Source organism: Syngnathus scovelli, chromosome 14, assembly GCF_024217435.2.
Source record: "Syngnathus scovelli strain Florida chromosome 14, RoL_Ssco_1.2, whole genome shotgun sequence".
Classification (NCBI taxonomy): domain Eukaryota; kingdom Metazoa; phylum Chordata; class Actinopteri; order Syngnathiformes; family Syngnathidae; genus Syngnathus; species Syngnathus scovelli.
The window spans coordinates 4,545,288-4,617,376 of record NC_090860.1 but is presented as its reverse complement, the minus strand read 5'-3'; the positions used below and the strand labels follow the sequence as shown (position 1 = coordinate 4,617,376).

The window sequence follows — 72,089 nt, the reverse complement described above, 5'->3', positions numbered from 1 at the left end:
TAATGTACTTATCTTCTTGCTCAGTTGTGCAACGTGGCCTCCCACTTCTTTTTCGACTCTGGTTAGAGCCTGTTTGTGCTGTCCTCTGAAGGGAGTAGTACACACCGTTGTAGGAAATCTTCAATTTCTTAGCAATTTCTCGCATGGAATAGGCTTCATTTCTAAGAACAAGAATAGACTGTCGAGTTTCAGATGAAAGTTCTCTTTTTCTGGCCATTTTGAGCGTTTAATTGACCCCACAAATGTGATGCTCCGGAAACTCAATCTGCTCACAGGAAGGTCAGTTTTGTAGCTTCTGTAACGAGCTAAACTGATTTCAAATGTGTGAACATGATTGCACAAGGGTTTTCTAATCATCAATTAGCCTTCTGAGCCAATGAGCAAACACATTGTACCATTAGAACACTGGAGTGATAGTTGCTGGAAATGGGCCTCTATACACCTATGTAGATATTGCACCAAAATCCAGACATTTGCAGCTACAATAGTCATTTACCACAAATGTATAGAGTGTATTTCTTTAAAGTTAAGACTAGTTTAAAATTATCTTCATTGAAAAGCACAGTGCTTTTCCTTCAAAAATAAGGAAATTTCAATGTGACCCCAAACTTTTGAACGGTATATATATATATATATATCCGGATGTGCCGGGCGGCGTGCGCGAGTGCGCGGCCCGCCGGAAGTCGAATGAGGCTCAGCGATCTCCTCCGCGGTGCTTATAAACAGCCGATCCGCTCGGCGGGGGCTATTTTCGGCCACTCGGCGCGTGCGCACGGCCTCCCGGATGTGCCGGGCGGCGTGCGCGAGTGCGCAGCCCGCTGGAAGTCGAATGAGGCTCAGCGATCTCCTCTGCGGTGCTTATAAACAGCCGATCCGCTCGGCGGGGGCTATTTTCGGCCACTTGGCGCGTGCGCACGGCCTCCCGGATGTGCCGGGCGGGTGCGCGAGCTCGCCGGCCGCTGGAAGTCGAATGAGGCTCCGCGATCTCCTCTGCGGTGCTTATAAACAGCCGATCCGCTCGGCGGGGGCTATTTTCGGCCACTTGGCGCGTGCGCACGGCCTCCCGGATGTGCCGGGCGGGTGCGCGAGCTCGCCGGCCGCTGGAAGTCGAATGAGGCTCCGCGATCTCCTCCGCGGTGCTTATAAAGTGCCGATCCGCTCGGCTTGGAGCTATTTCCGGCCTCCCGTTGGTGCCGGGCGGCGTGCGCGAGCTCGCCGGCCGCTGGAAGTCGAATGAGGCTCCGCGATCTCCTCCGCGGTGCTTATAAACAGCCGCATGCGCACGGCCTCCCGGAATTTGAACACATTTCGTCAATAAATTTTGAATATTGAATTTTGAAGTTTAATATAATGCAACAATTGAGCTCGACTTATACAAAGGATATATCATCCATCCATCCATCCATTTTCTGAACCGCTTAGTCCCCACGGGGGTCGCGGGCGTGCTGGAGCCTATCCCAGCCGTCATCGGGCAGTAGGCGGGGGACACCCTGAATTGGTTGCCAGCCAATTGCAGGGCACACAGAGACAGACAACCAATCGCACTCACACTCACACCTAGGGACAATTTTGGAGTCTTCAATCGGCCTACCAAGCATGTTTTTGGAATGTGGGAGGAAACCGGAGTGCCCGGAGAAAACCCACGCGGGCCCGGGGAGAACATGCAAACTCCACACAGGGAGGGCCGGAGGTGGAATCGAACCCGCACCCTCCTAACTGTGAGGCGGACGTGCTACCCAGTGCGCCACGGAGCCGCCCCGATATATCATAAAATCGTAAATTTCCGTCGAATTTTAGGGGGTCGACTTATACACCGAGTCGACCTGTACACCGGCAAATACGGTATATATATATATATATATATATATATATATATATATATATATATATATATATATATATATATATATATACATATATATATATATATATATATGTATATATATATATATATATATATATATATATGTGTATATATGTATATATGTATATATGTGTATATATATATATATATATATATATATATATATATATATATATATATATATATATATATATATATATATATATATATATATATATATATATATATATGTATGTATATATATATATATATATATGTATATATATATATATATATATATATATATATATATATATATATATATATATATATATATATATATTATTAAAAGTGAAGACAATTTGAAATTCTAGTAATGACACGAATTTGATGCACAATATGTCTTCGCGGGCCACATAAAATGATGTGGCGGGCCGTATCTGGCCCCCGGGCCTTGAGTTTGACACCTGTGATCTGCACTATTTGTACTATGTGTCCTCTCTGCATCCATTGCAGCCTGGTCATCCTGGAAGAGGGATCCTCCCATCCGTGGTCTCTTCTCAAGGTTTCTCATTTTCCCTAGTTGGCGTTTTGAGCTTTTCCTTGCCCTCCTGGGAGTTTAAGATCAGGGGATGTCTGAGAATATTTGTCATTTTTCACACGTCCTGAGTGTTGTTAGTCACCTAAATGTTGAACAGAGGCTGTGACGTACCAAAGTCAAATTCCTTGTTTGGCATGCCCAAACATGGCGAATAAAAATTCTTGAATCTATAGTCATTCAAACCTGTGATGGCAGGCTTCTTGGCCACCGGTGCGATGATGGAGCTCTTGAAGCACGAGGGCACCTCACACAGCTCCAAGGAATGGTTGAAGATCCGTGCAAAGGTAGGTGCCAGTTGTTCAGCACAGATTTTCAGGCAGGAGGGGGACACGCCGTCTGGGCCTGGTGCCTTCCTGACCTTTTGTCTCCGGAACATCTGACACACCTCCTCCTCGCGGATCTGAAGTGCGGGCGCGGCTTCTGTAAGACAGAGAGTAGGTGATAACGATGATGGAGGTGTGGACAGGGGGGTTATGGGGGGAGGTGTGTACCTCTTGGCCTTCCTGATCTCTTGGTTCAGTGTGTTCCTGGTCTGCCTGAATAGGTCCCGGTCCCCACTCCTGTAGGCCTCCTTCTTGGCTTTGCGCAGCATCCTGAGGTTTGGCGTAAACCAAGGTTTGTCGTTTTTGTATGTGCAGAAGGTCTTTGTCTGCACACACAAGTCCTCACAAAAGTTGATCTATGATGTGACAGTATCGGTGAGTTCAATGCATTCGTTAGCTTCTCGCTAACGCTAGCGCTAGCACAGTGGTCGACAACCCACGGCTCCAAAGCCACATGCGGCTCTATAGCATGCCCCTAGCGGCTCCCTGGAGCTTTTGCAAAAATGCCTGAAAATGGAAAAAGTTTTTGTTTGTTGTTTTTTTAAATATGGTTTTTAGATGATGACGCAAACATTCTTATGCTGTAAAAATGTATGTTGTTGTAAATATATTAAATATACAGAATTTCAGAATGGCGCCAAATAGCCAAATTGCGTTATAGCCTGCAACACAGCACAGGCGAGTTTTAAACAAACACGTGTGTGAGTGATGGGCCATGGGTTCAAAAGGAAAAAAGAGAAAGATTGCTGATGAGAACAGAGGGTTTAAGAAAGAATGGACTGAATTATTTGCTTTCATTGCCTGCATGGAGCGGTTCATGACAGGGGCGGGGAAGATCAAGAAATACACACAAATTGACTGCGTTTGGCTCACGAATGCAATTTTATTTCAAATTCTATAATATTATTTGGATACAGGTGAATATAATCGAACATTCGGAGTGTTTTTTAGAGGATGTTAAAGGTGCCTTTACATACGCTTTAAAACACAGCAGCCCTTCAAAACAAAATGTGTTCTGTCAACATTTAGTGTCTTGTAGACATTGATGGTATTTATTTACATATTGAAACACAATATTCCACCTCCTTCAATGTTACACGTGAATGCACATACAGAAATAAATTTTATTTATTTTGATCAGGCTACATGAAGGAAAATATAAAGGTGAATGCAATTCTCATTAATGGAATAAATTACACAGCGTCTCAGTGTCGCACTGGTTAGCACGTGTGCCTCACAGTTAGGAGGGTGCCGGTTTGATTCCACCTCCGACCCTCCCTGTGTGAAGTTTGCATTTTCTTTTCTCCGGGCACTCCGGTTTCCTCCCACATCCCAAAAACATGCTTGACAGGCCGATTGAGCACTCTAAATTGCCCCTAGGTGTGAGTGCAAGTGCGGACGGTTGTTCGTCTCTGTGTGCCCTGCGATTGGCTGGCAACCGGTTCAGGGTGTCCCCCGCCTACAGCCCGATGACCGCTGGGATAGGCTCCAGCACGCCCGTGCCCCCGTGGGGACAAAGCGGTACAGAAAATGAATTGATGGATGGGATAAATTACTCCTTTTGACCAGCAGGGGGGTTTGTGTGCACATGAAGCCTCGAGAAATGAAACTATTTGCAAACCGTTTGGTGGGAAAGCCTCAAAGCCCAAGGAAGCCTCATGTGCCCATCACTAGTTGTATGGACAAGTCTTCTGTCAATGATATCTTTTAATCAATCAAAAAGTTTACTGCGCAAATAAACGCTACCTCGTTTAAATTAAGCGAAAAAAAGTACCATAATTTCACAACCATAAGGCGCACATAAACGCCTTTAATTGTCTAAAAAAAAACAAGGTGCGCCTTTTGTGTGGACCAAATTCAAAAATCTGTAAAGTTGTTTTGTGTGGCTTCCGTAATATACAGGCGTAGACGTAGATCGGGACAAACAAAACAATCAGAGGACTAGACGTAAGACGTAGAGGAGTACGTACCTTCGCTGCCATTTTTTTGTGTGGCTTCCACCACATAGACCGGGACAAAAAAAACAATCACAGGACTAGACGTGTCGCGTAAAGGAGAACGTACCTTCGCCGCCATTGTTTTGCGTGGCTTCCGCCACACAGAGATGTATATACAGGCACCTGATGAACCAATCAGAGGACATTACGTTTTACGTAGATCAGGGCGGTAAACCGATCAGAGGACTTCACGTAAGACGTAGAATACGTACCTCTACCACCATTGATAAATAAATACAATCGTTTGTGCATAGAAAACAGCATTAGGACCCTCTAAAATTGCAGAGACAAAGAGACATGCTTACGAGGCTTCCTGGAAAGCCTGGATCATTGCCGAAGAGCAACGTGACAACGACGAGAAAATGATGAGGGAAATTGGTATGTCAGATGGCGAACTTGCCCATAAAGTTTAATTTGGATACAGAAGATGGGGACTTAGACGAATTTGCGTATGAATATTGATCAACAATAATTTGAGTACAGTAGAGTACATGGTTAACCAGTAGAATAAAGTACATCCGAACTCACTTTCATGTTCCCGTGACGTTTTTTTGTTTTTGTTTGTTTACCGTAAATCATGGCATGCATGCGCCCTATGATGCTCTATGTGTGTGTTAAATACAGGAATGGCACACATAACTGAGACTGCGCCTTTCAGTACGGTGCGCCCTTTGATCGTGAAAATACGGTAAGCGCTACCTCGGCTAAAAAAGCTACAATTGGCGACCGGAAAGGGGAGGCATACATCTTACGGCGTGAGGGGTTTGAAGTACTTCATTTGCATTTAATGAGACCACACCAAAACGGCTTGCTCTGAGCCACACCTCAGAACAAGTAGAAAAGAGGGACCTGTGATGGTATCAAAACAAGGAATTCAGACAAAAGCATCGCTGTTCCACTTTATACAGACCACGACGAAATGAGTAAAACATAAAACAGTAGAATTTATTCCTGTGACATTTGGGCTTTAAATAATTCTGATTGATTGAATGATTCGCAAATCCGCCATGTTTATTACTCGGATTTCCGTTTGGCAACACCTATTACCTTGTTTGGTTTGTCCTGCCCCAACAGATGTGATGTAATAGATAAAAAAACGTAAAAATAGCCCCCCAAAACGATCATAACGGTGTCTCTGCAGCACCTGGAGGGATATATTACACTTTTTTACACTCCTGGATACTCCAGATACACACGGAAATTATTTTAAAAACCACAAAAGTGGATTTTCTATGATATTTGTCCTTTAAATAAAGGACATTTAATCACAAACGATGGCAACCAACACAACATGACGCATCCCCACGCAAAACCTCAAATATGAAAGCTGCGTTAAGGAGCTCGTTTTGTCTGCATTCCACTCAAAAAACACTTTTTCATCGGGGATCGACTTTGAACATGGCTAAAGGATAACAAAAGGCCACATACTGCCGTCACTTCCTGTCAACTCCCCCCCCCCCTCGGTGGTGTCAAAGTAGGCCGTCAGCAGCGCCCTTTGTTGGCGCACAAGTCTCATTACGCTCTTGCTCACACATGTCAGCGTGCACACACACAAAAAGCGCCGGCGTGAGAGCAGCATTAGCATAAAAGCAGTGTTAAAGCGCGCTGACAGTTAAAGCGCCAACGTCTGTAGTTTTTTCCCCCCAATTTCTTTCCCGACAGTCACCCATTAACCCGTCTGTGGCGAGCCGTCGTCAAAATAGACCAACAGCCATCTATTGGCGAAGCGCTGGCGTTTCGCTGATACCGAGCCCGCTTTTGTCGTGAATGACGACGAGTAGGCCAGCTCATCCGGCGATGCCCAACTTTGAGACCCCTTTCTCTTTCTGGAACGCCGTCCAGCCTAGGCTGGGAAGCTCTGTGGCACAGGGGCAGTGTCATGCAAATTCGCCCAATTGTGAAGCCGCTGTTTGAAAAAAAGAGTTGCGCTTGAATTTTTAAAATGTTTTTTTTAATTATTTGATGACAAATGTTAAAAAAATCCCTTTTCCGTTACACAAGCAGTTTGACCGCAGGTGGCTGCTAGTGTGTTTCTTTAAGCCAACTTACCACTTTATGTCCTGGTCTCTGATCGGCTGACATGTCACACTTCCGCCAATGGCAGGAAGCGACCCTAAGCTTGGCGCTCGCTTTCCCGCCACAGCTGGCGGTGGCAGCCAGCTGGCGGCTCAACAATGGATGGCGGCGTGTCAATCAGGCGACAGCGATGATGCGCTTGCCGGCCGCTCGGTCCTGGACGCGCCGCAAACGCAAGCTGTCAGCAAACCAAAAAAGAGGCTTTTGTTTGTTCTGGATTGACGCGGCTTTTTTTCACGCGAGTTGGCAGCGGCACCCGCTTGCATCGTTTTGGGCCAGTGGATGATTTCAAACAGCAGACATGAGCAAGCAATTGACAAGCAACGAGGCGAGCAACTGACATGTGAGACATGCTGATGACATCATCACGACGAGACATGAGCACGTCACGAATCACAAAGTGGAAGCAAAATGGCTGACAGGAAGTCGAAACTATCCCACGTGACATCGCCATGGACCCTGATATTGTCATCCCCCCATCCCCTCCCTTCCCACTAGTGTCCTCACACCCCCTCCCCTGGTCCTCTCCCAGTCGGGGGTCTGTTTTGTCCCTTTTCCCCGCCCTCGGTGAGAACAGCTCCTTGTTTGTGGGCCAATAGCTTCGATTCAAGCGAGGCCTTTGTGAGCAAGTTCTGCCACAAAGCCTAATGGGAAACCGGTTCCCGACACCCCGCCCACACCCCCGCTGCCCATCAACGTTTGTCTGACCCCCCAGGACCCCCCCCCCCAACCCTCCATCGGGCCCTCCAAGTTTGTTTAAGACATTGAGGGTACAAAGAAAGAGACCCAAAGAGAGAAAGAGTCCACCCATTAAGGTAATTATATAGAGCCAACGTTCCCGTGAGGACCCTTAATCGACCTTAATGTTTGTCTAATTGGGGTGGGTGGTTGCCAAGGGGGTGAATGTCCTCTTCCTCTCAGGACAAGAACAACTTTCAGTGCTCTTGTCTCCACCGTTCACACCTTCACACAAAGCCTGTCACCTCCAGCGTTCTCACATTTCCTCCTCTCAACCCCCCACCCACCCATGACCCCCCCAGCCATCATCTTGGCCAGAGGCCCACAAATTACCTGCATGTGCACACACATCCTCCAAAATGGCGACCGCTCCCATTTCTTGCGACGTGGATCACTATTTGGCGGGAAGTGACACACAAGCAGTTCCAATTTTCTCGAATAGCCGGGAAGTAGTTCCCGCGATGAGTTTGGCGATTGGGACGGCCAGATCACTACCTTTGTCCTGGTCGTGCAAGCAAGCGAGCAGGCAGAGGTGGGGGGCTTAAGACCTCCGACAACTAAAAATGATTCATCGCCCATCATTTGAATCGACCTCCGACGACTACAATCGATTCATTGCCCTTTTTTTTTAATCGACCTATGACGACTAAAAACGATTCATTGCCCATCTTTTGAATCAAATGTTGTTCTGCTCCACTTCCTCATTTGGGAGTGTTTGGGGTGCTTCCACCTCCTACTTGCGTGTTTGTGTGTGTGTGTGTGTGTGTGCGTGCGTGCGTCTGTGTGTGTGCGTGTGTGCATCTGTGTGTGTGCGTGCGTGTGTGTGTGTGCACGTGTATGTGTTTTAAAAGAAGCATTGCACTTCTTTTGAAAAGACATTTGTCCTATTTTTCTTTTGTGTTTCATTTGCCAATTCAAGGTCTTTAACGTCCTGTTTCTGGAACATTCAACTTTTGGTTTAAGGAGGTTCTGTTTCCCGTTGGAGGCACTTTTATTTCTTTTCTACTTCTTGTTTGAGATTTTTTTGACTTGTCGCCATCAGGTTGAGGTTGGAACGTGAGCAAAAGGCGAAGGTGGCAAAACACGTGGCTGGTGCCAATGTGAGGACTTTTCCGTCTGGTTGTCTTTTTTCCGTCGGCGGAGCAGAGCAATGTGACCTGACGCAAAGACAGAGATGATTTCATTTCCCATGGCCAGCGAGGAAGACAAGAAGCATGACAGCGCGACAAATAACCTTCTCGTCACTTTTTCTCACCGGCTGCCCACAAACGGGATTGAAAAAGCTGCCAAAGTGTCCTGCGGCCAAATGAGACAAAATGAGACACCTGTCCAAACCTCTAAAGACCTTTTGTGTCTTTCACAGATTCTAATTGGGCCACGCCGTTCCTTCTTGTCGTCGTCTTAGCGTGCTAGCGGACTAGCAGCAGGCGGGGGTCTGAAAGGGAATGTGATTGTGTTGCTGTCAAGCACACCCGCATGAACTCGCCTTTTCTTCTTTAGTCCGTCCGGCCGAAAAGTGTGAAGAAGAAGGTGTGCATGTGTTTGTGTGGAGGGGGGAGACACACTTCATTTGTCATCCAGCGGACTGATTGGAGTGGCCGAGCCAATTCACATCTTGAGTGGTGTTCCCATCACCCCAGACCCCCCCCCCCCCCCCCCCCCCCCCCCCGGGCTGCTGCCAATCAAGCGTGGCGATGACAAGCGGCCATGTTTGGAGCTGAGAGGCTCGCAGTGGCAGTAATGATTCGCTACGCCGGCAAAGCTGCCGCTAATGGGAGAGGAGGCGGGGGGCTCTCCCTCACAGGGTGCGTTGAGGGGGCAAAAGCAAAACTTTCTTGACTGACTTTCTGCGTTTGAATGGAACACCTTGATGTCACCCGGCTAGCAGACAAGGACTTCCTGTCTTAATGTAACCTTTGACCCCTCAGCAGGGTGATGCCGTCCGCTTTGGTGCTCACCTTTGACTCCCTTTCTTCAAATGCTTTCTGTTTCAGGAGATTTCTACTTTGTTTTAATCAACCTATTAATTCTTAATCCTTGGCTTCCTTCTCCTTCCTTCCTTCCTTCCTTCCTTCCTTCCTTCCTTCCTTCCTTCCTTCCTTCCTTCCTTCCTTCCTTCCTTCCTTCCTTCCTTCCTCTCCCTCCTCTTCCTTCCTTCCTTCCTTCCTTCCTTCCTTCCTTCCTTCCTTCCTTCCTTCCTTCCTTCCTTCCTTCCTTCCTTCCTTCCTTCCTTCCTTTCTCTTCCCCCCTTCCATCCTTCCTTCCCTCCTTGCAGTCCCGGCATCTTCTCCAGTTTCTCATCACCATAATGACTTTGGTGTTGTTTTGTCACGGCAGCGGTAAGCGCACTAAAGATTTGTGTGCGTGAAGGCAAAGCTCGGTAATTGAAGGTGTGATTTGCAGCAGCTGGCAGCGAGTGCGAGAGGGAGCAGGCCGCCGGCGGCGTCATGAAAACAGACCACGAGACACCGTAAACAAATGTGATGTGGCAAAGCCTTCGCTGGGACGCTGGCGCGCTCCTTTTGCCTTCAAAGTTGCGCGGTCACGCTCGTTCAGCATTCCGACCGCTCGTGCTGATCGGACCGACATCGAGTCTTTCGGCCAGCGAGGTTGTTACAGCAGGCCGTCACCAAGCTGCACTCACTTGTGCGCTCATCAGCCTCTTTGCGAGATGGTAGAAGCAAGTGTCACTCAAAGGTCAACAAAGTTTTGCACCTCTCCAGGACTGCACGGGGGGGTTGGCACCTCAAGAGGGGTCAAGGGTTGCAGTTGCAGAGGGTCGGAGGTCAAGAGGATGCTCTTTCCTCCAATGGAGAGCCACTTATCATTCTTATCTAATGAAGAAGCCATCTGTCAATCAAGAAGAAGGGGGAGGAGCCAGCAGGTGTCCCCCACACCACCCGCAGGGGATGCCGCAGAGAAGGATGGCCGGGGGGGGGTGTGTGATGATTGGTGATTGGTGCGTGATTGGTGCGTGATGAGCAGATGAACAATTGAACTTTTCTCGATTCTGTTTGTCATTGTTCTTATTTTAAAGTCAAACACAAATATGCGGTTCTGCACATCATACACCTAAATGTACACACACACGAGCCTTTTCCGGTTCCCATCAAGCCACCTTCGACGAAGCCGACGTTGAACGTTTCGTCTGCCACCCGCTTTGCACCTTCACTTATAAGACATGAAGGCGAAATCCGGAATTTCAACATGTCATCAGCTCTTGTTAGCGGAGCACTGCAGAATTGGAAATGAAATTAAGTTTGATTACCGCTGCTTCTGATGAATTATTGATATTGTTTACTGTGAGTGTTGAAGTCGGGCAATAAGATGCCGACACCACAAAAGACACGATTAAACATCATTATTATACAATTAATTGTTTGATTTTTGTCAGGTTTGCGCCCGTTGCTGCTTTTTGCTTCTGGCTTAAATCGTTTTATGTTCCCATCACAGTGTTTACGGAGAAATGTGAAGCGAAGGAGGCCGAAGAACTCAGCAACAACTTGAATACAATTGAAAAAGCTTCATGCCCGGACGCCGCATTGCACTGTTTACGCGCCGCACCGCGCCTTGGAGACCCTTGCAGAGCCGGGCCGGCGGGTCGCCAGCTTCTCGCGTGTTGCCCCGGTCGCGCAAACGAGCATCTGGGAAAATCCTGGCGGGTCGTTCCCAGACTTGCGAGGGACCGAACCTCAGCGGCGTGGCCCCAAACCACAGCCGGTCTCCGGGGATGACCAGGAGGCAGCGACGGGAGCAGGTGGGGCGTGGGAAAAGGCTCCCATGAGGACAAGCCAAAACATGCTTGCCAGGTGTTAACCAAAAGGTGGCGCTAGAAAAAATCCAAGACAACGCAGGCAAGTTGGACAGCGAACAACACGCAACCGGCCATACGGGCCGGAAGCATCCGGTGGCGTGCCGGCAAACCAAAGCCGTGTGCCCACACAAACGCAAGATCACAGTCAAGACCACACAACAAAACGGGCTAGCCGAGGTGGCACAAAGCCCAACGTCAAATGAGAAAGGAGAGCGGTCCTTTATACCAGCTCGTCTTCAAATGTGCTTCTTCTTCTTCCGCCTCTGCTTCCCCCTGGTCTCTACGCTCGAATTGATCTTGACCGCCCCCTACGGAAACAAATCAGCATTACGGTCAACTCGCAAACAGTACCGTGTCAATTTGACTCGATGACACAGCGCAGTCACCGTGACGGAAAAATTGTTTTTTGAGAAAAGACTCAGAGAGTCAAGAAAGACTCAAATGAAAAATTTTGCGACTAAGTAAAGTCCAAGACAAGTTGAAGCCGTTTCATTTGTGTTGCGACAGCAGTCGCCTCGCACTCGGCCGGCCGAAGCAAACGTCTCCCCCCGACTTGCCCGTCTTCCATGCTGCTGCGAAAAGCAAAGGAGGGCCAAAATGGCGGCAAAACGCACAATTTAAGTCATTAGGCCATCAGCTGGCAAAAGAAACTCCAGGAAGCGGCGGCGGCGACCTGATTGCGGCATGGTCGCCCCCCTCACCATCAGCGGATGAATGGCGGCAATCATTTGTCTGATTTGATGCCATCCGCCGTCTTGATTAATCCTGATTTGGATGGATGATGACCCCCCGCGTCCCTCCACCCCCCCCACACGTCACCAGTATCACCAGTGACACCATCAACACACAAGCAAATGGAGGCTCAAACCGCTCTCGCTCTCTCTCACAAACACACACGCATACACACGCACACATTAGACATCTGCATGCACTCGCACAAAAACACACGTTCTCACGCTCACGCACGAGGCCACGTGCTGATCTAGCGACTGGTCATGGCGTGGAGGAGGCGTCCACTCGTGTTTTTTGATGGTCGGGTTCAAGTGTTTGTCTTGTCTGCTGGAACTCGATTAACTTTTGCCGTTCCCTAATTAATTGTCGCCCGACTGGCTTTGTGTTTCGTCTTCGCTCGTTGCTGTTTACTTCCTGTATTGCGCTTTAATGTCGCCGTCATTATCCCAGCATGCCGCCCGCTTCCCGCCCTTGCCATCACACAGATGTGTTTGTGCCACTTGCTGCCGCCGGTAAACATCGGCTGGCAAACTGGCGGCGGGGCGGGCGATTCTTTTCAAAACTTCCCCCAGGAGGCCAGCGGAAAATCCAACCTGGCTCAGGATTCAAGTACTCAAGCGGCACACAATGAACAAGATGTCAAATTTCGGTCGACAATTGCATCCTTTCTTATACAGTTGCCCTGGAAACAGACTTTTATCCGGACGATCCACGATCAGAGCCACTGGAGGATTTTCTCCATTTGCTACATGTTGAACGGAGCATCCACGAACAAGAAATCCACGAGCGAGATGATTGCTAAGCAGGTGTAAGAGATCTGTTAGAAGACAGGCTTGAAGTGTATCATCCAGCGATTCACAAGACGAGAAAATGAATCCACAAGTGAATCGACTCGATCGTAAACTGCATGATTCGCGACAGGAATCGTGACATGATTCGGTCGGTCGGCCTCGAGCACACCCGCGACCAGATCCAACAGTGGATCCATAGACTTCACGTAACGATTACCGTATTTATTCTAATTATCGCCCATATTCTAATAATCGCCCAGCGTGTGTTAGCGATGACATAAATAAAAAACATTGATACCTCTAATTATCGCCCATGCTGCTAAAAATTCCCCCCAAAACTTTCCTCCACAACCGCATGCCGACGTCATTGCGCAAGTTTAAATATGACTGATTTGACAGCACGTCGAATGTCCCTTTTAAATTGTTTTTCTCCATAAACTATGATACAATTACACTCGTCACCCCGCTACAATATCCTCACACAATTATGTTACCGGGCCGTGCGCTCAAACAAGATGTGAGACTCTCAACGGGATCACCAATATTTGAGTGATGTTCCATTTATTTATTATCTTTCTGTGTGTTCACAATTGTCATGGTCTTTCTGGTGATTTCTTAACTAGGTTGGATGTATTTTTTTTGTTAACGTTGATTTCTCGGACTGCCCAAAAAGGTACCACCGTGATCAGTTAGTGTGTTCAAAAAGAGGAAAGTGACGAACGGACATGTGAAAAAGGCGGCTCTGTATGGGAGAGAAGTTGAAGAGAAATAAAAACACCCTTGAAAACCAAAACTTGGCCCTTGTCGCGACTCGGAGCCGCAACATATTTTGGCGAGCTAGCCAGGAGCAAGGGTTTTTTTGTTCGAGATCAGCGAGAGATCTGAGTGGGTACACCGTTAGCGGCTAACGTTAGCGCATCGCTACCAACGAATCCCCCCCTTGCTCCAACAACGAACCGGGAACTTCCTGACAAACGGATTACCTCGTGCGTGCTGAGGATGGAACAAGAACAGTTAAGAGACCAAGTTACTACCACGCTGTGTAGGCTAGAAAGGGATCAACTAGTGGAGGTATGTAACTTTCTAGAGGGCTCCAATGTCGACGATACTGGCGAGAACGAGGAAGCCATCAAGAAATTGAGCCCACAAGACTTGATGAAACTCATTGAAAACAAAATTAATGAAGTCGAGCAAAGTCACAAGTCAGTGGGAGTAGTCCAATTCATTGATGAATTGGTGCTGTTTATTAAAGACACTGTGTGGGAAGGTGACGCTCGCGAGAGGAGCACTTTTTACCGCCCCGCTGATGCGACGCGCAAATACGAGGAGCTGCGGGTAGAGATACAAGCATTGCAAGAGAAACTTAAAATGGTGGACACATCACCAGCCGTGAGCCAAAGCCCATCACCAGCCAAAATATCGGAGGTGACTATTCGCAGGGAGTTTCGCATCTGTGGCCAAATCAAAGTCAAAGTCAAAGTCAGCTTTATTGTCAATTTCTCCACATGCCGAAGACACACACGGTGACAAGACATGGCTCACAACAGACAAACAAGTAAACAAGTATAACAAAAGTGTGCTGAATAAATAATGAATAAATAACACAACAATAAATAAATAAATAAGAGGAGCAGAAAAAAAAGGAGCAAGTGTGCGTACAGCAGACATTCCCGAAAATAGCGCAACAGTGCCGCACGCTACGCAGAAGGGGGTAGCGAGTTCAGGGCCCTAACAGCCTGGAGAAAGAAGCTGTTGGCGAGTCTGGTGGTGCGGGAGCGCAGGCTCCTGTACCTCTTCCCAGAGGGCAGAAGGTCAAACAAAGAGTGAGCCGGGTGACTCACATCTCTGGCAATCGAGGTTGCCTTGCGGGCGAGATGGGAGGTGTAAATGTCCTTCAGGGAGGGGAGCGAAGCACCAGTAATCTTACCAGCCGTATTCACTATGCGCTGCAGGGCCTTCAAGTTCTGTTCAGTGCAGTTACCACCCCAGACAGCGATGCAACTGGTGAGGACGCTCTCAATGGTGCCACGGTAGACTGTAGACAGGACTGCCTGAGGAGCACATGCACGCCTGAGCTTCCGCAGGAAGTACAGGCGGCGCTGAGCTTTCTTTGCCAGTGACGAGGTGTTTGCGGACCAGGAGAGGTCCTCACTGATGTGCACCCCCAGGAACTTGGTGCAGCTCACCCTCTCCACCACAGCACCGTCGATGATCAGCGGCAGGTGTGTTGTGTGACCCTTCCGGAAGTCAACAATGATTTCCTTGGTCTTATTGACGTTCAGCAGGAGGTTGTTGTCCCTGCACCACGTGGTCAGAAGGTCAACTTCCGACCTGTACCGAGTCTCGTCGCCCTTCGTGATGAGACCCATCAGAGTCGTGTCGTCAGCAAACTTCACGATGCGGTTGTCGCTGTAGGTCGCAGTGCAGTCATGCGTCAGCAGGGTGCAGAGCAATGGACTGAGCACGCAGCCCTGGGGGGCCCCCGTGCTCAGCGTGATGCTGGCGGAGATTTTGTCGCCAACACGCACCACCTGAGGCCTCTGACAGAGGAAGTCCAGTATCCGGTTGCAGAGGGCGGTACTGAGGCCCAGCTCGTCGAGTTTGCAGATGAGTCGCTGCGGCACAATGGTGTTGAAGGCAGAGCTGAAGTCCACAAACAGCAACCTCACATATGAGTCCTTTCTCTCCAGGTGGGTGAGGGCCGAGTGGAGGGCAGAGCAGATGGCATCCTCAGAGGACCGCTTGGCACGGTACGCAAACTGGAAAGGGTCAATGGTGGGGGGAGAACGGACTTGATGTGCTCCATGACCAGCCGCTCAAAGCACTTCATGATGATGGGTGTCAGTGCCACAGGGCGGTAGTCATTGAAGCAGGACGGTGCAGGTTTCTTCGGCACAGGAACGATGGTGGCAGCCTTGAAACACGAGGGGACGATGGCCTGCTGCAGGGAAACGTTAAAGATGTCCGTGAAGACACCCGACAGCTCCCCAGCGCAGTCCTTCAGCGCTCGACCCGGGATGTTGTCAGGGCCCGCCGCCTTACGGGTGTCAATAGCGGCAAGCGCCCTCCTCACACCGTCGGCAGAGAGGCGCAGGGGCTGCTCGTGTGGGGGGGGGGAGTGGTCTTCAGCGGGCAAGTGCTGTTCTGGGCGTCGAAGCGAGCAAAGAAGCGGTTCAGATCGTTTAGCAGACGGACGTCGCCCTCACAGCTCCTCGGCTTTTAGTCCGTGATGGTCTGAATGCCCCGCCAAAGGTGAAGGCGGGCAAGGCTGTCCTATACCAACTTGCTCTATCAAATGGAACTCGGAATTCATAAAGGCCACAGTGAATCAGAAGTGATTGAAGCGGTTATAAGAGCTATTTGCCCAGGGCTTAAACTCAGAGACATGCTTGAACTAAAGACTGGTATAACCCTTTCTCAGTTAAAAACAATGCTAAGAGGACATTATAGAGAAGATGATACATCCGACTTGTATCAAAAATGTATCAACCTTTCCCAGGAGCCCAAAGAATCGCCCCAGGACTTTCTATTCAGGGCCATTGAGCTCAAAGATCGGCTCCTATATGCATCCAAAGGAGAACCAGCTGAACACTACAATGCAGACCTGGTCAAGAAGAATTTTTTTTAGGTCAGTGGGCACACGACTACTGAATGACAACATTAAATTCCAGATGAAACTACTTCTTGACAATTTGGAGGTAACAGATGAAAGACTGATTGAAAGGCTCAATGAGGCAGCTAACCTTGAAGCCGAGCGGCTAAACAAGCTAAGGAGGAGCAGCATCAAGCAACCTAGAATTAATGAGCTGCAAACTTTGGATGAACGGCAGGGCGGAGTGCACACAACTCCATCCCAGGACACAGCAGTAGTGAAGGAGAAAGTCAAGATGGCTGCAGCTCCACCGGAAGTACATGCCATGGTCGCTGAATCAAAAACTGAAGTTTCAGAGATGAAACAAATGGTGCTTACTTCCTTGAATGCTGGCAAGTTCCAGCCCGCCAGGAAACCAACATACAACACCTAAAGGAGGAGAGGCTGCAGAACCTGCCAGGACAATGGCGAGGGAGACAATTGCACCCACTGCTTCAAGTGTGGCCAGGCGGGTCACATATCCAGAGGATGCCGAGCTCCACGTCTACTTCAGGGAAACACCAGAGGGCCACTGCCATGGGACCAGCAGTGACCCAGCCAACTCATCAGGAGTCCCGCTACTACCACCATTGTCGATGAGAGGAACAAGGTGACACGCTGTTCCAGACCTGCGCAAGCTGCTCATCTGCCTCGTACTGTTCCAAAGCCTGTCAGACTCAACACTGGTCGGAACACAAACACATTTGCACCGCGGTAAGAATGGTGGATCACCCTTTGAGTGAGAAGCGAGAAAAAGGGTGGTCATCACACGTGGGTAAACTTGATATTTTTCCAAACAAGCAAGGGAGAAAACTTGTCAAATTAATTGGTAGACGTAGGATGGTCAAGTGTACTTTTGATAATATACCAGTTACAGCCCTGTGGGATACAGGCGCACAAGCTACGGTGATAAATGATAAATGGAGAAAGGAGCACTTGCCACAATTTGAGGGATCGAGGAACTATTGGGACCAGAACCTCTAAATGGACTGGCCGCAAATCAGACTAAAATACCATTTATTGGGTGGGTTCCTGCTGAGTTTAAAATAACGAGCACAGACGCTTCAAGTTCTGGCCTGTTAGTGCCTGTCCTCGTGTCCAGCGACCACAATGTGGCTCAGAGCCCTAGCATAGGGTTCAATGTGATCGAGGAAGTCATTAATGAGCACGTGAAACAAGGTTCAAACGAGAGTGAACGTACAGCTAACATTGTGAGGGATGCTTTAGACATGGACGTGGTCTCCGCTAAGACTGTTATCCATTGGCTGCATACACACCACGCAGTCAATGAGGAAGTTCATGTTAAAACGGGAAGAAGTAAAATTGTCTTAGGTCCAAATGAAACTACCACAGTTTGCTGTCGCACGCATATACAGGTTGATGAAGACATTGCTATGCTGTTTTGCCCAGAGTCCAACCAGAGGTTGCCTGAAGGATTGTTTAAAAAGAAGTACTGTTTAAGGCAAAGAGAGGCAACTCAACCACAGTCCCGGTACCCATCACTAATACCTCGAATCATAATATCACTCTGTATCCACGTATTAATTTGGGACATGTTGAAGGGGTCAAGGATATATATCCAGCAGCCCTACAGCCTGCGAGCAAGCCAAAAATGGATGAAAACGAGGCAGACCTCAAAAGTTCATCATCTTCTCCCAGTAACGCGTGTGAAAGTTGGGACCCTCCGTTAATGCTAGACCATCTAACTAATGAGCAGCAACAGGTAGTGAGGAAAATGCTCCGCGAAGAGTGCAAGGCCTTTGGTCGAGATGAAAATGATGTTGGCAGCATTCCTACTCTCCGCATGCATATTTCCCTTCATAACCATCCCCCAGTCCGTAAAACATACATTAGTGTTCCAAAACCCCTACACCAGGAGGTAAAAGCTTATCTGCAGGATTTAATCAACCGGGGTTGGGTCATGAAATCTAAGTCCATGTACTCTTCACTAATAGTGTATCTAAGAAAGAAATCGGGAGAGCTTAGACTCTGTGTAGACTACCGGGAACTTAATCGCAGGTCAGTAGCGGACAGACACCCTATTCCCAGGATACAAGACATGCTTGATACCTTGACGGGTAGTTCATGGTTTACAATGCTTGATCAAGGGAAAGCATATCACCAAGGGTTTTTGGATGAAGAAAGTCAGCCACTCACAGCATTCATCACGCCTTGGGGTCTGTACCAGTGGGTACGGATCCCATTTGGCCTTAGCTCTGCCCCGGCCTAATTCCAGAGAAGCATGGACGAATGTCTGTGGGGGTTGCGAGATGACATGTGCCTACCCTACCTTGATGACAACTTAGTTCACAGTAAGTCGTTTCAGGACCATGTTGCGTCACGGATCGGATGGAACATGGAGCAGGGCGACCAAGTGCAGCTTGGACCAGGGTTTATTGAGGGAAAAGGGAAGTGGAAGGAGGCATCGAGGGAAACAGACGAGAACTGGCAAACTAATAACATGAGAGACTGACCGACAGGGATTGCAAACAGAAACAGACTCGAAACAGACAGGAACCACAAGGACAGCAAACGGGACGGCATCGACGATCCGACAGGGAGTGAGGGGCAGACAGGACTTATATACACGACAGGTAACGAGAGGCAGGTGGGAATAATCACACTGATCATGGGCACACAGGAGGGGCGGGGCGAGCACACAGACACACGAACAGAACTATGAAACGATCGGGGACGAGTCCTGACAGAACCCCCCCCCCACAAGGGACGGCTCCTGACGTCCCAAAAACCAAACAACTAGGGGAACCGAACCGCACTAGGGCGGCAACTAGGGGAACCGAACCGCACTCGGACGGCGACTTGGGGAACCGAACCGCGCTCGGGCGGCGACATAGGGGACAGAACCACGCTCGGGCGGCGACTTGGGGAACCGAACCGCGCTCTGGCGGCGGCTTGGGGGACAGAACAGCACTCGGGCGGCGACTTGGGGAACCGAACCGTGCTCGGGCGGCGACTTGGAGAACCGAACCGCGCTCGGGCGGCGACTTGGGGAAACAGAACCGCGCTCGGGCGGCGACTTAGGGGACAGAACCGCACCCTGGCGGCGACTTGGGGGACAGAACCGAACTCTGGCGGCGACTTGGGGGACAGAACCGCACTCGGGCGGAGACTTGGGGAACCGAACCGCACTCGGGCGGCGACTTGGGGAACCGAACCGGACACGGGCGGCGACTTGGGGAACCGAACCGCACTCGGGCGGCGACTTGGGGAAACAGAACCGCACTCTGCGGCAAACGGAGAGTCGGAACCGCGTGCAGCGGCAACAGTCACAGCCACACGCACGGCGGCATACAGGAAGCCAGAGCTGCACGTAGCAGTAGGAGTCAGTGTTTCAGCATTGGGGGCAGGGTCTGTGATGATCGCGGGTCCGGCATTGTTGGCACGAGGCCCGGCAATGCCGCGGGTCCGGTGACGCTGGGGTGGAGCCCGCTGGGGTGGAGCCCGCTGGGGTGGAGCCCGCTGGGGTGGAGCCCGTTGGCGGCCGCGAGTCTGATGGCGCAGGGAGGCACTCCGATGGTGGCCGCGGGTCCGGCATCGCGGCAGCAGAGTCCGATCGCGGCCGCAAAGCCGCTGGCGCCAGAAGCACTCTGATGGCGACCGCGGGTCCGGCGTTGCCGGAACAAAGTCCGATGGTGGCCACGGGTCCGGCGTTCCGGCAGCAGAGTCCCAATGCTGCCGCGAAGCCCATGGCGCTGGAACATGCACGGATTGGCGGTCGTGGATTGGACATCGCAGCAGGATCTGATGGAGGAGGGGGGTCCAAGCGCTGGTTGTTGTAGTGGTCGGATCATTCTGTCCCGGATCGGATGGAACATGGAGCAGGGCGACCAAGTGCAGCTTGGACCAGGGTTTATTGAGGGAAAAGGGAAGTGGAAGGAGGCATCGAGGGAAACAGACGAGAACTGGCAAACTAATAACATGAGAGACTGACCGACAGGGATTGCAAACAGAAACAGACTCGAAACAGACAGGAACCACAAGGACATCAAACGGGACGACATCGACGATCCGACAGGGAGTGAGGGGCAGACAGGACTTATATACACGACAGGTAACGAGAGGCAGGTGGGAATAATCACACTGATCATGGGCACACAGGAGGGGAGGGGCGAGCACACAGACACACGAACAGAACTATGAAACGATTGGGGACGAGTCCTGACATGTTGAACACGTGAGGGCAGTTTTGCAACGGTACCAGAAGTATGGTGTCAAACTAAGTGCTAGGAAATGTGAACTTTTCAAGCCTAAAGTCAGGTTTTTGGGCAGGATTGTGGCGAAAGAAGGTCATAGTATGGATCCAGCAGAAATTGCTCCCGTGATGGCACAAAAAGATAGGCAGCCCTGCAATGTGGGCGAGATGAGGCAAATTGTGGGCTTTCTCTCCTACTACAGGCCATATATAGAAGACTTTTCACGCATTGCCAAACCTTTGTACGAACTCCTACCAGCGCCATCAACTCCAAAACTCAAGGCGGCAAAAGGAAAAAGGAAAAGGGAAAAACAAACACAGTCGAGGACAGTTGTCGTCCTCTGTCTCGATTGCATGGACAGACACTCACATCAGGCTCTGTGTTATCTGGTTGACAAACTGTCCAGTCCTCCTATCCTAAATTACCCAGACTTGAATCATCCGTTTGTGCTACACACGGATGCCGCTCAAGCGGGATTGGGAGCTGTGCTCTGTCAGCGAAGCAATGGAAGATTAAGAGTTAGCGCTTATGGATCCAGAACCTTAACACCACCAGAGAAAAATTACCACATGCATGCGGGTAAATTGGAATTTCTAGCACTGAAGTGGGCCATCTCTGAGCGCTTTAGAGATTACTTGTTACATGCACCATCTTTTGCGGTCTACACAGACAATAATCCGCTCACCTATGTGTTAACAACGGCCAAATTGAATGCCTCTGGTCAGCGGTGGGTAGCAGAATTGGCAGATTTAAATTTTACCATAAAATACATACCTGGCAAAACGAATGTAGATGCAGACGGGATATCAAGGATGGCCATTGACTTTGAGGACTATATGAGTCATTGTACACAGTCTGTCAGCCAGGATGTTGTAACAGCCACCCGACAGGGCATATTGGCACAGCAAGATGAACAAACTCCTATCTTCAGCGCAATTTTCTTAGATCTGCTTCAGCAGCAAAATGGAGCTGAGGGACTGCTACAACTGTTCAGCCATCGACCAGAGAAGAGATTTGCGCTGTTCAGCGGCAGGACGCTGTAATAGGTAAAATATATACCGTATTTGCCGGTGTATTGGTCGACCTTTTTCGATCCAAAATCGACCGAAAAAAATCGACCTCGACTTATACACCGAGTCATAAAATTTAACTTCGTATTCATCGCTTCAAATGTGATGGTAACCAAGGCCGTTTCTCATGCATCTCATTGTGCGTTGCACTTAGAAAATTTGAACCGGGCGGCGTGCGCGAGTGCGCGGCCCGCTGGAAGTCCAATGAGGCGCCGCGATCTCCTGCGCGGTGCTTATAAAGTGCCGATCCGCTCGGCTTGGAGCTATTTCCGGCCTCCCGTTGGTGCCGGGCGGCGTGCGCGAGCTCGCCGGCCGCTGGAAGTCCAATGAGGCGTCGCGATCTCCTCCGCGGTGCTTATAAAGTGCCGATCCGCTCGGCTTGGAGCTATTTCCGGCCTCCCGTTGGTGCCGGGCGGCGTGCGCGAGCTCGCCGGCCGCGATCTCCTCCGCGGTGCTTATAAAGTGCCGATCCGCTCGGCTTGGAGCTATTTCCGGCCTCCCGTTGGTGCCGGGCGGCGTGCGCGAGCTCGCCGGCCGCGATCTCCTCCGCGGTGCTTATAAAGTGCCGATCCGCTCGGCTTGGAGCTATTTCCGACCTCCCGTTGGTGCCGGGCGGCGTGCGCGAGCTCGCCGGCCGCGATCTCCTCCGCGGTGCTTATAAAGTGCCGATCCGCTCGGCTTGGAGCTATTTCCGGCCTCCCGTTGGTGCCGGGCGGCGTGCGCGAGCTCGCCGGCCGCGATCTCCTCCGCGGTGCTTATAAACAGCCGCATGCGCGGAATTTGAACACATTTCGTCAATAAATTTTGCATATTGAATTTTGAAGTTTAATATAATGCAACAATTGAGCTCGACTTATACAAAGGATATATCATAAAATCGTAAATTTCCGTCGAATTTTAGGGGGTCGACTTATACACCGAGTCGACCTGTACACCGGCAAATACGGTAGTCACTTGCAGAAAAAAAGGAGACATTTAGCATATGAGCTGAAAGCTGAGAGTGCAGAGGTAAAGGCATTGGCCAGAGAGTGGGACAAGCTCAAGATCAGGGAGGATGGGACCTTGTTCAGGGTAACTGCAACCAAAAAACAATTGCTTCTCCCTTTGATATACCACCCCCTTGTATTGGATGAACTGCACAAACAAATGGGTCACTTAGGCTCAGAGAGAACACTAAAGTTGGTAAGGGACCGTTTTTATTGGCCTAAAATGCAAAGAGACATTGAACACTTTGTCATGAATGCATGCGAGTGTCTGAAGAAGAGAAAACCAAACAGGCAAGCGCGTGCACCGATGCAGAATATCGTAACCACTCACCCCTTTCAGCTAGTGTCAGTTGATTTTATCCATCTGGAACAATGGTGGTTGCGAGTATATTCTAGTGGTCATGGACCATTATACACGTTTTGCACAGGCATATGCAACGACCAACAAATCAGCAAAGACTGTGGCAGAAAGACAATGACTTCTGCCTTCAATTTGGTTTCCCAGAAAAGCTCCACCACGATTTAGGGAGAGAATTTGAAAACAAACTGTTAAGTCACCTAAAGGAGTTGTCCGGTGTAAAGGGATCTCACACAACTCCATATCATCCTCAAGGGAATGGGCAAACAGAACGATTCAATAGGACTCTCCTCTCTATGCTGAGAAAACTCACCGAAAAGCAAAAATTGGATTGGAAAACACACCTTCCCAAAGTAGTACATGCCTACAACTGTACTGCTAATGAGGCCACTGTTTATTCACCATTCTTCTTACTTTTTGGTAGCTTATCAAGGCTTCCGGTGGACCTTCTATTTGGCATTGAGCAGGAAGAAAGCCCAGGCTCCTACCAAGACTATGTTGGCAAATGGAGAGCAGGATGATTGAGGCTTACAACATCGCCTCCAGGAATGCAGTTAAGTCAGCCGATAGAGGTAAAAGACGGGAAAATCTATGGTCCACCACTTCAGGTGGGCAGCCGTGTTCTTGTCAGAAATGTCGTTGAAAAGGGAGGTCCGGGAAAAATCCGCTCATATTGGGAGGACAAGATTTATGTCATCAAACACCAAAAGGGTGAGGACAGTCCAGTTTTCGAGTTGGAGCCAGAAAATGGCACAGGCAGAACAAGAATATTACACAGGAATTTGTTATTGCCCTGTGACTTTCTTCCACTAACTCCACAGGAAAATAAGATGGTGGAAGAGAAAAAAACAAAAAAAAAGACACTTTGATGAAAATGGGAGAACAAAGGCACAACAGATGCAGCAGGTGGAAAGTGAGGTGTATCCAGATGAGGACTTACTGGATGCGGCCACATGGTCTGTCCATGAGCCGCACGGCTTGCGTTTGCTGGACCCCACTACAGTAGAATTTGTCCCACAGATCGCGAGAGATGCTTCCGTGCAGGAAGAGCGTACCGAACAAGCTGAGGAGGAACGGGTAGAGCTAGTCCCTTCTCCATCTGTTAGGGAAGTTGAGTACACTGCAGATGCAGATGATATATCCGATGAGCCAGATTCCGAAGACGCAAGAGCAGCAGAGCAGGGAAGGTGGTACTCAAAAAGGGAAAGACGGAAGCCACACATTTTGACTTACAATACGCTGGGTCAACCGACTTTCACGGAGAGAATATCATCACATCTAAATGTTTAGATGTTAGATGTTTCTGGCGACCTTGGTGTTGAATGCTTATATTCCTATGCATTATTTGTGACATCATAGTTGGCTGTTTATTTGAACTATACCACCAATGTATTTCGACGTTCATTGACGTAAGGTGGCAAATACAGCCAACTATGAAGATGTAAGAACCGGGAAAACATTGTTGGAACATGAACATGGACAAATGCCACATGTGTATGCAGGTCTTATAATTGGTTATTGCAAATGTTGGGTGGTTAAATGCTTACACTGGATTTTTCATGAGTATACACAACTGTAATGTATATTGGTCGGGTTATGTGAAAGAAAAATGCTTCAAACCGGTTTACCGGACTATTCCGTGCTATTCGGTCTGTAAATTGTTTACCTTGATGTGAGTGTTAGGTCAAGATGACATTTTTTTAAGTGGGGGAGGGTGTGAGACTCTCAGCGGGATCACCAATATTTGAGTGATGTTCCATTTATTTATTATCTTTCTGTGTGTTCACAATTGTCATGGTGATCTTTCTGGTGATTTCTTAACTAGGTTGGATGTATTTTTTTTTTTTTTTTGTTAAGGTTGATTTCTCGGACTGCCCAAAAAGGCACCACCACGATCAGTTAGTGTGTTCAAAAAGAGGAAAGTGACGGACGGACATGTGAAAAAGGCGGCTCTGTATGGGAGTTGGGAGAAGTTGAAGAGGAATAAAAACACCCTTGAAAACCAAAACTTGCCCCTCGTCGTGACTCGGAGCCGCAACAAAGACGATCGCGATAACGCTGTAGATTAAAACAGCCGCTGTTCTAGTGTTAAGAACACCAGTGAGATGCAGGTATTGCATACTACTGTTGGATTTTGTCCACAATTTAGGGAGCGCGCTATCTGCGCCTCACGGCAAAAGCCATTGCCAATCACCTGTTATCCAATTTACTCACTGCGTGCTCGTTTGATTTCTTCAGATTTAGGAAAATGCTAAGACACTGAAGCACAAATTAGACTTACACAGGTTGGTTGAGTTCAATCACAATTCTTGTTCAGACAGCTCTGTTTTCAGGAAAGTACAATACAGCGCTGGGCCCTTCAAGAGCGGAAAGTCTCCATTCAGAAAAGGCAACGTTCAAGGTTCTTTGGTTAGCTTATATCAGTTGCACATGCCAGTGTGGGCCGAGTTTGATGGGTGATGAGTCTTTGGGGTGGGGCAAGTTCGCCATGGGAGTGGGTGCTGGTTATGGGTGATTCGGTGTGTGGGGGGGCTGTTGTCTTCCATCCCGTCTTTCGGCCTTGGTGATCATCTTTGGCCGAGTCCTTGGCTGGCTCCCTCTGGCACCTGCTGGTTTTATCTCCACGTGACCTTCCTGTGAACATTCTTCTCCAATCTTGGACATACACTGTCGTACCTCATTCTTTCAATTTTGTTATTTTGTACGAAATTATGTTAGCTTTTGGCTGTGACATCATTAATCTATTGCTGTTCTTTTTATACTTCATGTCTTTGCTTATTCTTAGTTTAATCATGCTTCCAACCGTATCTTTTCTTTGTTAGGCAAAATATTTCCCTCTGTGCAGAGCGTTCAGTAGTAATCAAAAACTGGCGTTTAGCATTAGTCAAAACATAAGATACAATCAAGTACTGAACGGTCAAGACGACTCTGGCCGTGTCCATGATTTAGAGAAAAAACATCAGGCATGCATTACACAGTTCCTTAAGGGTCATTAAGCTATTTAGGCAATATATCAAAAGTCATTTGTTATTTCAAAGTGCTCAGAAATATATATCAGATCATAAAGTTATAAAAACCTTTCTCATCACCACTTATCAAAAATGTCTATTTATGTCTTCTTTATTGATTTGGTGTGTAGGTATAATTATAAGCTTAAAGTGTTTCTTTTATTGATTTAATATGTGAATATACTTTTCTGCTTATGTACTTTATTCAATGAGGTTTGACCATATCTGTTTTTTGTAGCTAGGTAGGACTTTTTGTATTTCGACCCCATCCCCTCACTACATAAGGAAATTATACATATTATCGCCCATTTCAGTGCCCCTTGGCGATCGGACAAAAAGTGTTCTCTATTAATCGCCCCCCCCTGTTGGACATAAACCTTCTCTAATTATTGCCCTGGGCAATAATTAGAATAAATACAGTAACTTGAGAATCCTTTAAAGATGGAATCGCGGTCCACCGGATGGGACGAGATGAGCCACTTCATTATCCGAAGGTGGATCAGAGGATTGACCAAAACTACAAACGGCAACTCGATGAGCTACTCAACTCAACGAATCGTCAACGAATTGTCAAGGATCTTTTTTACCTGCTGGCCGAGTAGAAGCATCTGTGGCTCAAGCCAAAGTGTGGCGGGGCTTTCAGGCACTGGATCTGCATTTGACACTGCTAAAGAATCACTCACCAGAGATCTGCTTGCTGAATTGGGCAATCCGCCACAGACAGCGTGTTGTGCGTGTTGTGTGTATGTGGGCGCAAAGGGTGAAAAGACAACAAGTGTTTTCGTGGTGTGCGTTTCTGATGCAGCGGAAAGCGAGGAACGCGCTAAGCGTGAGACGCCTCGCGTTAATTGTCCCTTCCTTTGTTTTTGCCGCTGTGTTGTCTTGCGTGCGTCTGCTGAGTGCCATCAACAGACGGACGGAGGGAGGGATGTCGCCCGCCGCCATCTCCTCGCCGCCGCATTCTGTTTCCTAAACTGTTTCCTAAACTGTTTCCCATCACGCCGACATGTTTGTCATTCAACACGCCGACAGGAAGCGGCCGTGGCATTACCGCGGCAACCACGACACCATCCCGCAATGTGCATGACAGAGAGAGAGGAAATGTGTGTGAGAGTATGTGTGTGTGTGTGTGTTTCTGTGCATATGTGTGAGAGGGAGGGGATGTGTGAGTGAGAAAGTGGGGGACAGGAAGGTGAGTGTGTCTCAGTGTTTGTTTGAGAGCGTGTGTGTGTGTGCGTGTGTAATTGTTCTGTGCATATGTGTGAAAGTGTCTGTGTGAGAGCGTGTGACGTCATTGTATGTACGCGTCCAATATTCAGCACCGGGAAAACTCCAGAGTAAGCTGTTTTTTTTTTTTTTTTTAAAAAAAAAGAGTTTCATTGTAGCTTCAAATGATTTTCATATTGATCATGTTTCCAAACCTCATTCTGCTCGCTGTCCAAGGGTACTGGCACAACGCTTCCAAGCGTCAGCTCGCTTGCCTTAGCCTGGCAGCTAGCTTGCCTCAGACTAGCAGCTAGCTTGCCTTTGCCTGGTGCGCACATCACAATAAAGTAAAATAATGCAGTGAATCCCAGTGCCGAAACTTTCACACACGGAAGAAGCTGCATGGTGAGTGAGCTTTTCTAGCCATACGTACATGCCGAAGCCAAGCAAGCCGCAAAAGAACAGAGCAGAAGATGACGAAAGGCGCGCTTCCAACATACGCGCAAAGACCACAAGGTGGCAGTGCAGGACCACACCGTCCCCTCCACTCGTACAAACGAACTATGGCGGGAAGAAAAGGTGAACGTGACCCTCGACCCAAAAATGGAACACATCCAAACAAATCACAGGTTGCCAGAATGGATTGTGCTCCATATGATAAACAATTTAAATCTGATGGCGGGAAGACGGCGGCAATTTACAGCGTCTTCAACAACAAACTAGTCGGCGGAGGCTGTAGCTCCTTGAAATCTCCTACGAGAAATATGACATCCTACGTTCAGAAGAGCAAATATTAAAGATGCAATAAAAGCTAAAAAAAGAAATAATTGCAATTGGAAACTATTACCAAGTTTAAAAACATGATGTCCATCCAAAGATATCACCCCACATATTTACAGAAAATAGCTTACCTCTTACAACTGACCTTGAAAACAAAAATGACTGCAGACGGCAAAATTTGAAAGAAAGAAAGAAAGAAAGTAAGAAAGAAAGTAAGAAAGAAAGAAAGAAAGAAAGAAAGAAAGAAAGAAAGAAAGAAAGAAAGAAAAAAAGGCCTTCACAGAACGATGCATGCACGTTTCTAAAAACGCAAAGAGCAGAGCGACGACAAGCAGAAGCAAAGCAAAGCATAGCATGTCCATCTTGCAAGTAACATTCTGCCCCCCACCGTCTTGCCATCCCTCCCATCCCCATTTTGTGAAAGTCCTGCTCGTTCTTCCTAGAAAGTAGTCGCTGTTGTCCGGTGTGAATGTTTTTTGTTTTTTTTTATGTTCGTGCACCCGATAGTGCAAAATGGATTTGCTCACTAACAGACATTCACAACGTCTTCTTATTTCATATGAACGAAAGGTGCCAGTCATCGTATATTAGTAAACAGACAATGTTTTGTTTCAGGCAATAATAATAATAATAATAATAATAATAATAATAATAATAATAATAATAATAATAGTAATAATAATAATAATAATAATAAAACGACTGAAAAGATAAATAAATATATCTTAAATTCAGACAGTATTTTCCCGATATCATTAATAATAACAACTTTGAACGTCAGTTTAAAAATGTTTTTCGTACATCACGTTATTAGGGAAACAATATTTTGATGTCCAGAAAAAAAAAAAAGAAAAAAAAAGCTGCTCGGTGATGTGTGCTGCTTGTCGGCTGCTTGCCTAAGATCAAATATCTCAATATTTTGCTCCATTTTTAGTTGTTTTCCTGAGCACGCAAATCAGGAAAAACAATTGGGAAAAACAATTCATCGCTTGCGGGATGATATACCGACGCGAATCAACAATCAAAACAAGAATGAGGGAAAAATGCTTGATTCCACAAGCAATCACAAATCCTGTACACAAAAAAAGGAAACAAAACCTCGATGGTCTTCTCATTGACCGCTTGAAGGACAACAAATTCATCATAGCCAAGGCCTAATGGAGGAACACTGTGCAGCAAATTGTGTTTGGTTTTTTTTCCCAGTACGTCAAAGTGTTTGAGCCGAATTTGCTCACCACTGTCACAATTATGAAGCATCTATTTCAATTTCTGCCATGGATTATGTTAAAGTGCGACGATACGTTTTGGAAGCATCAAAATCATTTTACGGGCGTGGACATAATAGCGTCTTGGGCGCGTGCGCGTTCGTCAAGTTTCGTGGTTATTTTTTTAGTTTTTTAATTTTGGTCTCGAGTTCACGAAAGATGAATTCGTTGAAGTGTGCTCGCTTTTCTCGCCTTCTAATTGTCTTAAATTACTTTTTTTTTTAATCGCCCATGAGTGTGTCTGTTCATTTTCTGTTTAGTCTCACGAACGTGTTGTTATCTGCGCTTTCTTAAATCCGTGCGTGTGTGTGTGCGTGTGTGTGCGTGCGCGCGCGTGTATGCGTGTGTACGTGTGTGCGCGCGCTAACCCTGCCGCATCTCATGCAACAAGCAAGACAGTTAGTATTGCACGCACGCGTACGCGCGCATACACGCGCACACGCACGCTCGCAAGGACGCAAGCGTAAAGCAGTGGGTTCTCTCAGGCCGCCATCTAGTGGCAGTGAACGTCAAAACGTGTGGTCCAAATCGTGGGGACATACAAAATTGATTGTACGGGTATTTGTGAAACTTCAAAAAATGTTATGTAGAATTTTTACCACAATGATCATAAATTGTGGGAAACCAGAAACATTTTGCGTTTCGTGTTCTAATTTTGTTTTGTCGACTTATTCTATTCAAGGACTTTGCAACTCCGTGTCGAATTCTGAACGTTTTCACTTGCTAGCAATACTTTAATAAGTTCATTTATTTCATTGTTTTTTTTTTGTCGATTTTTTTTACTCTCATTGTAAATGTTGATGAATCTACGAAGAAATATTTGTTTGTGTAGAATAACAAATAGGAAGAATCAAATGTAAATGCGTACTGTCGAGCTCATTCAGAGACCGACTCTCCGTTTAAAGGTTTTTTTTTTTTTATTTGTATGAATCAGCTAATTTAGTTAAACATGCAAAACACGGTTAGCAGTACAAACAACGTCATGATCGTTTTTGACTTGGTTTCGATTTAGAATTTTGTTTCATGTCACTTCTTTGTCCCAGTCACGTTTATTTCTTGGAGTGGTGTCTTACTTGGACTTTTGGTCTTGTCACAACTTGGACTTGGATGGAGATTTGGACGTTTCCACGGTGGTCCAGCTAGTTTTTTTTTTTTTTTTTTTTTTTTTTTTGGGCAACTAATGCTTTAGTGTGGGGGCGGGGTGAGCAACAACAATGGATAGGTCGCAAGTGCACCCAGGCACTTATAAAAAATGGAGTGGTTGCCAATCTAAAACAAATGACAGAATAACTAATAATTTATCTGATTACACGTAAGCACAAATTTTTGAAATGTATTCACTCACTCATTCACACACTCCGAATAAACAATGACGTTGTGATACAGTCAGACCGTTGGCAAAATGCTACAGTGATCCCTCGCTACTTCGCGTTTCGTTTATCGCGGCCTCATTACATCACAGATTTTTTTTTTCCAAATTAAAAAACAATTTAAAAGTCAAAATAAAACTTCTAAATTGAGGAAACTTGTGTCTAACCTTTAGGACAATGTAGTATTGCTCCAAATGTTCGTTTATATTCCTTTAGAAGTCCGTTTTCGCATGTTAGCACGATCGCGAATTAGCATCTTTCCGCTAATTCGTTAGCCTGCCCAGTACTTCTTGTTGGTGACCGTACTTCGCGGATTTCACTTATCGCCGGTGGTTTTTGGAACCAATTATAAGCGATAAACGAGGGAATACTGTAATCTGTTAGCACATCTCTTCAACAAAGTTTTGTTGTCGTTTTATCCGGTTTGTCATTTTAGTGCTAACGCCTAGCGCATTACTGTGACAAGCAGCGAAACGCTTTTGCTTTAGTTGGAATGAAACGTGACTGCTTGCCATAGCGTGGATGCTAACAAAAGACGAAGAGAAACGAGAAAGGCACCGTTAGGATGCCAACAGTGCTAGCACATGGGTGTTTGATGGCAGAGAATCAACAAAGTTTAGCTTACATACACATCGAGACGAGCGGCTACCAGTCGCTTGCTTGTGTCGAAATCAAGTGGCACAAGAAAGAAAAATCTCAAGAAGGAACCAAAAGACGAGTAGGAAAGCTTCTGATTGCGGCGGCTGCTCGGCATGGCACTTGCTGTCCGTTTTGTCCCAACTTCCTGTCTGTCCCCATCAACCTTTTGTTTATAGTATTTCTATTTCCTGTTTGTTTCCATCCACTTCTTGTTTTTGCATCAACTTCCTTTTTTTTGCCCATCCATTTCCTGTTGTTTTTGCACCAACTTCCTGTTTGTTCCCTTCCATTTTCTGTTTTCTTCCTGTTGCTTTCAGAGTTCGCTGACACGCTCGCTCAGCGTCTCCAGCTCGTCCCCACGGGCCGGGTAGAGTGGCACCCCCCGCTGAAAGGCGTGCGCGTGGACTCCGGTGAGCCTGGCGTGCTGATGCCAGCGCAGGTCGTCGCTCTCGTGCGTCACGTAGCGCTCGTCCACGCGCCTCTCCAGGTTGCGCAGGTCCAGCCACATTTGGTAGTCCTGCAAAGCAGCGCAAGCAGCCTTGGCTTCTTTTACTCGCTCATTCCTCCATCCGCTCACATTCACGAACTCACTCATCCTGCACGCATTGTCACTCTGGCGCGCTCAAGCATTCACTCACCCTTTGTGCATCGCACACGTCATCACACTCACGCTTTCACTCATTTATTCACACTACATAGCTCATGCATTCACCCATTCGAATATTTCTCCCGGTTTCGTCACTCGCTTGCTCAGTGGTCTGACCTGCAGCCATGCGTGACTGAGTGTTTTGTCAACGCTGTAACGTTTCCTCATCTTCACCTGCAGTAGATTGTTGATCAGGTCGATGGCTGAAAAAGGAGAATGGTGGGGGGGTAGAGACTGGTGGGACAAAGGGGCGCTGTAGCCCTATCATAAATCTGCGCTCTTTAGCGCCATCCAGCATTTTAATCGATATTCTAAAATATATTCTTCATGAAAGCCCCCTTCAGCTTCGTGAAGGACGCCATCTTGGAGCTATGAATGCAGAGGATGCGGGGGCCCCCTCCCCATGCACGCTCCTTCGCCCCCACCCGAGTGAGGGTCAGCAGAGGCTAATGAGCTAAGCTAACATGATGTTAACATTTCTTCAGGGGTCATCGGTCTGAGCGGCTCCGGCAGCGCAGGGCCCCGAGTTGGGGAGGCGGCGGGGTCCAGTCAGAAGAAGGAGGGGAAGTGGTGGAGCGGGGTGGGCGAGTTTCCATCGCTTGGCATTATGCACATGAATGCACCCCTGCTTCAATAGAGTGCCCCCTGCAACTGCACGCATTTTTCTGTGCTGTGAGGGACAAGCACAACTTTTGTTTTTTTTTTCCATTCTCAGCGCCACATTACTGCTGACATCTGCCTCATCAATATCTCTTTGAAACTTCTTGCGATGGAACAAACAAAAACACCACTATTGTCTAGCTTGCTAACTGACTGACTGACTAACGCAGGTCCGATCAAAGGCACCCGAAAGACAAGTTGAACCCAAGCAGAGGTCTTCATGGCCGCCTAAACAAAAGCAAAGAAAGTCGTCTCAGCGGGGCCAAGAGAGAGATGAAGGCGTGAGCGTAATGGCCGTCGACAGGCGGCGTGAAATGGGCTAGCGCGCTAACGCCAACCGCGCTAGATGTGAAAGTTGCTTATTAAAGCCAGCGGGAGGGCCGGCTTACAGGAAAGTCTCAAGCGTCTCGCAGTCGACGCTTCCATTCACATTTCATTCCTTTGCCGACTCAAACGTTGTGTGTGATTAGCTTAGCATCTCAGCAACAAACAAAAGCACTAACCCGAGTCGTCATGTCAAAAGCTACATACCAACACGGGAGGTCAAAATAGCGCAACGCACGAAACATGGCAACAATCCAAATGCTGCATTCTGGAAAGTAATTAGAACGGGGGACAAAGTGCACATACCTTCGGGGGAGACGTTTTTCCAGGGGTGCGGCGGGTACATGAAGTCGGCGTTCTGGATTTGATCGTTGATGTCTTCGTCTTCATTGAACGGGAACGTTCCGCTGAGACTGAAGACAGTCAAAGACGACACGCAATATGAACAGCAGCACCAAAGATCGGCCTCGAAACAAATCCAAAAGATTATTAATCCGACTGTGCCGCTGGCAATTAGTGCAAGAATGACTCAAGGAGACTAGCAATCAAACAAACAATGCCCCTAAATGACCATTGAACAAAGAAAGAAAAAAAACAAGTCAGAAAATGAGCAAACGGACAAAGTAACGAAAGCGGTAACTACGCGAGCTAGCGTTGCGGTGAACGTACCTGACGTAAACAATGACGCCAACCGACCACATGTCCAGCGAGCGGTTGTAGCCTTTGTTGCGCAGTACCTCTGGCGCCAGGTACGCCGGCGTGCCCACTACCGAGCGGCGGAACGATTTCTCGCCGATGATGCGCGCGAATCCAAAGTCGCACAGTTTCACCTGTGCCGGCAAATAAAAGCAAAACAAAGCAGAGGATGAGTCACCAGCATTTTTCCCCTGCGGGCTGAATTTGTTCTTCACCTGCGGGAGCGGATCGGCAGACGCCAGCAGTACGTTTTCGGGTTTCAGGTCACAGTGGACGATGTTCTTGAAGTGGAGGTGACGCAGAGCCACCAGGATCTGAAGACCACATATCAGATTCCAAAAGGGGCCAAATTCAACGGCTGGAAAAGGAAGACGTATGGCGGCAGTGGCAGCCTGCACCTGCGTGACGAGGAACTTGGTGATGCGCTCGGGCAGGAGCCCTTTCTCGCTGGACAGGATCATCTCCAGCATGTCCCCGTGGAGCTTCTCCATCAACACAAAAACGCGCTCAGGAGTCTCAAACATGCATTCCAGGTTGACCACGCCAGGGTGGTGCAGGTTCTGCCGCAAAAAGGGGACAGACAAACGTTTCCTCAGACAGTCCTTTGCTTCCGTAACAGCGCCTTGCTTGCCCAAACCGTCGCGCGTACCTGCAATATAGCCACCTCGTTTCTGAGCTGACTCTCCTGTTTGGTTGGGAAGCGAAGCTTGTCGATGATCTTGATGGCCACATCGCGGCCCGACTTCCTGTGTTTTCCTGGCAATGCAAAGATTGAATTGCAACTTTCCGTCGGTGGCTGTCGACTCTCCACCTCGACACGGTTCGGGCCAGACTTGTGCAGCTTGGCCTGTCTGCCAACTGAGTTCTGACACTATTTGTGAGTTGACAAAACCCCGAGAAGCCATCTTGTCCCGAGGCGGTGGCATTCACCAAATGGTCTTGTCTGAGATCGCCACTCGCATCCCATTTTACCTCCGTAGACGATTCCAAACTGTCCCGAGCCAAGAACTTCGTCTGGAAAGATCTGATAGATGGAGTTGATGTCCTGAAAGAGCCAGAAAGACGTTTGAATGGAGACATTCAACGAGTGCTTAGCCCGCGTTTACGGTCACGTTGTGTGCATAAAATGTTGTCACATCAGCTGGTGCGCGTGTGCGCTAGCTGACAGGCTAATATCACACCTTGCTCAGGACTGAGCGCACAAAGAAGACAATATTGGTGGCTGTCTAATTGCCACACGTCGCCATGGCGACACACGCTCAGCCTCACTGATAATGGCAATCATCTCCAGCCGAGGTGGCTTGCGGAGCGGGACCGGGAGGCTGAGCGCGCACTTTGTTAGCATCGTGCACACACGCACACGCACACACACACACACACACACACACACACACACACACACACACTAGAGCACAAACACTTGGGGATAACATTGCTCAATGAGCTACAGCTGCACGAGTGCATCCTCACCACATTCTCCTGGATGTGACGATTGGAAACAGAAATGCTGATGGAGATCTCCTCTGTGACAAAACACAAAGAGAAAAAAGCTATCAAATTTTGCCACCGGACACAAGAAGAAAAAGTTGGAATTTGCCATTGAAGGAGTCAGCACCCACGCCCGCCAGTCGAGCAAAGAGTGTTCGCAATAGTGACAGACTCACTGTGCCTGTCACCGTGGCAACCATAGGAGACGCCCGAGGAGACGGCAGGCATGAGTGCGTGTCGGATGGCCATCTCCCACACGCGGGCCACGTCCTGACCCACGCCGCTCACCTGCATGGGAGGAAATGACATTGTCGCCGTCACACACAGACATGCGCATGCACGGAACACTTTATTAGGGACATCCAATTGGTCGAGCAATGTTGGCAGACTCACATAAAGGCTCAGGGCCTTAACCCACGCGGGAAGTCTGCCATGCACTGTTTTGAGCACCCATACCGGGTTTGACCAAGCGATATGAAATCACCAGTCGAGTCTGCTGTGACTGTTGGAAGAGGCTCATGTTGGCTGTTTTGACGCGTCGAGCAAGAGGCTTATGGGTTTTGTTGGCTTACAACCAAATTGGAACCGAGACAAACTGATCCTTTTCAAAATTCGGCCAGAGATACTTTAGTCGTGAGCTGCATGGTGTCCCTAATGTTGCGAGCACACAAGCACGGTTTTGGTTGTTGTGGTGCTTGGAGCTTCACCAGCACGTTGGCACCCGCGGCGCCGCAGCCGCCACACGAGTCCTCGCCCACAAAGTAAACCAGCGCGGCCGCGGTGGTGATTTCGAAGCAGTGCGTGTTGGCGCCGTCCGGGAGAAGTGAAAACGACCGAGCAGCCTCCAGCGACAAGATCTCCGACAGCGGAATCTCCTGAATGACGCACAAGCACTTGAAAGCATTTTAAATCTTCCAAACCCCATGTTGTGGTCATTTGGTTGACTTTGTGAATTACCTTATAATATTTGCTTCCTGTGTCATTCTGGTACAATGTGATGCATTTACTGTCCAGGCGCCAGTAATGTCTCTTCCTCTGAAACGCAACATATAGCTCCTATTAGAGAAATTGAAGAGCTTTCTTTGAACAAATGTAGTGCTTTGGCACTATCCAGAAAGACGTTGGCAAGGCACTGAAGTGAGTTGAGGCGATTCAGTTTCAACAAAAGTAGTGCTTTGGCGTGATCTTCGTGCCAAGGAAATATGTTGTGACTTGAGGTGCTCCATTTCAACCAAAGTAGTGCTTTGGCACCATCTGGCGCCATCTTGCTATCAACTTCTCTAGAGGAGGGGCATCATTGACACACAGTGCTAGGAGCTAAGATACATGCTATGTTAGATGCTATGCTACATGCAATACCAATGGCAATGTTAGGTGCTGTGCTATACTCTATGCTAGGTGTCAGGATTACCAGAGTGTCCTTGCTCGTGTAGTGGACCATCCAGCCTTCCTTCATGACATTGCTGTTCTTCCTCTTGGTGTGTTTGACAGACTGGACGACTCTCATGAGGGGGATGTTGTTACTGGTTGATGGGCTGCGGGGGGGGGACAAACACTGGATTGGTTGTCTGCTGATAAGCTCTGTGTTGGAATGAAGCTTGGCGGACCTCAGGGCTCTGATATGTCCAATTATATATCAACTTGGTGCAAGACTAAAACAGGAATGCCACTAATCATTGCTTCAGAACACATTTTGAAATCCTCGCCCTCTGCTTCACATCTAATTGCAGTGCTGAACTTGACACTCAAATTTGAAAGCCTATCACGCCTTGCGTTTGATAGCGCTAACCCTCGCTGGAACTCCAAATTCCATTGCAGAACTCCAAACTATAATTTGAAACAAGGACCCTGCCTTGAGACCCCAATTGGGAACCCAATGCCTTGCAGGCGTGCACCTGATGGCTCGGTTGGACTCATCTCCATCCATGTCTTGGGAGTCTTCCAGTTCTCCGGTCCCCGCCTCCGTCGTCATGGCAACGGTCATGTCATCTGTCGTAGCGGCCATGTCGTCTGCGTCGTCCGTCAGGCTGCCGCCCCTCTCCTGATCGTCAAGGCAACCGTCCACTGTGCCGCCGTCAGATTCCGGCCCAGGACTTAACAACTCTGCGGGATCAGGCATCAAAATGTATGTGCACGCGTGTGTGCATGTGCGCGCATGTGTGCATGATCACCTCCATTTCTGGAAACTTCGCCCAAGCAGTTGTTTGGAACTTTTGGAGCACAACGCTTGTGACAGTTGAACCGACAATCTGAAGAAGAAGAAGAAAAGCAAGAGGTGACTAGTGAATACGAGCAGTGAAGACCCCCAACTAAGTTCCTTGTGAGGCAAATAGTTGACATGTATCTAGTGAAGCACATGTTGATAGTAAGTCGAATTTCTGAACATCGCCAGTCGTGCAAGAAGAAGTGTCGCCTCGTAGTGGGCAGAAGTGGTCGTGGGAATTTTGGCGCTCCTCGTCAGATTCAGGGAGCTTCTCATGCAGGATGGGACGCCTTACCACTAGTTCAACCCGCTGGAGTGACTCAAAGTTGTTCGATGAGGTTGAGTAGCAAAGCAGTTGGCCAAAAGGTGCGTGAGGAGTGCAAAAGTCAAGTGAACAGTGAAGACAACACACGGCGGCGTTACCTTTGCACTGTAGGCCCTGCCTGAAAAGGCCCTTGAGGAGTTTCTTGCAGTGCTGGCAGACGGTGGGCCGCGTGTACGAGTGGATGAGGAAGCTGTGAGGAACCTTCACCTTGGACAGCAGCAGCTTGTCCAGCTGGACAGGTCGGCCCACGTACGACTGGCAGCTGGCGCGCCGCTCACGACCCCACCACGCCTCCGCCGACCATTTCTGCCAAGCGCAAGGCCGCCGCGGCATCCCTGTCAGTGTCCTCCGTGTAGAAGCCGAGGCCGGCTCCTCACAAAGCTTCTGTCCCCTTTGGGTCAGGCTCGAAAGTCTCGAGCCCATCTGTTCTGTAAGTCCCTGATTTGAAGCCGGAACTCTGGTTCAAAAGCCTGATTTGCAAATGTAACCCTGATTTGTAACGTCCGCTTCTTTGAAGCCCCAAGCCAGACTCAAAAGCCCAATCTGAAACCCAAAGACCCAGCTTTGAAGCCGTGAGCCTCGTTTGAAGGGCAACGTTGTGGGTCTCACCTCCATGTTGGGACTGACGGGAGACTGCAAGGCAAAAGAGGAAAGAGGACGTGAGCTAGGCGGCGCATGAGCGCGAGGCCTGCAGGCAAGGCGCGCAACGACACTGACCAGCAGAGCCTCGTCGGCGTAGAGCGGCGGTGAGGGCTCAGCGGAGAGGGGGCGTCCCCCCGTGTTGGCCGACACTCCCGTCAGGGACATGTTGGACGGGCGCCGTCTCCTCATGCCGCTGCAGTTGTTGGGGATCTTAAAGGCGCAGCGCTTGTGGTAGTTCAAACCGCAGCCTCCAAATAATTAAAAAATAAAAAACATTTTCAGCCTCAATGGCCTCAGCGGCCATCAAAACCAAGGCAGAGATTTGATTCCAACAAAGTGCATTTTTTGTTTTGCTGATTTTGCGGGGACAGTTTAACACTATAATTTGCGTCCCGTTTATTTTGGGTGTACGTCCACTGACGACCACTTGATGGCGCCAACCTGTTTGGTTTGGCACCGCAAACTTAAAAGAAGAAGCGTAAAACTGGCTCATGTCCTGAAGATGCTCCAATGTCAGATACTCTTCAATGCAAAGTCTCGAGAGAGGAAACCGCCATCTTATTTACTTGTTTGTTTGTTTGTTTGTTTGTTTGTTTGTTTGTTTGTACTATGTAGAATGACAATAAAGGTTTTCTGATTCTGATTCTGATTCTTGTTTGTTTGTTTGTTTGTTTGTTTTCTTTTACCCTCACACTTGAGGCCCTGGCGCACCAGCCCCCACAGCATCTCGCCGCAGTGGTCGCAAAAGGCGGGCGCCCGGTACGAGTGCACGAACAGGCAATGCGGCCGGATCTGGAAGTCCTCCACCGTGGCCGAAGCTGAACGCATGCAAACACAAAACACATAATAAATCAAACATGGAAACGTTTTGGACGTATTCGCGGCAGGGCTCGGCCACAAAAATGTCAAAAAATAAATAAATAATCGTCGCCCAAAAGGATGCACGTGAGCTCACTCGAGAGGACGGCCTCCACCAGATCTCCATCCTGAATCTGCGAAGCCGAGCGGAGCAGCTGCAGAACGTTGTCCGACGCTGAGTCGTGGCGGAAGAGCAGGATCTTGTCATACATGCCGTAAAAGCCGCACTCAGGAATCTGAATGAAGTCGCACGGGAAAGTTAGCTTAGCAACATTAGCTTATGAGGACGCACATCAGACGCAAGCTCGATGAGGCGGCCGCAAAGGGGCGATCAGCTTAAGTTCTGATGAGGTCACTTTTGCCTTCTTGCAAAAGTGCAGAAAAACTCGCCTTTGAAGGAAGAACCGGGTAGCTGTCTGCTATGCAAGATACCAGGAGGTGGCACCTCCAATAAAGTCGTTTGGGCAACCTGAAGGGCCTTCGGGAGTGACAGCGTGGCTGCGTCACCGTGCGATGGCGTCATCGCGGACCACACGAGGGTGACGCGCTGTCCTGCGTCAGACCTCTTCACTTCCTTTATCTCTTTTGCTGCCGAAGCTTGTCGCCACGGTAACCCCACTCAGTTGGCATGGCAGCAGCCGCCGCTCAAGGCTGCTTCCTCTTCGACCACACGCACGTGCGTGATGGCCAGCGGCCCTGAAGGTTGTTGTCCTGTCTTCAGTGTGGCTCGCGCACGCACGCATACACACGTGTACACACACCTATTAGCATGATGAGTAACGTGTGGCCTCAAAATGAAGTGTGGAGGAAACAAACACTCACGCACAAACACGTACACAGCACTGCGTGCATGCATGCGTCTAAAAGACATAATGGCAGGAGGACACTTCACAGGCGCAATCATCACTATCATCATCTTCAGTTGCTTGGCAACAGCAGGAAAAAAAACGCAACTGACACAAACGACTTTTTTCGAACTGTCGGCCACAATGTGCACGCTCGGGTGCGCGCGCAAGAATGTGGGTGCGTGTGTGTGGAATCAGTTTAGTGTCGCCACCATTTACGCAGCCTAGTACAGTTTCACTTTCTCTCTGTTTTTTGTATGATTCGCTCTTCAAAGGTTTTATTCCAATTTTTGTACCGAGATATAAAAAAAACAAAATATGCAAGTCCATTGGTTTCTGGATCCTGTAATGCATTTAACACACAAGCACTATGTAACACATACTGTCAAAATAAAACCACAGCATGTCTCAGCTGCCAATCAACAAACAATCGCATAACTTTCGAGTGTGACACCGTCGGGCCAGAGAAACGGGTCCTACTCCATTTTGGTTGTTTGATTAAGAAAGTCAAACGTGTGCTAATTTCTGCTAGCCCGTCTATGGTGTTCCACATTGTATGTTAGCATTAGGCTAGTGCACTTCAGTTAGGCGATAAACTCTATTGTGCTTTGTTATGTCATCGCTAGATATTTCTCACACGATTGGGGGCATTTTGAATTTTTATAAAACCTCATTTCGTAGCAGTCTTGCGCACACACACACGCGCACGCTAATCAGTTCATTTGTGGGAATGTGTTAAGTGTGGCATGCTATCATGCAAGTGTTGAGGTCAGCTGCTGCTCTAGCAAACGCACGGGCTCCCGAACTCTGTTAGCATTGTCGCTAATGGTTCAGGTGCAAAAGTGTCACCTGAAGTGTGACAATTTGAGCAACTTAATGGACATGTCACTTTGTACGCACGTGGGTCTGTTTGGGAGTGAATGTACATGCGTGTGCGCGCTTGTTGCCAAATGTGTGTTTGTGTCTCTATGGATGTGCAAACACACACACACACACACAGATGTACGTATGTATGTAAATGTTTGTGTGTGCGCAATTTGTTTCTGTGTATATACATTGCTGTAGACCAGGGGTGCCCAATACGTCGATCGCGATCGACCGGTCGATCGCCTAGCCACTACTGGTCAATCGCGTGACAATTAAAATGTTTTGGGGGGGGGTTTCACACTTGACGCGTGCGCAAACAATGGCGCTAACAACACAACACTAACGCTCGCGAGTTCCCTCCAATTGTCAGATCCCTGTTTTTTCTCTTAAACTTAAGAAAGGGTATAAAAAGGGCAGCTGGACATAGTCAAAAGATTTTTAAAAAATGTATCACTTTCATAGGGAATGGGAGGACTTTTTATATATATAGTATGTATATATAGTATATATCTATACCGTGTTCAAAAGTTTGGGGTCACATTGAAATTTCCTTATTTTTGAAGGAAAAGCACTGTACTTTTCAATGAAGATAATTTTAAACTAGTCTTAACTTTAAAGAAATACACTCTATACATTGCTAATGTGGTAAATGATTATTCTAGCTGCAAATGTCTGGTTTTTGGTGCAATATCTACATAGGTGTATAGAGGCCCATTTCCAGCAACTATCACTCCAGTGTTCTAATGGTACAATGTGTTTGCTCATTGGTTCAGAAGGCTAATTGATGATTAGAAAACCCTTGTGCAATCATGTTCACACATCTGAAAACAGTTTAGCTCATTACAGAAGCTACAAAACTGACCTTCCTGTAAGCAGATTGAGTTTCTGGAGCATCACATTTGTGGGGTCAATTAAACGCTCAAAATGGCCAGAAAAAGAGAACTTTCATCTGAAACTCGACAGTCTATTCTTGTTCTTAGAAATGGAGGCTATTCCATGCGAGAAATTGCTAAGAAATTGAAGATTTCCTACAACGGTATGTACTACTCCCTTCAGAGGACAGCACAAACAGGCTCTAACCAGAGTCGAAAAAGAAGTGGGAGGCCGCGTTGCACAACTGAGCAAGAAGATAAGTACATTAGAGTCTCTAGTTTGAGAAACAGACACCTCACAGGTCCCCAACTGGCATCTTCATTAAATAGTACCTGCAAAACACCAGTGTCAACATCTACAGTGAAGAGGCGGCTGCGGGATTCTGGGCTTCAGGGCAGAGTGGCATAGAAAAAGCCATATCTGAGACTGGCCAACAAAAGAAAAAGATTAAGATGGGCAAAAGAACACAGACATTGGACAGAGGAAGACTGGAAAAAAGTGTTGTGGACGGATGAATCCAAGTTTCAGGTGTTTGGATCACAAAGAAGAACGTTTGTGAGACGCGGAACAAATGAAAAGATGCCTGACGCCATCTGTTAAGCATGGAGGAGGTAATGTGATGGTCTGGGGTTGCTTTGGTGCTGGTAAGGTGGGAGATTTGTACAGGGTAAAAGGGATTCTGAATAAGGAAGGCTATCACTCCATTTTGCAACGCCATGCCATACCCAGTGGACAGCGCTTGATTGGAGCCAATTTCATCCTACAACAGGACAATGACCCCAAACACACCTCCAAATTGTGCGAGAACTATTTAGAGCAGAAGCAGGCAGCTGGTATTCTATCAGTAATGGAGTGGCCAGCGCAGTCACCAGATCTGAACGCCATTGAGCTGTTGTGGGAGCAGCTTGACCGTATGGTACGCAAGAAGTGCCCATCCAACCAATCCAACTTGTGGGAGCTGCTTCTGGAAGCGTGGGGTGCAATTTCTCCAGATTACTTCAACAAATTAACAGCTAGAATGCCAAAGGTCAGCAATGCCGTAATTGCTGCAAATAGAGGATTCTTTGACGAAAGCAAAATTTGATGTAAAAAAAATCTTTTCGAATACAAATCATTATTTCTAACCTTGTCAATGTCTTGACTCTATTTTCTATTCATTTCACAACGTTTGGTGGTGAATAAGTGTGACTTTTCATGGAAAACACAAAATTGTTTGGGTGACCCCAAACTTTTGAACGGTAGTGTATGTATATATATAGTTCCATGTGTGATCATTTGGACTTCCGAAAATTACATCAGTTATTTTTTTAGTGGGTAGATCTTTGTGACTTGGTCATTTCATAAGTAGCTCGCGAGCTGAAAATGTTTGGGCATCCCTGCTGTAGACACTGGCCGGTGTGTGTGTGTGTGTGTGTGTGTGTGTGTGTGTGTACTTGTTTTTATTAGTATGGGGGGTCCGAAGACAGGGAGCCCACCAACAAAGTGGGGCCCTGTGTCGTTGTGGGGTCCAAAATCATGGACCCCACTCGGGAAACCACTCTAAAACAGCTTGAAATGCTCTAACAACATGCCTCACGAATTTTTTTCACTTACCCCTCATGGTCGCAATGTTGAGAATTGTGTGTGTGAAGTGTGTGTGCTCAGTAGCGGCCCCCCGACCATGGCAAGTGGTATTGCAAGTATACACACTACCGGAAGTGTGTGTGATTCAACCAATCAGGGCACCTCGTGATCCGAGTGTTGATTAAGAAAATAAAATGCTATTTCCTGTAGATTTAAACCAGGTAATTATTATTTTAGTAACCATAGCAGCTAAAATAATACTGTAAAGATAAAATTCCTGCATTACAATTGCAATTTATCTACGTTATTTAATATTCATTACACTTGCTTTATAAAAATACGCTCATTCTATTAGGCTTATTTTAAAAACTGTCTCGTGCATTTTTCATGTTCTAAACATAAAAATAAAGGTATAAATAAATAGTAATTTATTCTTTACCATCAGTTTACATATTAGTTAAATCAGCATCTCGTGCATTTTTCATGTTCTAAACATAAAAATAAAGGTATAAATAAATAGTAATTTATTCTTTACCATCAGTTTACATATTAGTTAAATCAGCAGGTATTGCATGTGTTAGCTTCATGCGGCTAAAACCACCAGCTTAACGTCACTTCGCCACGTGTGACGCCGCCAGACTGAGACTGCTCCGCGACGAAGACACGCTGCTCATAATGAAACACAACATACACGGTGAGTAAATCAACTGCATGTAAATACTAAGTACAAGAAACTGATGTAGAAATGCTTTTTGTCCAGACCCCGAGGGGTTTATATGCAATGATTATGGCTTCGGATTCGGTATATTGTCACTCGGATGGCGTAACGTTTTCCCCTCAGACAGTCCGGCTTTTTAACTTGTTATTCATCTTAGCTTGCAGTGGTTTTAAAAACAATGGTGTAAAAGAGAACGACAGAATGTATAATTGCTCCGTGCTATATTCAGGATGATTTCGATGTGCTAATGTTTCATAATTGCTAAGCCCAGAACCGGACTCTGGCCGTAATTGCCGAAACCACTTCAAAACTCGTCAAACACGTGTGTGCTCAGTGTTATGATATATCTGCATGTCTTCTGTATTTCTCGGTGGTTTTCTATCATGTAAGAATGCTTTCTTTAAATAACACAAGCATTCTGACGCAAATAAAACTATCCGGAAACTAGCTTATTGGCTAATTAGCTACCGCTAATCAGGATGCTACGTTCACTTTTCAAACACAAACATAATAAAAACGAGTTGGTAGCTCCTGAAAAGTATAACGAGTTATACTGGTAAAACTATTGAAATAACTTTTCTTTGGATGCAGCACCTGGTTGGAACTGTGACTAGTTAAAAGTAACAAAGCTCAGCTTCAAACCGACAAACATTTTCATTAATATATCAGTATTTTCTGAAAAATATTCTTTCTTTAATCACTCTTGTTCTGTTAGTTCTCAGGCCAGGCTTATTCCTTCAGTCTTTATACAGTGGATGATTACAAATCTTTTAAAATTAATATAGAGTGCTTGTTAAAGTTCTCTCTGCCATGTTTTGAATTATTTTTTAGAGCCAGAAATGTCCAAAAGGAAAGCAAGAAAAAAGCCTGCTGATGAAGCAGCCTTTTACATTTAATCCTCAAAGGACAAACCTGGACTAGTGGAAAGATTTATTGATGATCAAAAAGGTAATAAACTCATTTTTAGACCATTTATCCATTAAGTATATATTTATTTATTTTATAAAACAACACAGAAAACAATCAAATTCAGATTGGTTGTTGTATTTCTGTTTCTAAGCGAGAACTTAGTATTAAAATTGTAAGATAACACCACAATTATTTGGTTAAAGGTGTATCTTAAAGAAATATTTTCTCATAACCAATGGTTTTATATAAAATGTCCTTGCAGGAAGAGGCGTGTTTGCTACCCAGCACTTTGAACAAGGAGAGTTCATCTTATAATACAGGGGTCAACTTCTGTCAGCAGAAAAATGCCAAACAAGCAAGTACTCTGAAAAGGAGAGTACATTTCTCTTTGACTTTGAATGGCAGAATCATTACTGGTGGTATGTATATCCAAATATTTTCTATACAATAATTATGAACTCTAGAAAGAGACTGGAATAAAATACCCTAAATTAGTGAGTCACTCAGAAGCAATATTTCAATAACACATCAGGATTGTGGCATTAACAATTTTTTTTATTTAGTGCTATGATGTTCAAAAAGACATTGTTTCCCTCTCAACTTTTCTTTTGAAATGTTGCAAGTTTTTATTTCTGTAAGCCAACTTTTATTTTACTAAAAAACTAGTTATATGATACAAAATGTTTGATTTCTGTTTTTTCTTTCCTAGTATTGATGCATCAACAGAGGATGGCTCTCTTGGAAGATTAGTGAATGACAACCACAAGTCTCCAAACTGCACCATGAAAAAAATAGTAAATGACGAGCCCCATTTGTGCCTTTTTGCCATCAAAAACATAGAAATGGGAACTGAAATCAATTACAACTATGGTGATTCTAAATGGCCATGGCGTGAAAAAGTAAGTCAGTAAGATCAAGTATGCAAGTTGGAATATTAATTTGTTATTAAAAAAAGGAAGATTTTTGTCTCTTTTATTTGAATTACTCTCAGTATGATGTTGGTAAGTTATTTGTGGTTTTGATTCCAGGTGACAGGCTCTCAGGCTCCTGTTGACGGTGCGCTGCCTGAACCAGCCAGAACTTGGCAGGACTCTGGCCCTGATGATAACATCAAACAAGATGCCAGCCAACAGGTAACATTCAGTTAGACTTTGTTGTAAGAAATAAACTTTGTAGACCTTTTCTTGTTCTCTTAGTTTACAGCTTTTAGTTGGAAAGCTGTTCTTTAGTCAGAAGGTACCTTAAACAGCATTCAGCCAACCATTGGATCACATGGTTTTAGTGGTTCTCCTCATAGAGCCCAAACGAACCAGTGGCACACACACCTATAGAAGGATTGTTGAAACATGCGCCCATGGGTGTCCAACCAAGCCAATCATTCACACACACATAACAGATTTCTGATGGCTACTTGTGGGGCCCTCCGTATGGATCTAAAGTTGTCTTGGTTATTCCAACCAAGCCAATCATTCACACACACACAATAACAGATTTCTGATGGCTACTTGTGGGGCTCTCCGTATGGATCGAAAGTTGTCTCAGGTTTTTAGATCATATTTTGGTTATGGACATTATGGAGGCTGATTATATTACAGCTATAGTTCCACACATCCTCAACAGCAAAACGACTAAAGTGTCATGCTGAAGGATGCTCCACTACATCCATAAAGATGCTGTTATAGGACCTGATTAGACATCAGGTCTGACTGGAACACTTTAGTTAGAAAAGCTTGTTTGGTTTTGGGGACTAACTTCACATGATTTAACTATACAGGTCTTGAGTCTGTCATTTGTGGTGTCTGTATGATGTTGATAAGTTATTTGTGGTTTTAATTCCAGGTGACAGGCTCTCAGGCTCCTGTTGACGGTGCTCTGCCTGAACCAGCCAGAACTTGGCAGGACTCTGACCCTGATGATAACATCAAACAAGATGCCAGCCAACAGGTAACATTCAGTTAGACTTTGTTGTAAGAAATCAACTTTGTAGACCTTTTCTTGTTCTCTTAGTTTACAGCTTTTAGTTGGAAAGCTGTTCTTTAGTCAGAAGGTACCTTAAACAGCATTCAGCCAACCATTGGATCACACGGTTTTAGTGATTCTCCTCATAGAGCCCAAACGAACCAGTGGCACACACACCTATAGAAGGATTGTTAAAACATGCGCCCATGGGTGTCCAACCAAGCCAATCATTCACACACACAACAGATTTCTGATGGCTACTTGTGGGGCCCTCCGTATGGATCTAAAGTTGTCTTGGTTATTCCAACCAAGCCAATCATTCACACACACACAATAACAGATTTCTGATGGCTACTTGTGGGGCCCTCCGTATGGATCGAAAGTTGTCTCATGTTTTTAGATCATATTTTGGTTATGGACATTATGGAGGCTGATTATATTACAGCTATAGTTCCACACGTCCTCAACAGCAAAACGGCTAAAGTGTCATGCTGAAGGATGCTCCACTACATCCATAAAGATGCTGTTATAGGACCTGATTAAACATCAGGTCTGACTGGAACACTGTAGTTAGAAAAGCTTGTTTGGTTTTGGGGACTAACTTCACATGATTTAACTATACAGGTCTTGAGTCTGTCATTTGTGGTGTCTGTATGATGTTGGTAAGTTATTTGTGGTTTTAATTCCAGGTGACAGGCTCTCAGGCTCCTGTTGACGGTGCGCTGCCTGAACCAGCCAGAACTTGGCAGGACTCTGACCCTGATGATAACATCAAACAAGATGCCAGCCAACAGGTAACATTCAGTTAGACTTTGTTGTAAGAAATAAACTTTGTAGACCTTTTCTTGTTCTCTTAGTTTACAGCTTTTAGTTGGAAAGCTGTTTTTTAGTCAGAAGGTACCTTAAACAGCATTCAGCCAACCATTGGATCACACGGTTTTAGTGGTTCTCCTCATAGAGCCCAAACGAACCAGTGGCACACACACCTATAGAAGGATTGTTGAAACATGCGCCCATGGGTGTCCAACCAAGCCAATCATTCACACACACATAACAGATTTCTGATGGCTACTTGTGGGGCCCTCCGTATGGATCTAAAGTTGTCTTGGTTATTCCAACCAAGCCAATCATTCACACACACACAATAACAGATTTCTGATGGCTACTTGTGGGGCCCTCCGTATGGATCAAAGGTTGCCTCATGTTTTTAGATCATATTTTGGTTATGGACATTATGGAGGCTGATTATATTACAGCTATAGTTCCACACATCCTCAACAGCTAAACGGCTAAAGTGTCATGCTGAAGGATGCTCCACTACATCCATAAAGATGCTGTTATAGGACCTGATTAGACATCAGGTCTGACTGGAACACTTTAGTTAGAAAAGCTTGTTTGGTTTTGGGGACTAACTTCACATGATTTAACTATACAGGTCTTGAGTCTGTCATTTGTGGTGTCTGTATGATGTTGGTAAGTTATTTGTGGTTTTAATTCCAGGTGACAGGCTCTCAGGCTCCTGTTGACGGTGCTCTGCCTGAACCAGCCAGAACTTGGCAGGACTCTGACCCTGATGATAACATCAAACAAGATGCCAGCCAACAGGTAACATTCAGTTAGACTTTGTTGTAAGAAATCAACTTTGTAGACCTTTTCTTGTTCTCTTAGTTTACAGCTTTTAGTTGGAAAGCTGTTCTTTAGTCAGAAGGTACCTTAAACAGCATTCAGCCAACCATTGGATCACATGGTTTTAGTGATTCTCCTCATAGAGCCCAAACGAACCAGTGGCACACACACCTATAGAAGGATTGTTGAAACATGCGCCCATGGGTGTCCAACCAAGCCAATCATTCACACACACATAACAGATTTCTGATGGCTACTTGTGGGGCCCTCCGTATGGATCTAAAGTTGTCTTGGTTATTCCAACCAAGCCAATCATTCACACACACACAATAACAGATTTCTGATGGCTACTTGTGGGGCCCTCCGTATGGATCAAAGGTTGCCTCATGTTTTTAGATCATATTTTGGTTATGGACATTATGGAGGCTGATTATATTACAGCTATAGTTCCACACATCCTCAACAGCTAAACGGCTAAAGTGTCATGCTGAAGCATGCTCCACTACATCCATAAAGATGCTGTTATAGGACCTGATTAGACATCAGGTCTGACTGGAACACTTTAGTTAGAAAAGCTTGTTTGGTTTTGGGGACTAACTTCACATGATTTAACTATACAGGTCTTGAGTCTGTCATTTGTGGTGTCTGTATGATGTTGGTAAGTTATTTGTGGTTTTAATTCCAGGTGACAGGCTCTCAGGCTCCTGTTGACTGTGCTCTGCCTGAACCAGCCAGAACTTGGCAGGACTCTGACCCTGATGATAACATCAAACAAGATGCCAGCCAACAGGTAACATTCAGTTAGACTTTGTTGTAAGAAATAAACTTTGTAGACCTTTTCTTGTTCTCTTAGTTTACAGTTTTTAGTTGGAAAGCTGTTCTTTAGTCAGAAGGTACCTTAAACAGCATTCAGCCAACCATTGGATCACACGGTTTTAGTGGTTCTCCTCATAGAGCCCAAACGAACCAGTGGCACACACACCTATACATGGATATTTGAAACATGCGCCCATGGGTGTCCAACCAAGCCAATCATTCACACACACATAACAGATTTCTGATGGCTACTTGTGGGGCCCTCCGTATGGATCGAAAGTTGTCTTGGTTATTCCAACCAAGCCAATCATTCACACACACATAACAGATTTCTCATGGCTACTTGTGGGGCCCTCCGTATGGATCGAAAGTTGTCTTGGTTATTCCAACCAAGCCAATCATTCACACACACATAATAACAGATTTCTGACGGCTACTTGTGGGGCCCTCCGTATTGACCGAAGGTTGTCTCATGTTTTTAGATCATATTTTGGTTATGGACATTATGGAGGCTGATTATATTACAGCTATAGTTCCACACATCCTCAACAGCAAAACGGCTAAAGTGTCATGCTGAAGGATGCTCCACTACATCCATAAAGATGCTGTTATAGGACCTGATTAGACATCAGGGCTGACTGGAACACTTTAGTTAGAAAAGCTTGTTTGGTTTTGGGGACTAACTTCACATGATTTAACTATACAGGTCTTGAGTCTGTCATTTGTGGTGTCTGTATGATGTTGGTAAGTTACTTGTGGTTTTAATTCCAGGTGACAGGCTCTCAGGCTCCTGTTGACGGTGCGCTGCCTGAACCAGCCAGAACTTGGCAGGACTCTGACCCTGATGATAACATCAAACAAGATGCCAGCCAACAGGTAACATTCAGTTAGACTTTGTTGTAAGAAATAAACTTTGTAGACCTTTTCTTGTTCTCTTAGTTTACAGCTTTTAGTTGGAAAGCTGTTCTTTAGTCAGAAGGTACCTTAAACAGCATTCAGCCAACCATTGGATCACACGGTTTTAGTGGTTCTCCTCATAGAGCCCAAACGAACCAGTGGCACACACACCTATAGAAGGATTGTTAAAACATGCGCCCATGGGTGTCCAACCAAGCCAATCATTCACACACACAACAGATTTCTGATGGCTACTTGTGGGGCCCTCCGTATGGATCTAAAGTTGTCTTGGTTATTCCAACCAAGCCAATCATTCACACACACACAATAACAGATTTCTGATGGCTACTTGTGGGGCCCTCCGTATGGATCGAAAGTTGTCTCATGTTTTTAGATCATATTTTGGTTATGGACATTATGGAGGCTGATTATATTACAGCTATAGTTCCACACATCCTCAACAGCTAAACGGCTAAAGTGTCATGCTGAAGGATGCTCCACTACATCCATAAAGATGCTGTTATAGGACCTGATTAGACATCAGGTCTGACTGGAACACTTTAGTTAGAAAAGCTTGTTTGGTTTTGGGGACTAACTTCACATGATTTAACTATACAGGTCTTGAGTCTGTCATTTGTGGTGTCTGTATGATGTTGGTAAGTTATTTGTGGTTTTAATTCCAGGTGACAGGCTCTCAGGCTCCTGTTGACGGTGCTCTGCCTGAACCAGCCAGAACTTGGCAGGACTCTGACCCTGATGATAACATCAAACAAGATGCCAGCCAACAGGTAACATTCAGTTAGACTTTGTTGTAAGAAATAAACTTTGTAGACCTTTTCTTGTTCTCTTAGTTTACAGCTTTTAGTTGGAAAGCTGTTCTTTAGTCAGAAGGTACCTTAAACAGCATTCAGCCAACCATTGGATCACACGGTTTTAGTGGTTCTCCTCATAGAGCCCAAACGAACCAGTGGCACACACACCTATAGAAGGATTGTTAAAACATGCGCCCATGGGTGTCCAACCAAGCCAATCATTCACACACACAACAGATTTCTGATGGCTACTTGTGGGGCCCTCCGTATGGATCTAAAGTTGTCTTGGTTATTCCAACCAAGCCAATCATTCACACACACACAATAACAGATTTCTGATGGCTACTTGTGGGGCCCTCCGTATGGATCGAAAGTTGTCTCATGTTTTTAGATCATATTTTGGTTATGGACATTATGGAGGCTGATTATATTACAGCTATAGTTCCACACATCCTCAACAGCTAAACGGCTAAAGTGTCATGCTGAAGGATGCTCCACTACATCCATAAAGATGCTGTTATAGGACCTGATTAGACATCAGGTCTGACTGGAACACTTTAGTTAGAAAAGCTTGTTTGGTTTTGGGGACTAACTTCACATGATTTAACTATACAGGTCTTGAGTCTGTCATTTGTGGTGTCTGTATGATGTTGGTAAGTTATTTGTGGTTTTAATTCCAGGTGACAGGCTCTCAGGCTCCTGTTGACGGTGCTCTGCCTGAACCAGCCAGAACTTGGCAGGACTCTGACCCTGATGATAACATCAAACAAGATGCCAGCCAACAGGTAACATTCAGTTAGACTTTGTTGTAAGAAATAAACTTTGTAGACCTTTTCTTGTTCTCTTAGTTTACAGCTTTTAGTTGGAAAGCTGTTCTTTAGTCAGAAGGTACCTTAAACAGCATTCAGCCAACCATTGGATCACACGGTTTTAGTGGTTCTCCTCATAGAGCCCAAACGAACCAGTGGCACACACACCTATACATGGATATTTGAAACATGCGCCCATGGGTGTCCAACCAAGCCAATCATTCACACACACATAACAGATTTTGATGGCTACTTGTGGGGCCCTCCGTATGGATCGAAAGTTGTCTTGGTTATTCCAACCAAGCCAATCATTCACACACACATAATAACAGATTTCTCATGGCTACTTGTGGGGCCCTCCGTATGGATCTAAAGTTGTCTTGGTTATTCCAACCAAGCCAATCATTCACACACACATAATAACAGATTTCTGAAAGCTACTTGTGGGGCCCTCCGTATTGATCGAAGGTTGTCTCATGTTTTTAGATCATATTTTGGTTATGGGCATTATGGAGGCTGATTATATTACAGCTATAGTTCCACACATCCTCAACAGTTAAACGGCTAAAGTGTCATGCTCAAGGATGCTCCACTACATCCATAAAGATGCTGTTATAGGACCTGATTAGACATCCAGAACTGACTGGAACACTTTAGTTAGAAAAGCTTGTTTGGTTTTGGGGACTAACTTCACATGATTTAACTATACAGGTCTTGAGTCTGTCATTTGTGGTGTCTGTATGATGTTGGTAAGTTATTTGTGGTTTTAATTCCAGGTGACAGGCTCTCAGGCTCCTGTTGATGGTGCGCTGCCTGAATCAGCCAGAACTTGGCAGGACTCTGACCCTGATGATAACATCAAACAAGATGCCAGCCAACAGGTAACATTCAGTTAGACTTTGTTGTAAGAAATAAACTTTGTAGACCTTTTCTTGTTCTCTTAGTTTACAGCTTTTAGTTGGAAAGCTGTTCTTTAGTCAGAAGGTACCTTAAACAGCATTCAGCCAACCATTGGATCACACGGTTTTAGTGGTTCTCCTCATAGAGCCCAAACGAACCAGTGGCACACACACCTATAGATGGATTGTTGAAACATGCGCCCATGGGTGTCCAACCAAGCCAATCATTCACACACACATAACAGATTTGTGATGGCTACTTGTGGGGCCCTCCGTATGGATCTAAAGTTGTCTTGGTTATTCCAACCAAGCCAATCATTCACACTCACATAATAACAGATTTCTGATGGCTACTTGTGGGGCCCTCCGTATGGATCGAAGGTTGTCTCATGTTTTTAGATCATATTTTGGTTATGGACATTATGGAGGCTGATTATATTACAGCTATAGTTCCACACATCCTCAACAGCTAAACGGCTAAAGTGTCATGCTGAAGGATGCTCCACTACATCCATAAAGATGCTGTTATAGGACCTGATTAGACATCCAGAACTGACTGGAACACTTTAGTTAGAAAAGCTTGTTTGGTTTTGGGGACTAACTTCACATGATTTAACTATACAGGTCTTGAGTCTGTCATTTGTGGTGTCTGTATGATGTTGGTAAGTTATTTGTGGTTTTAATTCCAGGTGACAGGCTCTCAGGCTCCTGTTGATGGTGCGCTGCCTGAATCAGCCAGAACTTGGCAGGACTCTGACCCTGATGATAACATCAAACAAGATGCCAGCCAACAGGTAACATTCAGTTAGACTTTGTTGTAAGAAATAAACTTTGTAGACCTTTTCTTGTTCTCTTAGTTTACAGCTTTTAGTTGGAAAGCTGTTCTTTAGTCAGAAGGTACCTTAAACAGCATTCAGCCAACCATTGGATCACACGGTTTTAGTGGTTCTCCTCATAGAGCCCAAACGAACCAGTGGCACACACACCTATAGAAGGATTGTTGAAACATGCGCCCATGGGTGTCCAACCAAGCCAATCATTCACACACACATAACAGATTTCTGATGGCTACTTGTGGGGCCCTCCGTATGGATCTAAAGTTGTCTTGGTTATTCCAACCAAGCCAATCATTCACACACACACAATAACAGATTTCTGATGGCTACTTGTGGGGCCCTCCGTATGGATCAAAGGTTGCCTCATGTTTTTAGATCATATTTTGGTTATGGACATTATGGAGGCTGATTATATTACAGCTATAGTTCCACACATCCTCAACAGCTAAACGGCTAAAGTGTCATGCTGAAGGATGCTCCACTACATCCATAAAGATGCTGTTATAGGACCTGATTAGACATCAGGTCTGACTGGAACACTTTAGTTAGAAAAGCTTGTTTGGTTTTGGGGACTAACTTCACATGATTTAACTATACAGGTCTTGAGTCTGTCATTTGTGGTGTCTGTATGATGTTGGTAAGTTATTTGTGGTTTTAATTCCAGGTGACAGGCTCTCAGGCTCCTGTTGACGGTGCTCTGCCTGAACCAGCCAGAACTTGGCAGGACTCTGACCCTGATGATAACATCAAACAAGATGCCAGCCAACAGGTAACATTCAGTGCGACTTTGTTGTAAGAAATCAACTTTGTAGACCTTTTCTTGTTCTCTTAGTTTACAGCTTTTAGTTGGAAAGCTGTTCTTTAGTCAGAAGGTACCTTAAACAGCATTCAGCCAACCATTGGATCACATGGTTTTAGTGATTCTCCTCATAGAGCCCAAACGAACCAGTGGCACACACACCTATAGAAGGATTGTTGAAACATGCGCCCATGGGTGTCCAACCAAGCCAATCATTCACACACACATAACAGATTTCTGATGGCTACTTGTGGGGCCCTCCGTATGGATCTAAAGTTGTCTTGGTTATTCCAACCAAGCCAATCATTCACACACACATAACAGATTTCTGAAATATGGTTTCTTGTGGCTTCTTTGTTGTAAATTTTGGAGCCTTTTCCATGTTTTATATGTAAAATGTCCTGTGATATAAGGTTTTGGCATATTTCAGAGGATGTGTACAGCACCGGTCGTCTACCAGTTAAGATATTGGACAGAAATTTTAATTATTTTGAGCAAAGAAATTCTAGTCTTTATATTAATACAGCATATAAGAGTAGCTTGCAGAAACTAACAACACATTTCTTTTAATTCCCTCCATAGAGCTATCAATTATCAAAGGAGTTTCTCAAAGTGGACTACTCAGACAGTGATGATACTGACAATGATTCCCAAAAGGACTGCTCTGTACCTCTGCAAATCAATCTGCTCAAAATAAGAGTATATTAAATTTGACCAAGCATTCTTATACAGGTGCAGTTAATTTTTGTTTTAGAATATTGCTATACTGTGTTTTTTTTCTGTACTTAAAAATCATCATTTCAGATGGGCTGATCCCAGAAGTGATAGAAGTGACCTCTTGTACCTCCGCATCTCGTGGCCCAAGTAATGAAAAGTCTGCCAAAAAGGGAGGTGAGTTTAGAGTAATCCTTTTCAATATATAACTTTATCACAGTTGCTTTTAAATTGCCCAATTGTTACTACTGTATCAGTATCTAATTATCCTCACATATGCTGCTTACTAAGATTTAGATGACCCAAGCAAGATATATTAAACACCACTTGACTTTTTTTCTTAGACATGTAAGGTCTAAACTTTTGAATTTTGTCATAAAATGAAAATTGACCCATCCTTTCTCATGTGAGTTACAGGTCATTGCTAACCTTGATTATATGTGAGATGTTTGTTTACATCTATTTTTAAATAGAGGTAATGTATACATGACACATTTACCTCAAAAGAGAGAAAGAAAAATTGCTCTAGATTAACCTATTAGTGAATATGCAAATTCACACATTGTCACACCAAGGCAGATACCATTCTTATACAGCTTGCATTTAATTTTTTACACACTATATATTTCCAAATTTACTTTTATCATCTTTGTTTGTCCATGTGTAGCACGTTATCAAAGCAAATTCCCCATACATGTAAAACACTGTCTGAAAAAAGTTTTTCTCTGATTTTTATTTTTTATTTTCCCTGATTTTGCAACAACTTGTATCTGTTCTTAATGGTTTTGTCAGAGAAATGGTGCATCCCAATGTGCTGCCATGGTGGAGTTTGACTGCCTGTGCAACCTCTGTAGGGTCCAGGAATTGCTTCATCTACCAGCAGTGACATTCTGGTCAAATGCAAAACTGCTTAAAAGTAATCAAGAAAATGAGAGACCTCTTTCCCCCACCACCAAAACTGGGGGCATTCTAATGTTACCCTTTTGTGCATCTATTTTTAATTTTGTTAATATCAAAACAGCTGACACTGAAGACCACCTAGCAACTTAAATGACCGGATTAATATCTCAGATATTAACTGATTTACTTATGTCTCTTGTAGGCTCATCACTGTTGACAAAGATAGTTGACGTTATAAAATATCTCATTTGAATTATATTGTCGGATAATTGTACATAAAGTGAATGTATTCTTTATGCAATTTTGTTCTAATTAAGTTGTAAACTAAAAAGTGCTCTTCCTATGCCCTTAGGTAACGGAAAAGTTGTGAAAAGAAGCTGGACCCCAGAGGAATGTGCTGCAGTAAATAAACATTCAAGGAAGTATATATTGACAAATCAGGTTCCTGGTAAGCTTGACTGCGAGAGATGCATTGCTGCAGAACCACAAGCACCGAGCTGTTAAGTACTTTGTCAAAAAGAGAATAACCACCATGAGGAGAAAATATGAGTGAAACAGCTTCCCTTAACAGAGATAGAAACACATGGCTGGTCCTGTTTCACCATTTGTTCACTATTTGTTTGTGATTTTTTTTATGCTCCACTTCTCCTGTTCGTAAATGTTAGATTAAATAAGTTCCTTTATTCATTGGCTACATTTGTAATGTGTCCATTTAAAATTTTGACTCGACAATTATTACTTGTAAATCCTGTGTACTTTATAGTTAGCTAAAATGCAGAATTTAAATATTTTAAAATGTACCAATATGACTGAACAAATTGAAGAATATTAAGACTGTGACCAAGGAAAATGGACCAGAATCTGAATAAAGACTTCAGAATGTATTTTAGAATGCACATTTCAATGTATATCTAGTATATTTAGCCAGATGAAAGTATTAATAACACTAACAAAATTTTTAGGTTTTCTCAAATGATTAAGTCCACACAAATGCATGTTTGGGTTAGATTAGGGTTGGGGTTGAACTTGATAGATCCTCTTTATAAAGGCAGACCTAACAAGTCTTAAATCTTAACAGCAAGCTCCATAACTGGCTAAAAAAATAATGTGTGTATAGGTAGACCTCTTAAGGTTGAAATATTAAAAGCGATCCCCATAACTGACTAAAAATCTCATGTGTGTAAAGGTGGACCCCGCAAAGCCGGAATGTTAGAAACAGGCCCCAGATATGACTGAAAAACTGACATGAAAAAAAAAGTTTCAAATTGTGTTTATTGAAAGTGATTTTTAGTAACAAGATTTTTTTTGGGAGTTGCCTGATTTTTTTCATAGTTCTTGGACCACTAGAAAGGGTGGACCCCAGAACTCGGTAAATTAAGTTGGGTCCTGCAGAGGGAGGTTAACAAGGATGTGTGTGTGTGTGTGTGTGTGTGTGTGTGTGTGTGTGTGTGTGTGTGTGTGTGTGTGTGTGTGTGTGCGTGCGTGTATGTGTGTGTGTGCGTGTATGTGTGTGTGCGTGTGTGCGTGTGTGCGTGTGTACGCGTGTGTGTGTTTTATTTTTTAACTCTCTTTGTTACTATCTGACCAATTTTACTGCACATACAGCACTTTGGGTGCAGCAATGGCTGTTTCCAAGTGCTTTATAAACCAAGACGAGTTGAGTTGTTATAAGCGTGTCTATCTGTCTGTGTGTGGATCTGCCTGTGTGTGCACATGCGTGTTTGCGAGAGGCTTCTTCACTGGAGGCTACAAAGTGAACAGAGGTAGGATGCTTTTGTTCTCCTAAAAGAAGAGTCAACATGCAAACATGCAGCCGTTAGTGGCAACTGGTGCGGCAATGTGCTATTTAATAGAATAACAGCATAGTTGATGACTTTGCTATTTCTTAGCGCTCAAACTAGCTTGTGTGCATACTTTGAATATTTAGTCACATTTGTTCCATCCTTGATCAGAGTTTATTAGCATACGCTGCCTTTTCGCTACATGTTTCTTTGCATGTGGGCTCACTATCATGAAAGGTTTATTTGTTTTTTAGCATGTCTACTGTCCTAATGCTGAATGGTTTGTGAGCTTTTACACTTGAAATGTTTGCTAGCAACTGTTCTGTCACTGACCTCTTTGAAAAGTTGCTTATGGTGGAGGCTGCAATCCTGCCATGCATTTATTAGCATGTTGTTGTGTATGATGCTGATGATGATTTTGAGGACTATGGTGATGATGCTTATTGCAATGATTATCGGAACGCTTCCAGTCCTACCTTCTGATCAACGATGGAGCAGGCCACCTCGCGCACCTGAGCCAGACTCGCATCCGCCGAGTCCAGCAGGACCGGCTCTCGGCTCAGACCGATCTGGATGTGAAAGGACAGCACGCTTCCTCCGCCGCTGCCGCTGCCGCCGCCACCGCCGCCACCTCCTCCTCCTCCTCTTTCTCCTCCCCCTGCCTGCCCCCCAGGGAAGGAGAGCGGGCTGGGAGCGCGAAGGACCGGAGGTGCACTCATGCCAGCAAAAGCGTGAAAAGATCCAGTCCCAGATGGGTGACGGCCGCGGAGGGGGAAGTGGAAGAGCGAGAGAAAGAGAAGGAGGTGGAGGAGGAGAAGAAGGAGGAAGAAGAGGTGAGGTTGGGACGTCGGAAGTTCCAAAAAGGAAAAAGAACACGAAAGGTGGAAAGCAGGAAGAGGGACTTGAGCAAGAGACACTCCACCGGACTCTGGTGCTACTGTGAAGGGAAAGGAGATGGAAGAGGAGGAGGGGAGCAAGGGATGAGGAGGGAGGAGGAGGAAGCGGGAGAATCATCATCCTCAGCTTCATCCTGATGATGATGATGATCATGTGACATGCTTATGCATAGAAAGCACGCACAAGTTTGCTGAAAACACAAAGTTATCAAGGTTGCCGTGGTGACGCAGCGGGCTGCCCGTGTGCCGCTCCCATTGGACCAACATGCTCATGTGACAGAGAGGGGCAGCAAATCACAAGAGGCAATTCACAGGCTTAGCAACAGACCGGCTAGCTTGGTGATTGTGTCATCCAAACAATAAGAGTCCATTCAGCATGACAATGTCATTTTCTTTTTGGTATTAATGAAAGCGGCAAAACAAACTAATTTCAGGGGCAAAAAAATTCTTTTTTCCAACAAAACAAGTTGTAACAATACTGAAGCTGTAATAAAGTTGTGTTTTTGTGACAACAAATGGAATTTTCCAGCTGAGAAAAGACTATAACACAACAATTGTGCTTTACTTTTCCAAAAAGGGTACATTTTATACAATATTCTCTCAGAGTCTCTAAGAGAGTGAGCGCTCACAGGCAGACTCTTAAAAAGGTGTCTTTGTGACTGACTGGTTAACTTGTTTAACTTACTACTCAATAACTTACTAACAAACAGAGAAGCACTCCTGCTGGCTATCTGAGGTGCTTCCCAAATGACCTTAAAAGAAACTAAGAAACAAACAAAACAACTGACTGATAAAAAAGGAAAAATTAAAACTGGTTTATTAACCATCTTAGAAACTTAATAACTAGCCAACTAACTGGCAAGGTTGACAGGGACTAAACTAAGAGCTAACAAAGAACTGACTAACTTACGCCCCCTTCTAGTTATCTGCTACCTATTCTCCCTTGGTTATGTCATCGGCAAACTCAACCTGGACTTCCACTGTTACGCTGATGACACCCAGATCTACATACTCACCACACCCACCCGAAACCCTCCTTTCACCCACCTTGAAACCTGCATCTCTACAATAAAAACATGGCTGACCCATAACTTCAGTGACAAAACAGAGCTCCTCCTCATAGCCACTAAATCCTCCCTCAATAAAACTGGACCCATCTCACTCACCATTGACTCCTTGATCATTACTCCCTCCCCTCTGGCATGCAACCTCGACATTATCATGGACCCCACCCTGTTAGCTCTGTTGTCAAGACCTCCTACTTCCACCTGCGCTGCATCACCAAAATTCGATATTGCCTCTCTCCCTACCGCCGAATCTACTGCAACTCCCTTCTCACTGGCATCACTGCTCACTCACTCCATAGACTTCAACTAGTCCACAACTCTGCTGCCCGCCTCCTTACCCACACCTGGTCCCGCGAACACATCGCTCCCATTCTCCACTCTCTCCACTGGCTCCCCATCAAACAGCGCATCATCCTCAAGATACTCTTCCTCACCTTCAAAGCCCTTCACCTCCTGGCCCCCCTTTACCTATCTGACATCCTCATCCCCTATCGCCCCACCCGTCCTCTCCGATCCGCCACGAATTCACGCCTGACATTCCCAAAATCCAAACTCAAATCCTTTAGTGACAGAGCCTTCTCCCGCACAGCACCCAGACTCTGGAACTCTCTCCCTCAATCTGTCTGCGACTCACCCTCACTCCCCATGTTTAAGTCCCGTCTATACACAAACCTCTTTTCTCAAGCCTACGACCTCCCCTACCCATAACCGGTGTCCTGTTTCTAACTTTATCTTAATGACTCAACCTCGTCCCCCCCTGTATGTTAGGGTTTTCCAGGTTATCTTTATCGTAGGATTATGTTGGAATGTAAACTATAATGATTAAATCAATCTTGTCTTGCCCTCACAATGCAGAGTAAGATGAAGTGGTTGCTTCCTCTGCTTGATTGACCAGCTGCAGGGGAAGCAATCAAAGTTGTTCTGTTTCCCACAACAGTGTAAAACACCCCCTGCTCTGATCTTATCAGAGGCCGGGGGTTCACCAAACCTGTCCACTCTCACCCCCACTCTGTTCCTCCTAATAAATATGCCCTTGCAGGGAGGAGACTTTTAGATTTCATTCCTGTAGCGAGTGATCTCTCCACCTGCAGGTGTCTAAAAGAACTTGCCTGTCTCCCGTGTGGTTCTTGCAAAATAAGTTGGAGTGAGCAAATCTCTAACATTTTGGTGCCGAAACCCGGGATCCCTCATACCCATCATCTGGCTGACGGAGAACGACGCGCTGTACACCGTCGACGGGCCAGCGTCCATTAGCCGGACCTGGTAAAGAAAGACCTGGGAAGGAAATTCTTCGCTGGGCCAGCATCTTAGGTCTGCCTTCGTCTGACAGAGGTGGATTGACGGGACCCGGCAGTGCAACGAACCAGGGGACAAGTAAGTTAAAGGCCTGAAGTTGTGTGATTGTGTTGTTGTGAAACGCGTATAAAAAAAACAACAAAAAAAAAACACAGGTGCACGTGAGATTCGGCTTTGGTTTGTCCGAGCCATGAGATACGGCTTTGGTTTGTCCGAGCTATGAGATACGGCTTTGGTTTGTCCGAGCTATGAGATACGGCTTTGGTTTGTCCGAGCTATGAGATACGGCTTTGGTTTGTCCGAGCTATGAGATTCGGCTTTGGTTTGTCCGAGCTATGAGATTCGGCTTTGGTTTGTCCGAGCTATGAGCTACGGCTTTGGTTTGTCCGAGCCATGAGAAAAATACAAAGCGCTTGAGTTTGTGTGGTTGGGAGTGTGACTGGTAGGATAAATTGACTAAATAGCAGTTCTAGCATTGATCCACGGCAATAATACAGGCTAGTAATTTGTTGAAAGGTCAATTTAAACCTGCATTGAGGATCCTCAAAGACATAGTTAAATAAATAAATAAGTAATAATAGTAATAATAATAATAATAATATTTTTGAGAAAAAGAAATTGTATAACCTAAAACTACTAGAATTAAGATGGGAAATAAAAACGGTAAATCTCTACCTCTTGACGGAGATGAGAAGTACATGGCGAGTAGATTTCTTAATTGTATGCAATATATGCCGAAGTGGAAGAAAAAGTATGGAGTAGAAGGGAAGTTGAGAGTTGAAGTGTGGAAGATAGTAGTTGATGTTTTAGAAGAGAGTGTGGATAGAAAGAAAAATGGACTGAAAAAGAAAAGAAAAGAGAGTGAATTGGATTGTGCTAAAATGTGGTCGAAAGCTTCACAAGAAAGAAGAGAAGAAATCCAAAAGACAAAAGATAGAAAGTTGAAAAGTGATGAGGCCGCCATTCAATTGAGATTTGAAAAAGAATTCTGGGTACATAGTGGCATCCCATTCAATGATGCAGATGAGAGTTCTTATCAGCAACATCTTAAAATTGCGCTCCTCACTGGTTTCCCCCCTGACTTGGGCAGTTGGGTGAGGAAACACTTGGTGGAAGCGGACACTGCTTGGTTTACAAAAAACATGCAGTGGCCCAGAGACGCTGATAAAGGGATTGAGAAAGGCAAAAGTTCTGATGTATTTCATCTAGATGTTGATAATGATCTAAATAAAGATACAACGATCTTCTACCAAAGTTCCCAAAGGGGCAGAGGAAGAGTTAGATACCAACAACGTCGCGAGCCGCCATTCAAATCAAAACCCCCATCAGATTCAGACAACTGTTGGAACTGTGGGAGACGAGGACACTTTGCACGAGAGTGTCGTTTTGCAAAACAATACCAATCAAAGGGTGGAGGAAGGAGCAAAGGAAAAGCCAAATTTTTAGCATGACAAGCTTCCTCCTCTTTGACCGCTTATGCTCATACAGAGAAAGAAAGAATAGATGCCCATATGACAGCAAAACATGTCATTGTCAGATTATTAGAATTTTTTTTAGATTATTAGAAGTCCTGTCCATCCAAGAAGTATGACAATGCTGTTTGTATGCCCAAATTACAAATGACTAGAGCTCAAATTTGTGTTACACTAAAGTTAAAATATGCAAATCAAGTGGTAAAGAAATGCAACTTGCTTCTAGAAGATAAATAAATAAAATTAGAATGTGCTGTCCTCGTGTGCATGGGAGGGGCCAGCTCATGATCGACCACAGGAAATGGCCAGCCTGTGACGAATCATTGGTGCTGGGAACTACCTTTTCCGTGCGAGAGCTGTGCATGTGTGTGCGTATATGTTAAAATGATGAACATTGGCTAAAGTTTTAGTATAAAAAAAATTGCTAGACTGTGGTCTATCCAATTTGCACCGCAGAACAGAAATGATTTTGAAAGATAAAAATGAGAGGAAAAAGAGAGAAATCTGTTTGCAAGCAGAAACTAATCCACACTAGTGCATGTTAAGTGTCGAGCCCACATGAGAAATTCGAAGAAAAAAAAAAGACAGAACATGCTTTCAGGAATTGGAAGAAGCTAAATTGTGAATTTAAAATTTTGCAATGCTACATTTAATAGGAATAATTGATTGGTTGTGTTACAAGATTATACTAAATTCTAAATGCAAGCTAAATCTGAGAGATTGAGTTCTTCAAATTTAAAAACAAAGAAAAAATTCAGATTAATTTGCCAATTGTTTGTTTTAGTTAAGTTTTTTTTTAATTGGTGGATTGTTCTACCAGGAAACCTGAGTTGAAAATGATATATGAATGTTGTGTGGTGAGCTTGGATGAATTGGGACCAATGTGATAGAAAGACTCCTTTTTGGAGACTGTGTGTGAGATGCAAATGAACATTGATGAATGATAGCCTGAATGAAAAGAAATTACAGGTTGAATGGTTGAAGTTGTTGGCGACTACTATGGAAAATTAGTAGAGCGACTTTGATGAAAGAGTGATTTTGAGCAGGTTGAATGTTAGAAAGAAACACGTAGCTTTTGGGTTGATAATTAACTACAAAAAAAAAAAAAAAAACTGGAGAACCAGTAACACATGTAGAAGATGTGTGAACTGAGAAATTGAGAAGCGTTTTGGAAAGACAGTCAAATTAAATGATGATGGAATCGTATGTAGTAAAGAACGCATTCTCCCAAAAAATTTGTCAAGGTGTGAGGCATGGGCGTTGCCAAGCCTCAAAAGGAGGGAGTGAGTAGGACAGATAGTGGAAGATAGTAATAATACAACACTTTATGACAATGAATTTGAATACATTTGGTGTTATACTGTGGTAAATTTTTTGTTCTGGTGTAGATAGGTTAGCAACACGAGAGATTTAGAGGTTCAAAAGAAAGACAGTTAAAAGAAAACATTTTTGATTTGGACAATTGCAGGCTAACAGGAACATGAGAACGATAAGAACTACGAGAGTTGCAAACAACAGATGAAGAGCAGTCCTTGGCAGATTATATGATCAGGACGCTCAAACTGTGTCAAAGACAAATTTACTGCCGCCTGATCTTTCCTCCTCACAGGTCGACAACCCCATCAATCCAGGAGACTGGGTCTACATCAAGGTCATCAAAAGAAAGAACTGGGCCAGCCCGCGGTGGGAGGGACCGTTCCAAGTTTTTCTTGCTACTCCCACGGCGGTAAAAATTTCTCAACGGCCCAGCTGGATTCACCTCAGCCACTGCAAGTTGCAGAGAGTGCTGGACCCCTAATTCGGAGTGGTGGGGAAGGCTGACTACAAAGGGGCCCCATCGTTTAGGGTGAGGCGTCTCAATGTTGGTGAAGAATTCATCGATCCCCACTCCGCTAGGCGAGGGGATGTCCCGGTGTCTCTGCCATCCTAGTAGCAACGGGGCTCCATATGCCAGATGGATCCTCTGCTGCGTTGTGGTTGGAGCGTGCTATGGTCTATTGACTCATCTGAACAGACCAAATGACAATGTTGCCCGTGGTAAACGATGGTCACATGATGAGAACTTTGAAGACTGGTCATGGGACCCCAGAAACCCATACGAAACCAACACTTGGTACCGGTATGTCAGGTTCACTGTGAGAGCTCACACACAGGAGGCGTGCTATGTGTGTTCGAAACTCCCCCCTTCCTCCACGCAAGTTCGCTTGGAGGCCAGAGCAATGAATGTCACTGAAGCGAAACGTATGGCATCCTTGGGAGGAGTTGGATATCAACGCCGAGCAGTCACAATCAGTGATGCCGACCCATCCCACTCTGGACATGCAGACGGTGCCTATGATGAACACTTCTGGGCAAATCTCAATGTGACTGTTAGAGGACGAACAATACCACAAGTGGCCTACACAGAGAGACCAGCTGGAGTGAATTACACATGTTACATCCAAGGTAACAAGACCCACGTCTGCATTAACGACGACTGCTCTCCAGGAGGAAACTGGATGGGAGCTTTGGACATCACCGATGAGTGTCAAGATAAGAGAGCCATTTCAGGTGGCGAGGGCTCTCCAACCAACATGGCTACACCATCGAACGGAACATACTTCATACAGAATGGCTGGTGGCTTTGTGGTCACAAGGTTTATCCGATGCTGCCCGCCAACTGGACAGGAGTGTGTGCACCAGTGTGGGTGACAGACCACACCTACAGGATACGACATCATCTGCTGACAGGAGCACACAACTCATCTGGACGTCGACGCAGAGCAGTTGCAACCTTTGACCCTCATGACCCTGTCTGGGGTGCGAACGTTCCAGAGGACCATAAAGTATGGTCTGCCGGAGACAAAGTTGTCCTTGCGCTCTTCCCTCAGATTGGGGTTGGGAAACTATCGCTCTTCATCGAGACACTGAACTATCGTTTTCAATCCTTTGTGAATCTCTCGCTGCAAGTCAACGATGGACAAAATAGAGAGATTCAGGCTATTAGACTGATGGTCTTGCAAAACAGGATGGTTCTGGACTTGTTGACGGCAGCACAAGGTGGTGTGTGCCACATCATTGGGACTTCCTGTTGCACATACATACCAGGAGAAAATGACACCCACATAAACGACGCCATGAATTCGCTGAAGAACTTACAGCAGGCCATGTCTAAAGACAAGGTCCCACATCAGTTTGATTTCTTTTCATGGCTATTCTCTGGCAACTGGTGGCAACTGCTGTTGAAATTGCTGTCTCCTGTGCTTGTTGTGCTGGTGGTGTTGTGCTTGTTTACGACCTGCGTTATCCCATGTTTGAAGTCTGCTGTGTCGAAGTTTGTGTCCTCTACTGTAGCCCAAGTTCATATACAACTTCTTAGAGATGACGGATGTGATGACGATAATGACACGTGGATTGCGTAGATGCTGTTCTGTTGGGCATGTTTTACAGAAACTTGATGATTTAACCATCGAAAATGCTTCGCAAGTGATGGATTCAATGATGTACTGTTTCTGTGTTTTTATTTTTATTTTTTATTGATAGCATTCTGGTCGCCTGTGGCACAGGGGCCGTGTAAGAATTTTCCTGCTAATAACATCTGGCCAGCAGGTTTTTCGCTTACACAATAAGTTTGATCTGGGGTATTGAGGTAATGCCTCATCTTCACTGGAAAGTGTTGCTATCATTGTTTGTTGTTTTTATTTTTACTATTCTTCTTTCTTCATTATACATATATATATATATGTTTTTTCTTACTTGTCTTTGTTGTTTGGGGTGACATAATCATATGATAAAACAGGAGGGAGATGTTAGGGTTTTCCAGGTTATCTTTATCGTAGGATTATGTTGGAATGTAAACTATAATGATTAAATCAATCTTGTCTTGCCCTCACAATGCAGAGTAAGATGAAGTGGTTGCTTCCTCTGCTTGATTGACCAGCTGCAGGAGAAGCAATCAAAGTTGTTCTGTTTCCCACAACAGTGTAAAACACCCCCTGCTCTGATCTTATCAGAGGCCGGGGGTTCACCAAACCTGTCCACTCTCACCCCCACTCTGTTCCTCCTAATAAATATGCCCTTGCAGGGAGGAGACTTTTAGATTTCATTCCTGTAGCGAGTGATCTCTCCACCTGCAGGTGTCTAAAAGAACTTGCCTGTCTCCCGTGTGGTTCTTGCAAAATAAGTTGGAGTGAGCAAATCTCTAACACTGTACATCCTCACCTTGTTTCCCTGTAAGCGTCTTTCCTAGAAATAAAGTTTTTGTTCGAGGTCCTATGAGACAATTTCAAGCAGATTTATGTGATATGCAATAATTAGCATGCTACAATGACGGATATAAACATCTTTTGATTGTGATATTTGCACAAAATGTGCATATGCACGAGTTTTGAAAGCTACAATAGGTACGCAGGTCACCAAAGCATTTGAACATGTCTTATCAGTTAGCGGCACTCCATTACGGCTCCAGACAGATAAGGGGAAATAATTTTTTAACAAACATTTCCAGAAATTATTTAGACAGCACAATATCATGCATTTTGCAACGTCTTCCAATACAAAAGCGCAGACTGTTAAACGATTCAACAAAACATTGAAGTCACGCATGTGGAGGTATTTCACAGCTAAGATCACACATCGATACGTCAACGTAATTCAGGATTTTATTGTCAGCTATAATGACAGTTTTCATACTGGTATAAAAATGACACCAAATGCTGTATACGAGGATAATAAAGATATTGTTTTCACCAACCTGTTTGCAAGCAATCCTTTCCACCGGGGGAACAAGTGTACGGATTTTCAAACTAAGAGGGTTTTTTGAGAAGGGTTTTTTGCAAAGCTATACGGACGAAGTATTCAGTATAACACAACGTCTCCATCGCGTTCCACCCGTCTACAAAATATTGGACTTGGACGGTATGCCTATAGAAGGCAGCTTTTACGAAGCGGAATTACAAAAAGCAAAAAATAAAAAAATTAAATTTTTCCGCATACAGAAAATTCTTAAATCATGCACCGTGTCAGGCAGACGCGAGTTCCTTGTCCACTGGGTCGGCTGGCCGGCCAAATTCGACAGCTGGGTATCCGCAAAGAGTGTTAACCCTAGTATTATGTTGAGAAAAAAAATATTTTTTTATGTTGCGGGTCATTTTGACCCGTATTCTGTTAATCCACTCAAAACAGTCATAAAATGAAGTTAAACCATTCAGAACTTTAATTTAGATTATACAAACATTGAGAAGAGATGAGAAGTAGAGATATACAATTCTAACACTATATCATTTTTCCTGACTGTTCCCAACATAGTCAGCTGTCTCTTCTGAGACCAAGGTAGGATGTAAACAAGTTGTCACATGTAATGTTATGAACTTGCAGCCCTTCAGTCATCTCCAAAACCATACGTATTCCCTGATTCTTCTCAGGTCTTCCTCCAGGTGGTTTTCTAGTATATACTTGCAGGTTCCACACATAACTGGATTTTGCATCACAGGCTGCCCACATTTTGATACCATATTTCGCAGGCTTGTTTGGCATGTTTGGAATGGACAGCGTCCTCTGAATGGAACGACGCACTCATCGAGAGTAACATAGGGGCCAGGATTTTACAATAAAGGCAGGGTTTTGACCCATTTACCTCAGGCATCTCTGATTGCTGCAAGTTTGTCCCTCTCGCATCGATCAACCCTGATGTTACGGTTGCCAAATCGGATCACACGAGAGATCAAGTGTAATGTCTCCAAAGACATTGTGGCTCAGAAGATTGTCCTTCCATTCTCTTCATTCCATAAACTTGCAGTTGCTTCACCCTTGGACCTGTATACGCTAGCTAACACGAGGATTCCAAAGCATGCAAGTCAGTTGGATCCAATGGATTCTAGTTCTCTTGAAAGACACGCTTACCCTCCAAGTTGGTCATGTCGAGGATTATCTTCTCTATGCGTGGGGATATGAAGAGCTGAAATGCTGATTCAATATCATCAACTCTTGTGACAGCAAATCTTGTAGGACCAGGAGATGACATTAGAAGACGACAATCTAGCTCGGCTTTGGTGTGCTGATGTTGACCATTTTATTTCACCGTCTTTAGATGTCCATGTCCCCTCTGGGTGATGATTGTTGCGTGTCTTGGTTTGCATCTGATGAAGGGACACCTGTAGACTCGTCCTCTGAATCCTCCTACTCATGGAAAAATTGACAATCTGGATCATCAATAGCATTGTCCTCTGGCTCTGAAGGATCCGCCATCTCTAAAATCTCTTCCTCTACATCAGTGTTTTTCAACCGGGGTGCCGCGGCACACTGGTGTGCCGCAAAATATTGTCAGGGGTGGCGTGGGAAATTCTCCTATTTGTGTGCCTGTGCGATGTAAAGAGTAATCATGTAGTACTCTTCCATATCAGAAGGTTGCAGCAGCAGGTAGCGATTTGCCTTGTGCTTGGAGACGAGAAAATTGGTGACGCAGGGATGCAGCGGCAGGTATATGGGATGCCCATGCAGGTAGCATTGACAGCGACGTTGTCATTGCGGATAGCGAGACGAGTCAATAGTGACAGTGATAGAGAAGTTTTTGAAGAGAAAAAATGCTGACACTGTACTGCATTATTTCCCAACCACTGTGCCGCGGCACACTGGTGTGCCGTGAGAGACGTTCAGCTGTGCCGTGGACAGCTGTCCAATATTAATTACGGAGCGCATTGTAAACAGGATCGCCAAACCACTGGTCAGTTCGCGCAAGGCTTGGTCAGCCACTTGCTAATCGTGCATGCGTGGAGAATCGGAGAATCTTGAGATTTCATATTGTGTCGGTCCGATTGTATTGCGTCGGCACATATTCAGTTTATGTGTGTGTTGCTGTGTGCTTTTGCTAACAGTGACAGACACTATGACGGTTGTGGTGCGTTTGGGGTCCAATGGAAATCAGAACATGCAGTTCAACCGGAGAACCTGGATTGGTTATTTTTCACATACATAAAATAAACAGTCAAGTCGAGACTCCTCGCCTGTGATAGCCACTCAGCTGCTGTCAGAACAGCAGAGCGTCTTTAAAAATGACTTTGTTTTTATTGTTGCAATATTTATAGACCTAGTCTAAAACAGTAAACAAAATCACGTTGATTCTTTTATTTTAATCACAATCACTCTAAATAGTTTATTTCTTACACCGTCTAAAACCTTTTTAAAACACCCTAGTCATTTGAGTTCAACGAACCACACGTGCTGGCTACCTTACAGTCGTTGGCTCGTCCAAAGCCCCGTTCGTTTCTCATGAAGAAAGATAGCTCGCCGACCTCATAAAAATGTTTTAATCCCCACAGAGTCTCCGGTGTTAGATACCAGTTTTGCTCAAGTTTTTCTGTAGGAGGCTGTTGCATACACTTAAGATACATATGTTTTTTCCTAGGCGCATCTAGGAACCCATCAGGGCCTTTACAGCCAAGATGAATACTGACCGGTGTTTCCGCTATCATGATTTGAACTTCAGGTTTGTAGTTTAACACCAAAGCTTTAGCTTCACTCTTTTCTGTAAACTAGTCGCTCAACACTCTGCCGTAATATAGCCGCAGCAGGTACAGCCCCTCTCTCAAACCACACTTCTGTGTATCACGTGTTTTTAGTCAGGACATGTTTTTAACTTATGCAACTTTCATAAAACTATCTAAACAAATTGTAACATACAAAATATGCTGGAGGCACATCAAATATACTGAAATATAAGGCCTTCAGAGGCCTTCATCTGTCTCCCTCTAAAATTAAATGCTCCCAACACCTAGTCTCTTTCTTTCAGATAACTTCATCAGCATATTGACGACGCTTTAATGATTCGACCTCAGCTATTGTATGTTAAATTAGGTGTACCAACACCTTGCCTTTCTCCTTCAGATGCCCTTTTCAACAAAGTTACACCCCCTTGACTCCTAGAAGCATTGGTTGATAGCAAATCTAGCTCAGATGTATCACTTCTTTGGTTTGTAACCGTTTCACAAAAATGGTTGCAAATCTATTTCATCAATGTTTGTTAGAAAATCTGACTCCGCTGACGAGAGGTTAGTATGACCCATTATATTTCTTTTTTACAAAACTAAACGGAAGCAACACGGAATAGTAAAACGTAAACTCAAACTATTGAACGGACCCCACTAACTATTGAATGCCAAATTAGATACACCAACATCCATTGAATGTCAAATTAGATACACCAACATCCGGCTGCTATAATACAGGCCCCATACATGATCCCATACAAAATGGCGGCAGCGAACAAAATGGCGCCAGCAAAAGATGGCGCCGTGTCTCATTAGCATATACATTTGTATACAATAGACATCAAAGGTTTATGCATTCTCTATTTCTCCATGAGGACCCGAGAAAACCCGACCGCGCAGTCTGGATGCCGACTAACTCCGTTGTTATTTTATTTTCGTTACTTTGAGGATTGTATTAACCCCTAATCATGCCTCCAAAGAAAGCAAGTGGGAGCAGTAAAGCCATCCTAAAACACAGATGCTCTTAAAGCAATGCGACAGTGAGCGCCCGGCGCCCTGCGGTTGTGCAATTGGACCAAATTAAGCTCCCTGCGCACTGTGGTCCACTTAAATTTTAGAAAGTACATCAGGACTTTAAAAATATTTTCTAAATTTTAGCGACGACAATAATGCGACCAGCGCGGTGCAGTTGCGTGGTCGGCGACGTATTACTATTGTACATTCAGCGGTGCGCTGCAGTTGCGCGATCGGACAAGATTAACGAGCCGGACGGACAAAAAAAAAAAAAAAAAAAAAAACGAGCCGGAGCCCTCGTAAAGCTGAGGCAGAGAGGATTCCGTTCTGCCCTACCATCAATTCATCTGGCGAATGTCCGCTCCCTGGCGAACAAGATGGACGAACTGCTGCTCCTCACTTCAAGGAACATGGACTTCAGCAGATCTGCCGCGCTGTGTTTTGTTGAAACGTGGTTTAGCGAACGAACCCCCCACCACGCCGTGGAGTTAGCTGGGTTTCGGCTAACGCGTGCAGATCGCAGCGCGGAGCTCTCCGGAAAATCAAAGGGAGGTGGTCTCTGTTTCTACATTAATGAACGTTGGTGTACTGATGTCACGGTGTTGAAAGAGTTTTGCAGCCCTCTCCTAGAAACACTTTTCATAAACTGCCGGCCGTTCTATTCGCCACGGGAGTTCTCCTCGATCGTCATGGCGGCTGTTTAACTTCCACCACACGCAGGTGCGAGTGAAGCCACGCAGATGCTGGCTGACCAGCTGACAGACATGGAGAAACTTCTACCAAATTCACTAATTATTGTTCTGGGTGATCTTAACAGGGCGAACCTCGCACACGAACTCCCCAGATACAGACAGCACATAACGTGTCCCACCAGAGGGGCACAGACACTGGACCACTGCTACACCGTAATTAAGGATGCATACCACTCTGTGGCTCGTGCAGCTTTAGGACTCTCGGACCACTGTCTCGTTCAT

The 72,089-nt window shown here is 45.5% G+C and overlaps 1 protein-coding gene and 1 pseudogene across 4 annotated transcripts; both read right to left on the bottom strand.

Moving 5' to 3' along the window:
* Positions 1-25,464: 25,464 nt before the first annotated feature.
* Positions 25,465-60,747, bottom strand: prkd1 (protein kinase D1). Of its 4 annotated transcripts, XR_007485717.2 has the most exons (22): positions 58,384-60,747; positions 39,382-39,520; positions 39,113-39,244; positions 38,502-38,674; positions 38,394-38,417; positions 37,883-38,090; positions 37,428-37,505; positions 37,152-37,359; positions 36,668-36,791; positions 36,214-36,291; positions 35,964-36,131; positions 35,433-35,544; positions 35,239-35,291; positions 34,741-34,813; positions 34,418-34,524; positions 34,167-34,328; positions 33,984-34,082; positions 33,742-33,902; positions 33,379-33,485; positions 32,206-32,291; positions 27,822-31,959; positions 25,465-27,713 (listed from the first exon to the last, which is right to left on the bottom strand). XR_007485717.2 is itself a non-coding variant. In XM_068653032.1 (21 exons), the coding sequence occupies exons 1-21, from the start codon at positions 58,624-58,626 to the stop codon at positions 31,756-31,758; spliced, it is 2,739 nt and encodes a 912-aa protein (XP_068509133.1). In that variant the 5' UTR covers positions 58,627-60,747; the 3' UTR covers positions 25,465-31,755. The 4 variants fall into 4 exon arrangements, 2 of the variants coding, with proteins under 2 accessions (XP_068509133.1, XP_049596181.1); XM_068653032.1 differs by having other exon boundaries at positions 25,465-31,959; XR_007485718.2 differs by lacking the exon at positions 25,465-27,713 and having other exon boundaries at positions 31,888-31,959; positions 32,206-32,976.
* Positions 60,748-67,809: 7,062 nt separating this feature from the next.
* On the bottom strand, positions 67,810-68,938 carry LOC137840929 (piggyBac transposable element-derived protein 4-like; annotated as a pseudogene).
* Between the last annotated feature and the right edge of the window lie 3,151 nt (positions 68,939-72,089).

Excerpts from the sequence above, each read along its gene's own strand:
- prkd1 (XM_068653032.1), bottom strand. The coding sequence starts at position 58,626 with ATGAGTGCACCTCCGGTCCTTCGCGCTCCCAGCCCGCTCTCCTTCCCT. Across the intron at positions 36,132-36,213 it reads CAGGAAGCAAATATTATAAG|GAGATTCCGCTGTCGGAGAT; the intron begins GTAATTCACAAA and ends TGCGTCATTCAG. Across the intron at positions 35,292-35,432 it reads TTGCCACGGTGACAGGCACA|AGGAGATCTCCATCAGCATT; the intron begins GTGAGTCTGTCA and ends GTTTTGTCACAG.